Source organism: Pelodiscus sinensis, chromosome W (assembly GCF_052426305.1).
Source record: "Pelodiscus sinensis isolate ZL-2025 chromosome W, ASM5242630v1, whole genome shotgun sequence".
Lineage (NCBI taxonomy): Eukaryota > Metazoa > Chordata > Testudines > Trionychidae > Pelodiscus > Pelodiscus sinensis.
This window is the reverse complement of record NC_143084.1, coordinates 8,237,892-8,305,000: the sequence shown is the minus strand read 5'-3', so window position 1 is coordinate 8,305,000 and position 67,109 is coordinate 8,237,892. Positions and strand designations below refer to the sequence as shown.

General features: G+C 52.5%; 1 pseudogene across 1 annotated transcript; it reads left to right on the top strand.

The window, feature by feature from the left end:
- Positions 1-18,166: 18,166 nt before the first annotated feature.
- Positions 18,167-34,014, top strand: LOC102444119 (butyrophilin subfamily 1 member A1-like; annotated as a pseudogene). Its single transcript, XR_016348238.1, has 5 exons — positions 18,167-18,206; positions 20,121-20,327; positions 27,810-27,830; positions 30,594-30,620; positions 32,982-34,014. The product of XR_016348238.1 is annotated as a butyrophilin subfamily 1 member A1-like (transcript).
- Positions 34,015-67,109: the final 33,095 nt, after the last annotated feature.

Sequence of the window (67,109 nt, the reverse complement as noted above, 5' to 3'; positions counted from 1 at the left end):
AAACCCCGCCGGTTGACCTGCTGGCCCACGAGCCCAGCGGCCACCTGGTCCACCACTGAAACCCCGCCGGTTGACCTGCTGGCCCGCGAGCCCAGTGGCCACCTGGTCCACCCCCCCCCCCCCCCGCTGAATCCCCGCCGGTTGACCTGCTGGCCCGCGAGCCCAGCGGCCACCTGGTCCACCCCTCCCCCCCCGCTGAATCCCCGCCGGTTGACCTGCTGGCTGCCTCCGATCCAACGGCGGGGGAGGATCGGCCCCACCGGAGGCCTGCCGCCGCCCCACCCCCCAACACACACACTCGCCGTTCGTGCGACGGGCCGCGGAGAGGAACCCCCGGCCCTCCAACAGCCCGCTGCCTCCCGCCCTCGGGACGGGAAAACTGATACCCCGGGAGGCACCATCCGTCCTCCAGGAGCACGGGGCGGGTCTGGGCTCGGTTCCGCGGGCCTCGGAGAGGGCAAGCGGGCGAGGAGGGCGCGGAGCCCGGGGCCTACGGCCATAACGGACCGAACGCCCCCGATCTCGTCCGATCTCGGAAGGTAAACCGTCCCGGGCCTGGCTAGTACTTGGATGGGCCTGGCTAGTACCCAGGCGGGGCCAGGCTGGGAGGGGAAGCTGGGCGGGCGGGGCCGGACTCCGGAGGGGAAGCTGGGCGGGCGGAGTCAGGCTGGGAGGGGAAGCTGGGGGGGCGGGGCCAAGCTGGGAGGGGAAGGTCGTCGGGCGGGGCCAGCCTGGGAGGAGAAGCTGGGGGGGCGGGGCCTGGCTCGGGAGGGGAAGCTGGGCGGGCGGGGCCAGGCTACGGAGGGGAAGCTGGGAGGGCGGGGCCAAACTGGGTGGGGAAGTTGGGCAGTCGGGGCCTGGCTGGGAGGGGAAGCTGGGCGGGCGGAGCCTGGCTTAGGAGGAGAAGCTGGGCGGGCGGGGCCAGGCTGGGAGGGGAAGCGGGCCGGGCGGAGCAGGGAGGCTGGGCGGGCGGGGCCAGGCTGGGAGGGGAAGCTGGGCGGGCGGGGCCTGGCTCGGGAGGGGAAGCTGGGTGGGCGGGGCCTGGCTCGGGAGGAAAAGCTGGGCGGGCGGGCGGAGCCTGGCTTAGGAGCAGAAGCTTGGCAGGCGGGGCCAGGCTAGGAGGGGAAGCGGGCAGGGCGGAGCAGGGAGGCTGGGCGGGCGGGGGCTGGCTGGGAGGAGAAGCTGGGCGGGCGGGGCCTGGCACAGGAGGAGAAGCTGGGCGGGCGGGGCCAGGCTGGGAGGGGAAGCGGGCCGGGCGGAGCAGGGAGGCTGGGCGGGCGGGGCCAGGCTGGGAAGGGAAGCTGGGCGGGCGGGGCCTGGCTCGGGAGGGGAAGCTGGGCGGGCGGGGCCAGGCTCGGGAGGAGAAGCTGGGCGGGCGGAGCCAGGCTGGGAGGGGAAGCTGGGCGGGCGGGGCCGGACTCGGGAGGGGAAGCTGGGCGGGCGGAGCCAAGCTGGGAGGGGAAGGTCGTCGGCCGGGCCAGCCTCGGAGGAGAAGCTGGGTGGGCGGGGCCGGGCTCGGAGGGGAAGCTGGGCGGGCGGGGCCGGGCTCGGGAGGGGAAGCTGGGCGGGCGGAGCCTGGCTTAGGAGCAGAAGCTGGGCAGGCGGGGCCAGGCTGGGAGGGGAAGGGGGCCGGGCGGAGCAGGGAAGCTGAGCGGGCGGGGCCAAGCTGGGAGGAGAAGCTGCGTGGGCGGGGCCAGGCTCGATTGGGGAAGCTGGGCGGGCGGGGCCAGGCTCGATTGGGGAAGCTGGGCGGGCGGGGCCAGGCTCGGGAGGGGAAGCTGGGCGGGCGGGGCCAGGCTCGAGAGGGGAAGCTGGGCGGGCGGGGCCAAGCTGGGAGGGGAAGCAGGGCGGGCGGGGCCAGGCTGGGAGGGGAAGCAGGGCGGGCGGGGCCGGGCTCGGGAGGGGAAGCTGGGCGGGCGGGGCCGCGCTCGGCAGGAGAAGCTGGGCGGGCGGGCGGGCGGGGCCTGGATCGGCAGGAGAAGCTGGGCGGGCAGGCGGGCGGGGCCTGGATCGGCAGGAGAAGCTGGGCGGGCGGGGCCAGGCTGAGAGGAGAAGCTGGGTGGGCGGGGCCGGGCTCCGGAGGGGAAGCTGGACGGGCAGGGCCAGGCTCGGGAGCGGAAGCTGGGCGGGCGGGGCCAGGCTCGGGAGGGGCAGCTGGGCGGGCAGGGCCGGGCTCGGGAGAGGCAGCTGGGCGGGCAGGGCCTGGCTCGGGAGGAGAAAGTGGGCGGGCGGGGCCGGGCTCGGGAGGAGAAAGTGGGCGGGCGGGGCCGGGCTCGGGAGGGGAAGCTGGGCGGGCGGGGCCTGGCCGGGGAGGGGAAGCTGGGCGGGCGGGGCCAGGCTGGGAGGAGAAGCTGTGCCAGGTTCCCCTCCCGAGCCCGGCCCCGCCAGCCCAGTTTCTCCTTCCGTTCCCAGCCCCGCCCGCCCCGCTTCTCCTCCCAAGCCAGGCCCCGCCCGCCCAGCTTCTCCTCCTGAGCCAGGCCCCGCCCGCCCAGCTTCCCCTCCTGAGCCAGGCCCCGCCCGCCCAGCTTCTCCTCCCGAGCCAGGCCCCGCCCGCCCAGCTTCTCCTCCCAGCCTGGCCCCCGACTGCCCAACGTCCCCTCCCAGTTTGGGCCCGCCCCTCCAGCTTCCCCTCCCGAGCCTGGCCCCGCCCGCCCCGCTTCCCCTCCCAGCCAGGCCCCGCCCGCCCAGTTTCTCCTCCCGTTCCCGGCCCCCCCGCCCCGCTTCTCCTCCCAAGCCAGGCCCCGCCCGCCCAGCTTCCCCTCCCAGCCTGGTCCCGCCCGCCCAGCTTCTCCTCCCGAGCCAGGCCCCGCCCGCCCAGCTTCTCCTCCCAAGCCAGGCCCCGCCCGCCGAGGTTCTCCTCCCAGCCTGGCCCCCGACCGCCCAACTTCCCCTCCCAGTTTGGGCCTGCCCGCCCAGCTTCCTCTCCCGAGCCTGGCTCCGCCCGCCCAGCTTCTCCTCCCAGCCTGGCCCGGCCCGCCCCGTTCCCCTCCCGAGCCAGGCCCCGGCCGCCCAGCTTCCCTGCTCCGCCCGGCCCGCTTCCTCTCCAAGCCTGGCCCCGCCTGCCCAGCTTCTGCTCCTAAGCCAGGCACCGCCCGCCCAGCTTCCCCTCCCAGCCGGGCCCCGCCCACCCAGCTTCCCCTCTCGAGCCAAGCCCCGCCCGCCCAGCTTCCCCTCTCGAGCCAGGCCACGGCCGCCCAGCTTCCCCTCCTAGCCAGGCCCCGCCCGTCCACCTTCTCCTCCCAGCTTCGCCCCGCCCGCACCGTTCCCCTCCCGAGCCAGGCCCCGCCCGCTCAGCTTCCCCTCCCAGCTTGGCCCCGCCCGCCCAGCTTCCCCTACCAGCCAGGCCCCGCCCGCCCGCCAGGCTGGGAGGAGAAGCTGGCTGGGCGGGGCCTGGCTCGCGAGGAGAAACTGGGCGGGCGGGGCCAGGCTGGGAGGGGAAGCTGGGCGGGCGGGGCCAGGCTGGGAGGGGAAGGTGGGGGGGCGGGGCCAGGCTGGGAGGGGAAGGTGGGGGGGCGGGGCCTGGCTCAGGAGGAGAAGCTGGGCAGGTGGGGCCAGGCTGGGAGGGGAAGTTGAGCGGGCGGGGCCAGGCTGGGAGGGGAAGCTGGGCGGGCGGGGGCTGGCTGGGGAGGGGAAGCTGGGTGGGCGGGGCCAGGCTGGGAGGGGAAGCTGGGCGGCCGGGGCCTGGCTCGAGAGGGGAAGCTGGGCAGGCGGGGCCGGACTCTGGAGAAGAAGCTGGGCGGGCGGGGCCAGGCTGGGAGGGGAAGCTGGACGGGCGGGGCCAAGCTGGGAGGGGAAGCTGGGCGGGCGGGGCCTGGCTTGAGAGGAGAAGCTGGGCTGGCGGGGCCAGGCTGGGAGGGGAAGCTGGGCGGGCGGGGCCAGGCTTGGGAGGAGAAGCTGGGCGGGCGGGGCCGGTAACGGGAGGAGAAAGTGTGTGGGCGGGGCCTGGCTGGGAGGGGAAGCTGGGCGGGCAGGGACGGACTCGGGAGGGGAAGTTGGCGGGGCGGGGCCAGGCTCGGGAGGGGAAGCTGGGCGGGCAGGGACGGACTCGGGAGGGGAAGCTGGGCGGGCGGGGCCAAGCTGGGAGGAGAAGCTGGGTGGGCGAGGCCTGGCTCGGGAGGGGAAGGTGGTCGGGCGGGGCCGGGCTCGGGAAGAGAAAGTGGGCGGGCGGGGCCTGGATCCGCAGGAGAAGCTGGGCGGGCGGGGCCGTCTGGGAGGGGAAGCTGGGCGGGCAGGGCCGGACTCGGGAGAAGAAGCTGGGCGGGCGGGGCCAGGCTCGGGAGGAGAAGCTGGGCGGGCGGGGCCAAACTGGGAGGGGAAGTTGGGCGGTCGGGGCCTGGCTGGGAGGGGAAGTTGGGCGGGCGGTGCCAAGCTGGAGGAGAAGCTGGGCGGGCGGGGCCTGGCTTGGGAGGAGAAGCTGGGCGGGCGGGGCCTGGCTTGGGAGGGGAACGGGGCGGGCGGGGCCAGGCTGGGAGGAGAAGCTGGGCTGGCGGAGCCAGGCTGGGAGGAGAAGCGGGTCGGGACGGGGAGGACAAACAGGGCGGGAGGGGCCGGGAAGGGGAGGAGAAACTGGGCGGGCAGAAGCTTCTCCTCCCGAGTCCGGCCCTGCCCGCCCAGCTTCCCCTCCCAGACGGCCCCGCCCGCCCAGCTTCCACGCCCGCCCAGCTTCTCCTGCGGATCCAGGCCCCGCCCGCCCACTTTCTCGGGAGGGGAAGCAGGGCGGGCGGGGCCAGGCTGGGAGGGGAAGCTGGGCGGGCGGGGCCGGACTCGGGAGGAGAAGCTGGGCGGGCGGGGCCAAGCTGGGAGGGGAAGCTGGGCGGGCGGGGCCTGGCTTGGGAGAACAAGCTGGGCGGGCGGGGCTTGGCTCAGGAGGAAAAGCTGGGCGGGCGGGGCCTGGCTTGGGAGGAAAAGCTGGGCGGGCGGGGCCTGGCTTGGGAGCAGAAGCTGGGCAGGCGGGGCCAGGCTAGGAGGGGAAGCTGGGCGGGCGGGGCCAGGCTCGGGAGGGGAAGCTAGGCGGGCGGGGCCAGGCTGGGAGGGGAAGCTGGGCGGCAGGGCCAGGCTGGGAGGGGAAGCTGGGCGGGCGGGGCCAGGCTTGGGAGGAGAAGCTGGGCGGGCGGGGCCGGGAACGGGAGGAGAAAGTGGGCGGGCGGGGCCAGGCTGGGAGGGGAAGCTGGGCGGGCGGGGACTGGCTCGGGAAGGGAAGCTGGGCGGGCGGGGCCAGGCTGGGAGAAGAAGCTGGCTGGGCGGGGTCAGGCTGGGAGGGGAAGCTGGGCGGGCGGGGCCTGGCTTAGGAGCAGAAGCTGGGCAGGCGGGGCCAGGGTGGGAGGGGAAGCGGGCCGGGCGGAGCAGGGAAGCTGGGCGGGCGGGGCCTGGCTTGGGAGGAAAAGCTGGGCGGGCGGGGCCTGGTTTAGGAGCAGAAGCTGGGCAGGCGGGGCCAGGCTGGGAGGGGAAGCTGGGCGGGCGGGGCCAGGCTGGGAGGAGAAGCTGGGCGGGGGGGGCTTGGCTCAGGAGGAGAAGCTGGGCGGGCGGGGCCAGGCTGGGAGGGGAAGCTGGGCGGGCGGGGCCAGGCTTGGGAGGAGAAGCTGGGCGGGCGGGGCCGGGAACGGGAGGAGAAAGTGGGCGGGCGGGGCCAGGCTGGGGGGGGAAGCTGGGCGGGCGGGGACTGGCTCGGGAGGGGAAGCTGGGCGGGCGGGGACTGGCTCGGGAGGGGAAGCTGGCTGGGCGGGGTGAGGCTGGGAGGGGAAGCTGGGCGGGCGGGGCCGGACTCCGGAGGGGAAGCTGGGCGGGCGGGGCCAGGCTGGGAGGGGAAGCTGGGGGGGCGGGGCCAAGCTGGGAGGGGAAGGTCGTCGGGCGGGGCCAGGCTGGGAGGAGAAGGTTGGGGGGCGGGGCCTGGCTCGGGAGGGGAAGCTGGGCGGGCGGGGCCAGGCTACGGAGGGGAAGCTGGGCGGGCGGGGCCAGGCTACGGAGGGGAAGCTGGGAGGGCGGGGCCAAACTGGGAGGGGAAGCTGGGCGGGCGGGGCCGGACTCGGGAGGGGAAGCTGGGCGGCCGGGGCCAGGCTGGGAGGGGAAGCTGGGGGGGCGGAGCCAAGCTGGGAGGGGAAGGTCGTCGGGCGGGGCCAGCCTCGGAGGAGAAGCTGGGTGGGCGGGGCCTGGCTCGGGAGAGGAAGCTGGGCGGGCGGGGCCGGGCTCGGAGGGGAAGCTGGGCGGGCGGGGCCTGGCTCGGGAGGGGAAGCTGGGCGGGGGGGGCCAGGCTTGGGAGGGGAAGCTGGGCGGGCGGGGCCAGGCTTGGGAGGAGAAGCTGGGCGGGCGGGGCCGGGAACGGGAGGAGAAAGTGGGCGGGCGGGGCCAGGCTGGGAGGGGAAGCTGGGCGGGCGGGGACTGGCTCGGGAAGGGAAGCTGGGCGGGCGGGGCCAGGCTGGGAGGAGAAGCTGGCTGGGCGGGGTCAGGCTGGGAGGGGAAGCTGGGCGGGCGGGGCCTGGCTTAGGAGCGGAAGCTGGGCAGGCGGGGCCAGGGTGGGAGGGGAAGCGGGCCGGGCGGAGCAGGGAAGCTGGGCGGGCGGGGCCTGGCTCGGGAGGGCGGGGCCTGGCTTGGGAGGAAAAGCTGGGCGGGCGGGGCCTGGCTTGGGAGGAAAAGCTGGGCGGGCGGAGCCTGTCTTAGGAGCAGAAGCTGGGCGGGCGGGGCCAGGCTGGGAGGGGAAGCTGGGCGGGCGGGGCCAGGCTTGGGAGGAGAAGCTGGGCGGGCGGGGCCGGGAACGGGAGGAGAAAGTGGGCGGGCGGGGCCAGGCTGGGGGGGAAGCTGGGCGGGCGGGGACTGGCTCGGGAGGGGAAGCTGGGCGGGCGGGGCCAGGCTGGGAGGAGAAGCTGGCTGGGCGGGGTGAGGCTGGGAGGGGAAGCTGGGCGGGCGGGGCCGGACTCCGGAGGGGAAGCTGGGCGAGCGGGGCCAGGCTGGGAGGGGAAGCTGGGGGGGCGGGGCCAAGCTGGGAGGGGAAGGTCGTCGGGCGGGGCCAGCCTGGGAGGAGAAGGTTGGGGGGCGGGGCCTGGCTCGGGAGGGGAAGCTGGGCGGGCGGGGCCAGGCTACGGAGGGGAAGCTGGGAGGGCGGGGCCAAACTGGGAGGGGAAGCTGGGCGGGCGGGGCCGGGCTCGGGAGGGGAAGCTGGGCGGGCGGGGCCTGGCTTAGGAGCAGAAGCTGGGTAGGCGGGGCCAGGCTGGGAGGGGAAGCGGGCCGGGCGGAGCAGGGAAGCTGGGCGGGCGGGGCCTGGCTCGGGAGGAGAAGCTGGGCGGGCGGGGCCTGGCTCAGTAGGAGAAGCTGGGCGGGCGGGGCCAGGCTGGGAGGGGAAGCTGGGCGGGCGGGGCCAAGCTGGGAGGAGAAGCTGGGGGGGCGGGGCTTGGCTCGGGAGGGGAAGCTGGGCGGGCGGGGCCAGGCTTGGGAGGAGAAGCTGGGCGGGCGGGGCCGGGAACAGGAGGAGAAAGTGGGCGGGCGGGGCCAGGCTGGGAGGGGAAGCTGGGCGGGCGGGTACTGGCTCGGGAGGGGAAGCTGGGCGGGCGGGGCCAGGCTGGGAGGAGAAGCTGGCTGGGCGGGGTCAGGCTGGGAGGGGAAGCTGGGCGGGCGGGGCCGGACTCCGGAGGGGAAGCTGGGCGGGCGGGGCCAGGCTGGGAGGGGAAGCTGGGGGGGCGGGGCCAAGCTGGGAGGGGAAGGTCGTCGGGCGGGGCCAGCATGGGAGGAGAAGGTTGGGGGGCGGGGCCTGGCTCGGGAGGGGAAGCTGGGCGGGCGGGGCCATGCTACGGAGGGGAAGCTGGGCGGGCGGGGCCAGGCTACGGAGGGTAAGCTGGGAGGGCGGGGCCAAACTGGGGGGGGAAGTTGGGCGGTCGGGGCCTGGCTGGGAGGGGAAGCCCGTGGGCGGGGCCAAGCTGGGAGGGGAAGCTGGGCGGGCGGGGCCTGGCTTGGGAGGAGAAGGTGGGCGAGCGGGGCCTGGCTCAGTAGGAGAAGCTGGGCGGGCGGGGCCAGGCTGGGAGGGGAAGCTGGGCGGGCGGGGGCTGGCTGGGAGGGGAAGCTGGGCGGGCGGGGCCAGGCTACGGAGGGTAAGCTGGGAGGGCGGGGCCAAACTGGGTGGGGAAGTTGGGCGGTCGGGGCCTGGCTGGGAGGGGAAGCTGGGCGGGCGGGGCCAGGCTACGGAGGGTAAGCTGGGAGGGCGGGGCCAAACTGGGTGGGGAAGTTGGGCGGTCGGGGCCTGGCTGGGAGGGGAAGCTGGGCGGGCGGGGCCTGGCTCGGGAGGAGAAGCTGGGCGGGCGGGGCCAGGCTGGGAGGGGAAGCTGGGCGGGCGGGGCCGGACTCGGGAGGGGAAGCTGGGCGGGCGGGGCCAGGCTGGGAGGGGAAGCTGGGGGGGCGGAGCCAAGCTGTGAGGGGAAGGTCGTCGGGCGGGGCCAGCCTCGGAGGAGAAGCTGGGCGGGCGGGGCCTGGCTCGGGAGGGGAAGCTGGGCAGGCGGGGCCAGGCGGGGAGGGGAAGGGGGCCAGGCGGGGAGGGGAAGCGGGCCGGGCGGAGCAGGGAAGCTGGGCGGGCGGGGCCTGGCTCGGGAGGGGAAGCTGGGCGGGCGGGGGCTGGCTGGGAGGGGAAGCTGGGCGGGCGGGGCCAGGCTACGGAGGGTAAGCTGGGAGGGCGGGGCCAAACTGGGTGGGGAAGTTGGGCGGTCGGGGCCTGGCTGGGAGGGGAAGCTGGGCGGGCGGGGCCAGGCTACGGAGGGTAAGCTGGGAGGGCGGGGCCAAACTGGGTGGGGAAGTTGGGCGGTCGGGGCCTGGCTGGGAGGGGAAGCTGGGCGGGCGGGGCCTGGCTCGGGAGGAGAAGCTGGGCGGGCGGGGCCAGGCTGGGAGGGGAAGCTGGGCGGGCGGGGCCGGACTCGGGAGGGGAAGCTGGGCGGGCGGGGCCAGGCTGGGAGGGGAAGCTGCGGGGGCGGAGCCAAGCTGGGAGGGGAAGGTCGTCGGGCGGGGCCAGCCTCGGAGGAGAAGCTGGGCGGGCGGGGCCTGGCTCGGGAGGGGAAGCTGGACAGGCGGGGCCAGGCGGGGAGGGGAAGCGGGCCGGGCGGAGCAGGGAAGCTGGGCGGGCGGGGCCTGGCTCGGGAGGGCGGGGCCTGGCTTGGGAGGAAAAGCTGGGCGGGCGGAGCCTGGCTTAGGAGCAGAAGCTGGGCAGGCGGGGCCTGGCTTAGGAGCAGAAGCTGGGCCGGGCTGAGCAGGGAAGCTGGGCGGGCGGGGCCAAGCTGGGAGGGGAAGGTGAGCGGGCCGGGCCAGGCTGGGAGGAGAAGCTCGGTGGGCTGAGCCAGGCTGGGAGGAGAAGCGGGGCGGGAGGGGCCGGGAACGGGAGGAGAAACTGGGTGGGCGGGGCCTGGCTGGGAAGGGAAGCAGGGCGGGCGGGGCCTGGCTGGGAGGGGAAGCAGGGCGGGCGGACCAGGGAAGCTGGGCGGGCGGGGCCAGGCTGGGAGGGGAAGCTGGGCTGGCGGGGCCGGACTCGGGAGGGGAAGCTGGGCGGGCGGGGCCAAGCTGGGAGGGGAAGCTGGGCGGGCGGGGCCAAGCTGGGAGGGGAAGCTGGGCGGGCGGGGCCAGGCTGGGAGGAGCAGCTGGGTGGGCGGGGCCGGGCTCGAGAGGGGAAGCTGGGAAGGCGGGGCCGGGCTCGGGAAGAGAAAGTGGGCGGGCGGGGCCCGGCTTAGGAGCAGAAGCTGGGCAGGCGGGGCCAGGCTGGGAGGGGAAGCGGGCCGGGCGGAGCAGGGAAGCTGGGCGGGCGGGGCCTGGCTCGGGAGGGCGGGGCCTGGCTTGGGAGGAAAAGCTGGGCGGGCGGGGCCTGGCTTGGGAGGAAAAGCTGGGCGGGCGGAGCCTGGCTTGGGAGGAAAAGCTGGGCGGGCGGAGCCTGGCTTAGGAGCAGAAACTGGGCAGGCGGGGCCTGGCTTAGGAGCAGAAGCTGGGCCGGGCGGAGCAGGGAAGCTGGGCGGGCGGGGCCAAGCTGGGAGGGGAAGGTGAGCGGGCCGGGCCAGGCTGGGAGGAGAAGCTCGGCGGGCTGAGCCAGGCTGGGAGGAGAAGCGGGGCGGGAGGGGCCGGGAACGGGAGGAGAAACTGGGTGGGCGGGGCCTGGCTGGGAGGGGAAGCAGGGCGGGCGGACCAGGGAAGCTGGGCGGGCGGGGCCAGGGTGGGAGGGGAGCTGGGCTGGCGGGGCCGGACTCGGGAGGGGAAGCTGGGCGGGCGGGGCCAAGCTGGGAGGCGAAGCTGGGCGGGCAGGGCCAAGCTGGGAGGGGAAGCTGGGCGGGCGGGGCCAGGCTGGGAGGAGCAGCTGGGTGGGCGGGGCCGGGCTCGAGAGGGGAAGCTGGGAAGGCGGGGCCGGGCTCGGGAAGAGAAAGTGGGCGGGCGGGGCCGGACTCGGGAGGGGAAGGTGGGTGGGCGGGGCCTGGCTCGGGAGGGGAAGCGGGGCGGGCGGGGCCACGCTGGGAGGAGAAGCTGGGTGGGCGGGGCCAGACTGGGAGGAGAAGCGGGGCGGGCGGGGCCACGCTGGGAGGAGAAGCTGGGCGGGCGCGGCCTGGCTGGGAGGAGAAGCTGGGCGGGCGGGGCCGGACTCGGGAGGGGAAGCTGGTTGGTCGGGGCTAGGCTGGCAGGGGAAGCTGGGCGAGCGGGGCCTGGCTCGCGAGGGGAAGCTGGGCGGGCCGGGCCAGGCTGGGAGGAGAAGCTGGGTGGGCGGGGCTTGGCTCGGGAGGGGAAGCTGGGCGGTACACCTGTAGCGTACACCGGCCCGGTAGTAAACACCTGGGAGCAGGAGCGAGGCAGAGCGCTGGGTGGGGCGCTGGATGCGCGTCAGGGTCCAAGCTCCGCATGGAGCAGGAGGAGGGTCTCCCGAGCTCTCCTGGCACTGAGGGAAGGAGGTAGGTGGGGGGACGGGTGAAATAACAACAAGCGGCGCGGGAGCAGTCTGAGTGGGGACGGCGGCAGGCGGCTCAGACCATGGGGCGCAGCTGCCTCTGCCTGCTGCTGAGCTCGCCGGCGTTCGCCATCGGCGGGGGGGGGGGGAGTAGGTGCAGGGTGCGCCCCCTCCTCCTGCGGGTTCAGTTCACAAGCGGCGGGGCTCAGTGCTTGCCCGCCTCCCGGCCGGGCTGCCCGCCACAGCGCCCCCTAGGACACCGGCTGCGGCTAGCGTAGCGCGCTGCACCTGCCTATATGCCAGCCCCGGCCCGGTCGCCTCTCCCCGCCGCCTGCCGCTCCGAAGATGCTCGGCTGCTTCATGCCCAGGCCTGGCTGGGCGTGTGCGGAGCGCGGCGGTGGCGCCTCCATGCCGGCTTGCGCGCTTCCCCCTCCCGCGCCGCTTCCTCCGCCTGTGGCCGGGACTCCGCTGTCCAGGCTGGCAGCAGCCGCATCGGGCGCCCTGTGAACTTCAGTTGTCGCCTAGCGCAGCTACAGGCGGGGGGGGGGAGGCAGTAGGGGGTGGGGGTGGCTGGGCTCCGGCATCCTGCCGCATGGCCCCGCTCCCCTCTCCCTCTTCCCTCCCCGCCTTTGTCTCCATGCTCCCCGGCACCTTTCCCGCCGCGCTCCCCTCCGCCGCCCTGACCATTGCCTTGGGCAGCCACAGACCCGCATCGAGTGGTAAGGCTGGCTGGAATGCCGCCCCGGCAAATGTGCCGCCCCAAGCACGCGATTGGTTTGCTGGTGCCTAGAGCCGGCCCTGCCTCTGGGTGTTGCAAAGGAAGCTTAGCAGTACAGGAAATTTGCCCATTAGTTTAAATTAGGATACTACAGAGCATAATTACTTATTGAAAGTATCTTGCCCCTCATATAGTCTGTCAGGACATGAGTGTGTACTTTCTCATGCTTCAAACATTTACCTTAATATTGGATTTTAGAGTGATGGAGGCAAGTTACCTCAAGTTAAACTTGGGTACCAATCTCCTAATACCTCATTTTTCACTGCTTAGTAATTCCATTCACAGTGAATACAAAACTGTTCTTTGTCACTTTCATCTTCATTTTGTGATACAGAATCATAGTACTAGAATGTTCTAGAGCAGTTAGGGCATGGTGCCGAATGTTTTTGTGGGCCTTACTGGGGAATGACTATAAAAAACAGAAAATCAGTGCAGAAGTTGTCTTGGCTATGTCTTTGGCTACATCTAGACTACAGAGTTTTGTTGGAAAAAGATACACAAATTGTGAACAACATTTTTTTCCGGAAGAGGCTTTTCGGAAATTTGGCCCATCTACATGGGGCCAAATTTTGGAAAAACCTCCTCTTTCAGAACATCCCTTATTCCTCTAACCGAGAGGAATACAGGAATGCCAAAAGAATGCACCTGCTTTTTCAGAAACTGTTCCGAAAAAGTGGATGTGTTTCCTGGATGCAGCAGAGTTTTTCCGGGATACTATCCTGGAAAAACTCTGCAGTCTAGACATAGCCTTTGACACAGCATGAGCTGGAGTGAGGCAGGGGCTGGAGGCAAGGCAAAGTAGGGTGGGAGACAGTATCAGTCTCTGGAGTGAGGCCCAGGTTAAGCACAACAGGGCTGAGGAAAGGACAAATAGGATTCCACCCCAACGCTAATACCTACCTTCCTCGCCATCCTAGTCTCGTTGTCACTTAGCTACCCCTCTTTCAGCAGCACTTTCCTATCCTCAGGAGGGTGAGTAGGGGATACAGTAGATTACCTGCAGGAACTCTGTGCCTTCCTTTTCAGGCCTCTCTGTGGCTTCAGGCTTCCTTCCTTCCAGGGAGACAGAAGCATGGATCCTCATGTCTGTCACTTGGGCAGGCTGCCTGGAAGACTGGGGTCAAAGCGACTCAGAACTCCATTACTCCAAGCTCTCTGCCTGTAAGCTGATGAGGTGGCAAGGGGCAGGGGCAAATGTGGAGAGAGAAACTCTCATCCCACAAGCTGAGAAAGGAGTGAACTTGTTGTGAATGTGGGGAGGGGAGAAGAGAAGCCCTGGATCAGTTAGCCAAAAGCACAAAAGAGGGTGTGACGGCACGTTGGGGGTCCCCCGTCTCCTGCACCCCGAAATGGCACCAACAGTCTGCACCAGCCGGTGGAATAAAGGAAGTTTATTGCCTCTCCAGGATACAGCACAGCACAGATGTAATCTGGTCACAGAGCTGGGCTAGGATGCCACAGGCCCCCTTGAGATGGGGGAGACTGGGCCACTAAACTCCAGCCCCTTTCCCTAGGCTGTCTCCTCCATGCTCTCAGACAGCACTAACTCCCACTCTTCCAGCCCTGCCCCCCAGCCAGGGCAGCATTCCACCTTCTTTTGTTCCTCTCCATGGGGGGTGTCTGGCCATACTGGTTTGCATAGTGACTCATCCTGTTTTGCTGGGTTGTGGTACCCACAGCAGCCAGTGGGGGTTACCCCAGAGCCAGCAGCATAGAAACCAGCCAGGTACCCCCACTACGTCACAGTTCTCCCCCCTCCGAGAGCGAACTGAGCAGGGTCACTCTGCTCGTGACCTAGGGAAGTTCGGTCCTCTGCGTGGGAACCCGCCCTGGGGACATGGGTGCTCCCCTTGACTCGGGCCGGCCGTGGCGAGGCCCCACATGAGCTGGCTTCCCTCTGTCCACTCGCCTCCCTGCTCCAGGGCGACTGGCACAGGCCTATCCTCAGGGGTCACACCCACCCTTCCGCTGGCCTTGATCTCTGGCCAGGGTCTCTCGGGCCGGGGCCATGAGCCCAGCGAGCCTTCTCTGGACAGCCAGGGCAGCTTCCACCCCCGATGCTCTATCCAGGGAGGTCGTCCCCTCCCATAACTCTCTCAGCAAGCCCAGAGGGTCTATCTGGGGTAGAGACCCCCAAGCCGCTTTCCTACTGTCTTGGGCCTTCCCGCCCCTCTGGCAGGAGTCACAGTACCGGCAGTACCGCTGCACGGCTGTAAAGATTCCCGGCCAATAGAAGTGTTGGAGCAGCCTCAGCCGGGTGCTCCAGATCCCCCGATGGCCCCCAACGGGGACGTTGTGGGCCAAATACAGCAACTTGAGGCGATACTTTCGGGGGACGACCAGCTGCCGCTGGACCCCCCATGCCCTCACCTTCCTGGGGGGAAGCCATTCTCGGAACAGGAGTCCACGCTCCCGCAGGAATCTCTCCTGGCCACCTCTCCCCGGGGCTGAGCTGCACAGAGGCCAACCTGGTCCCTCAGCCTCTGCAAGGAGGGGTCTGCCTGCACCTCAGCCTGGAATTCAGCTGCTGAGGCAGGGATCGGGACCTGTTCCCCACCTTTACCTAGGTCCGGAGTCCCAGCCTGGCTGGACCCCGTGTCCACTGGGATGGGACCCTGAGGATGCTGCAAGGAGTCCTTCCCTGGACCCACGTTGTCAGCCCCCCGCTGGCTCTGGCTCCGGCTCCGGGTAGTGACTAGAGCCCGCTGGGATTCATGGGGCCACTCCTCTAGGTCATTCCCCATCAGCACCTCGGTGGGCAAGTGCGGGTGCACCCCCACTTCCTTGAGGCCTTCCTTCGCCCCCCCATTTCAGATGCACCCAGGCTACAGGCACCTTAAACAGGGACCCATCTATGCCCTTCAGGGTCAGCTGGGTGTGGGGTAATATCCGCTCTGGGGCCACTATGTCTGATCGGGCCAGAGTCACCTCCGCCCCCGTGTCCCAGAAGCCCGTCACCTTCCTACCATCCACCTGCAGGGGTATGAGGCACTCGCTCCGCAGGGGCCGTCCTGCCCCCACCCGGTACACGGAGAAATCCGCCTCCTGAGACTCAGACCTCCCAGGGGAGGTGCACTGAGCATCCTTCCCCCCACTCTGAGCTGAGGTTTGCCTGCCAGCCCCTGCCTCTGGGGCGGCCTGCCCTTCCTCCCGCCCCAGCCAGTTAACCCTGGAAAGTCCCCGGTCTTGGGACCTGGTGCACTGAGCCCTCTTGTGGCCTGTTTGCCCACAGCGATGGCAAGTTAGGCTTTGGGCTGTCTCTGTCCAGGCCCTGGCTGGTTCTCTGGGGCACAGTTCCTTGGTCTCGCCCCGTAGTTGACTCCCTCCGTCGCTCAGCCGAGATCCGGTCTCTGCGCAGTTCCCTTTCTCTCCGGGACTCCCGTTCACACCCGGACCGGCTCTCCGTGAACTCATCCGCCAGCCTCTCGGCCTCCTGGGGGTTCTCTGGTCTCCGGTCCTTGAGCCACAGCCTCAGTTTGGGTGGGCACGCTTCATAGAACTGCTCCAGCAGGACCAGCTTGAGCAGCTCCTCTGCGGTCTGGGCTCCAACTCCAGACACCCACTTGCGGCCGTATTGCGCCAGGCGGGAGGCCAGATCCACATAGGTCTCCCGTGGCCCTTTCTGTCCCCCCCGGAACTTCTTCCTGTACATCTCGGGGGTCAGCCCGAACTTGTGCAGCAGGGCCTCCTTGACTCGGTTGTAATCCCCTGGCTGTAGGTCCTCCAGCTGACTGAGCACTCCGTCCGCCTCCTGGTTCAGTGCGGGGACGAGCTCCTGCAGCCAGTCAGCTGGGGGGACCCGTTGCAGTCCACAGGCCCTCTCAAAGGAGCTGAGGAACCCGTCTATGTCACCCATGTCCTTCAATTGGGCCACCACGAGCCTCTCCAAGCGTCTGGCAGTCCTGGGACCCTGGGGCCCATCCGCACTTGGCGCAGCCGGTGCCCCGCCGGTTCTCCGCTCTGCCATGGCCAGCTCATGCTGTCGCTGCCTCTCTCAGTCCTGGCGGTCCCTTTCTCGATCTTGGCGCTCCTTCTCGGTCCTGGCGGTCCCTCTCTCGGTCCTCTGCTTCCAATTCCTTTATCTGCAGCTGGATCTCCAGCCGCCGCAGCTCCGCTGGGCTGGCCCCTGCTCTAGATGGGCTACGGCTTGCAGGCCTCCCGGGAGACGCTGTCTCATCTCTGCGGTGGGTTCCAGCGCTCCTCCCCCTCTCTGAGCCTGACACACTCTCGGGGGGGGGCTGGCTGCTTCCCCTGGGGACAAGATCCTGGCCCTGTGGCTGGTCATTCTCTTCCAGCTGGGCAATCAGCTGGGCCTTGGTTGCTTTCCGCACAGGCAAGCCCCTCTCTCTGCACAGCTCCACCAGCTCTGCCTTCAAGAGTCGGGCGTAGGCCATCTGCCCGCTGGTCCCCTCGGTGCAGACTCACCAGTCTAGTGCTGCAGCGCCCCACGATTCCCAGGAACCGCTTCACTCTGTCTCCAGCACGCCTGGCTCCAGGGCTCTTGCTTCTACGGCACCTTGTCGCTCGCCGCTGGAAGCTCCATCCACAGGGTGCAGTGCATCCCACTTCTAACACCAGTGTGATGGCGCGTTGGGGGTCCCCCGTCTCCTGCACCCCGAAATGGCACCAACAGACTGCACTAGCCGGCGGACTAGAGGAAGTTTATTGCCTCTCCAGGATACAGCACAGCACAGATGTAATCTGGTCACAGAGCTGGGCTAGGATGCCTCAGGCCCCCTTGAGATGGGGGAGACTGGGCCACTAAACTCCAGCCCCTTTCCCTAGGCTGTCTCCTCCATGCTCTCAGACAGCACTAACTCCCACTCTTCCAGCCCTGCCCCCCAGCCAGGGCAGCATTCCACCTTCCTTTGTTCCTCTCCATGGGGGGTGTCTGGCCATACTGGTTTTCATAGTGACTCATCCTGTTTTGCTGGGTCGTGGTACCCACGGCAGCCAGTGGGGGTTACCCCAGAGCCAGCAGCATAGAAACCAGCCAGGTACCCCCACTACGTCACAGAGGGACTGGAGACGAGAGCCTGTGGTACAACCATTGGGCTGCAGCAGAGGGGGAGAGAGTGGGCTGGGCATGTGAGGCCCCTGCTCTGTGCAGGCCCTGTACCATTACAGCTTTGGCACAATTATAAATTCAGTATTGAGTCTAGTCCACTGCAGTCAAGGCATAATAATGCACTACATCAACGATCTCTAGTAGGTTCTGTCTCACTTGCTCTTAAAAATCTCCAGTAACAGAGATTTCACAACTTTCCTGTGGAATTTGTTCCAGTGCTTAATTACCCTAGTAGGTTTTCATAATGGCTTTGTCTAGACTACAGGCTTCTTTCTGAAGAACCATTTTTTGGAAGAGATCTTGTCTTGTCTGGCCTTGTCTGCACTATGAGGTTTTGATGCCAAAAACTGCCTTTTAATGAAAAAAAAGGGAGTGTGCACACCCTGCAATGCTTCTTTTGTTGGGAAACATGCCTAGTTTGGGCAACAAAATAATTCCACCCCTATGAGAGACCTTTCTTTTTCCTTCCTTTTATTATCAACAAATTGCCAGTGTATACAAAGCTGTTGGGTTTGTCAACAGAAGTGGCTTCTGGTTTTATCCTACAAAGTCTACAGTGATCCCTCTGCTCAGAGTTTTGTTATATCTGCTATCCTGCAGGCATGTGCTCCACCCATTTCAAAACTCCAGGAAGTATTTAAGGCTAGGTCTACACTGTAGCTTTTTTTTTTCTTCAGAAAAAGCTATGCAAATTGCACACCTCAATTTTTGTAGCTTTTTCCAATCACTTTTCTAGAAGAGGCTTTCCCACCATTTTGCCCCCTCTAGATGGGGCCAAATGGCGGAAAAGCCTCCTTTTTCAAAGGATCCCTTATTCTTTGTGAAATGAGGTATGCAGGGCTCCCTGAAAGAATGTGTTTTTACTCCTCTGCAAAAAAAAAAAAAGCGGAAGAGCAAACATGTTCCTTGGATGCGGTGGAGTTTTTCCAGAATACCTCCAGTATCCTGAAAAAATCCTGCAGTGTAGACATAACCTAACAGCCGAGTATGCTGATTCCTTTGGGGAACAAAGAGTAAATCATTGGAATGCTCCTGTCCTATCCTGCATAAGGAATACATCAGCAGGCAGATTGAAGGGAGGAGAAAGGGAACAAACTGCTGTTACTTTGATATTCATCAGGGTGGAACCCTCACCAAGCTACTCATGATGCTGCTCTGTCAGCTGGGAAAATTACCCACAGTGCACAGCTGTCTGTGTTGATGCAAGAGCTGCAAGTGTGGATAACCTTTGCCTGGACAAGGAGCTAGAGTGTAGATGCAACACACATTGTAATGAGTACACACATTGTACAAATCACATTGAGTACAAATTACCAGCAGATTGTGGTATCATGTACTTGGCACAGACTGAGGGTTCAAACCTATCACTGTGGTGTCTGTTGTAATAGGTAGCTAGGAGCAGGGAAATTGTAAGCAAAAGTCAGTAGGTTTTAGGATGAGTTTCCAGATTGGATCTCTTAATTTAGTTATGCAATGTAAGATTCTGAGCTGTTCCAGAACCATGGTGATAATTAAAATGTAGTTTATAAAAAAGAGGATGAATGAGAAGACTGGAAGTGGATGACTCAGATGTTGCTCAGGAGCAGCTCCTTCTGTTCACCCAATTTCTAATTAAAATCCCACTATTATTTTTCAGAGCAATGCCAGAAAGAATTAGGTAAGTTCCCCTTTCTTACTCCACTTCTACTATTCTTCAGAAGAATATTAATAAATTAAAAGAGTCATTTCTTCATTTCATTGCCTTTGCTCAATCCAAGGAGAATGAATTACTTAGCACATCCTTTTTCATTCCATAACAGAACTGAAATGACTTTCTTTCACATTGACTTGATTTATCACCTGAAATATTTATATTAATTCTATTTTGGGTTAAAATTGAAGGATTGATTTTCAGAATCATTGTACAGTATGGACATTCCACAATGCCATACCTCCTCTTCTGTTCATTTTATTTTTGAAAGTTTGTAAAGAGTTTGCATAATATTTCCATGATAATTTTTCATGATAGTTTTTTTCATGCTATGGTGTGTGTTAGGATTTAGAAAAATCATTTTGTGTAGACAAAATTACATTTATTTTAAATTTTACATACAGCTGTGAAAAGATAGTTTTTTTTAAATTGAACTATAGTTTTCTCCCAGGTTCTGAGCCACACTGTAGCTTCTCCATGCTGATATGAGTACACAAACATAAACACAAATAATGCCACTGAGCTGCAGGGGTTTCCCCAAGCACAGTTAAGTCATGTGGATAGTTCTATTAACTTCTTAACATGTATGCCATCCTAATATAGTAATATAAGGTTACTTTATGGAAGTCTCTTGTATTTCACTTCAGCTACCCAAGCTGGGAGGGGAAGGTCGTCGGGCGGGGCCAGCCTCGGAGGAGAAGCTGGGTGGGCGGGGCCTGGCTCGGGAGGGGAAGCTGGGCGGGCGGGGCCGGGCTCGGGAGGGGAAGCTGGGCGGGCGGAGCCTGGCTTAGGAGCCGAAGCTGGGCAGGCGGGGCCAGGCTGGGAGGGGAAGCTGGGCGGGCGGGGCCAAGCTGGGAGGGGAAGCTGGGCGGGCGGGGCTTGGCTCGGGAGGGGAAGCTGGGCGGGCGGGGCCAGGCTTGGGAGGAGAAGCTAGGCGGGCGGGGCCTGGCTCAGTAGGAGAAGCTGGGCGGGCGGGGCCAGGCTGGGAGGGGAAGCTGGGCGGGCGGGGCCAGGCTGGGAGGGGAAGCTGGGCTGGCGGGGCCGGACTCGGGAGGGGAAGCTGGGCGGGCGGGGCCAAGCTGGGAGGCGAAGCTGGGCGGGCAGGGCCAAGCTGGGAGGGGAAGCTGGGCGGGCGGGGCCAGGCTGGGAGGAGCAGCTGGGTGGGCGGGGCCGGGCTCGAGAGGGGAAGCTGGGAAGGCGGGGCCGGGCTCGAGAGGGGAAGCTGGGAAGGCGGGGCCGGGCTCGGGAAGAGAAAGGGGGCGGGCGGGGCCGGACTCGGGAGGGGAAGGTGGGCGGGCGGGGCCGGACTCGGGAGGGGAAGGTGGGCGGGCGGGGCCTGGCTCGGGAGGGGAAGCTGGGCGGGCGGGGCCAGACTGGGAGGAGAAGCGGGGCGGGCGGGGCCACGCTGGGAGGAGAAGCTGGGCGGGCGCGGCCTGGCTGGGAGGAGAAGCTGGGCGGGCGGGGCCGGACTCGGGAGGGGAAGCTGGGCGGGCGGGGCCCAGCTCGCGAGGAGAAACTGGGTGGGCGGGGCAAGCCGGGAGGGAAAGGCGGGCGGGCGGGCGGGGCCAGGCTGGGAGGAGAAGCTGGGTGGGCGAAGCCGGGCTCGGGAGGGGAAGCTGGTTGGTCGGGGCTAGGCTGGCAGGGGAAGCTGGGCGAGCGGGGCCTGGCTCGCGAGGGGAAGCTGGGCGGGCCGGGCCAGGCTGGGAGGAGAAGCTGGGTGGGCGGGGCTTGGCTCGGGAGGGGAAGCTGGGCGGTACACCTGTAGCGTACACCGGCCCGGTAGTAAACACCTGGGAGCAGGAGCGAGGCAGAGCGCTGGGTGGGGCGCTGGATGCGCGTCAGGGTCCAAGCTCCGCATGGAGCAGGAGGAGGGTCTCCCGAGCTCTCCTGGCACTGAGGGAAGGAGGTAGGTGGGGGGACGGGTGAAATAACAACAAGCGGCGCGGGAGCAGTCTGAGTGGGGACGGCGGCAGGCGGCTCAGACCATGGGGCGCAGCTGCCTCTGCCTGCTGCTGAGCTCGCCGGCGTTCGCCATCGGCGGGGGGGGGGGGGGAGTAGGTGCAGGGTGCGCCCCCTCCTCCTGCGGGTTCAGTTCACAAGCGGCGGGGCTCAGTGCTTGCCCGCCTCCCGGCCGGGCTGCCCGCCACAGCGCCCCCTAGGACACCGGCTGCGGCTAGCGTAGCGCGCTGCACCTGCCTATATGCCAGCCCCGGCCCGGTCGCCTCTCCCCGCCGCCTGCCGCTCCGAAGATGCTCGGCTGCTTCATGCCCAGGCCTGGCTGGGCGTGTGCGGAGCGCGGCGGTGGCGCCTCCATGCCGGCTTGCGCGCTTCCCCCTCCCGCGCCGCTTCCTCCGCCTGTGGCCGGGACTCCGCTGTCCAGGCTGGCAGCAGCCGCATCGGGCGCCCTGTGAACTTCAGTTGTCGCCTAGCGCAGCTACAGGCGGGGGGGGGGGAGGCAGTAGGGGGTGGGGGTGGCTGGGCTCCGGCATCCTGCCGCATGGCCCCGCTCCCCTCTCCCTCTTCCCTCCCCGCCTTTGTCTCCATGCTCCCCGGCACCTTTCCCGCCGCGCTCCCCTCCGCCGCCCTGACCATTGCCTTGGGCAGCCACAGACCCGCATCGAGTGGTAAGGCTGGCTGGAATGCCGCCCCGGCAAATGTGCCGCCCCAAGCACGCGATTGGTTTGCTGGTGCCTAGAGCCGGCCCTGCCTCTGGGTGTTGCAAAGGAAGCTTAGCAGTACAGGAAATTTGCCCATTAGTTTAAATTAGGATACTACAGAGCATAATTACTTATTGAAAGTATCTTGCCCCTCATATAGTCTGTCAGGACATGAGTGTGTACTTTCTCATGCTTCAAACATTTACCTTAATATTGGATTTTAGAGTGATGGAGGCAAGTTACCTCAAGTTAAACTTGGGTACCAATCTCCTAATACCTCATTTTTCACTGCTTAGTAATTCCATTCACAGTGAATACAAAACTGTTCTTTGTCACTTTCATCTTCATTTTGTGATACAGAATCATAGTACTAGAATGTTCTAGAGCAGTTAGGGCATGGTGCCGAATGTTTTTGTGGGCCTTACTGGGGAATGACTATAAAAAACAGAAAATCAGTGCAGAAGTTGTCTTGGCTATGTCTTTGGCTACATCTAGACTACAGAGTTTTGTTGGAAAAAGATACACAAATTGTGAACAACATTTTTTTCCGGAAGAGGCTTTTCGGAAATTTGGCCCATCTACATGGGGCCAAATTTTGGAAAAACCTCCTCTTTCAGAACATCCCTTATTCCTCTAACCGAGAGGAATACAGGAATGCCAAAAGAATGCACCTGCTTTTTCAGAAACTGTTCCGAAAAAGTGGATGTGTTTCCTGGATGCAGCAGAGTTTTTCCGGGATACTATCCTGGAAAAACTCTGCAGTCTAGACATAGCCTTTGACACAGCATGAGCTGGAGTGAGGCAGGGGCTGGAGGCAAGGCAAAGTAGGGTGGGAGACAGTATCAGTCTCTGGAGTGAGGCCCAGGTTAAGCACAACAGGGCTGAGGAAAGGACAAATAGGATTCCACCCCAACGCTAATACCTACCTTCCTCGCCATCCTAGTCTCGTTGTCACTTAGCTACCCCTCTTTCAGCAGCACTTTCCTATCCTCAGGAGGGTGAGTAGGGGATACAGTAGATTACCTGCAGGAACTCTGTGCCTTCCTTTTCAGGCCTCTCTGTGGCTTCAGGCTTCCTTCCTTCCAGGGAGACAGAAGCATGGATCCTCATGTCTGTCACTTGGGCAGGCTGCCTGGAAGACTGGGGTCAAAGCGACTCAGAACTCCATTACTCCAAGCTCTCTGCCTGTAAGCTGATGAGGTGGCAAGGGGCAGGGGCAAATGTGGAGAGAGAAACTCTCATCCCACAAGCTGAGAAAGGAGTGAACTTGTTGTGAATGTGGGGAGGGGAGAAGAGAAGCCCTGGATCAGTTAGCCAAAAGCACAAAAGAGGGTGTGACGGCACGTTGGGGGTCCCCCGTCTCCTGCACCCCGAAATGGCACCAACAGTCTGCACCAGCCGGTGGAATAAAGGAAGTTTATTGCCTCTCCAGGATACAGCACAGCACAGATGTAATCTGGTCACAGAGCTGGGCTAGGATGCCACAGGCCCCCTTGAGATGGGGGAGACTGGGCCACTAAACTCCAGCCCCTTTCCCTAGGCTGTCTCCTCCATGCTCTCAGACAGCACTAACTCCCACTCTTCCAGCCCTGCCCCCCAGCCAGGGCAGCATTCCACCTTCTTTTGTTCCTCTCCATGGGGGGTGTCTGGCCATACTGGTTTGCATAGTGACTCATCCTGTTTTGCTGGGTTGTGGTACCCACAGCAGCCAGTGGGGGTTACCCCAGAGCCAGCAGCATAGAAACCAGCCAGGTACCCCCACTACGTCACAGTTCTCCCCCCTCCGAGAGCGAACTGAGCAGGGTCACTCTGCTCGTGACCTAGGGAAGTTCGGTCCTCTGCGTGGGAACCCGCCCTGGGGACATGGGTGCTCCCCTTGACTCGGGCCGGCCGTGGCGAGGCCCCACATGAGCTGGCTTCCCTCTGTCCACTCGCCTCCCTGCTCCAGGGCGACTGGCACAGGCCTATCCTCAGGGGTCACACCCACCCTTCCGCTGGCCTTGATCTCTGGCCAGGGTCTCTCGGGCCGGGGCCATGAGCCCAGCGAGCCTTCTCTGGACAGCCAGGGCAGCTTCCACCCCCGATGCTCTATCCAGGGAGGTCGTCCCCTCCCATAACTCTCTCAGCAAGCCCAGAGGGTCTATCTGGGGTAGAGACCCCCAAGCCGCTTTCCTACTGTCTTGGGCCTTCCCGCCCCTCTGGCAGGAGTCACAGTACCGGCAGTACCGCTGCACGGCTGTAAAGATTCCCGGCCAATAGAAGTGTTGGAGCAGCCTCAGCCGGGTGCTCCAGATCCCCCGATGGCCCCCAACGGGGACGTTGTGGGCCAAATACAGCAACTTGAGGCGATACTTTCGGGGGACGACCAGCTGCCGCTGGACCCCCCATGCCCTCACCTTCCTGGGGGGAAGCCATTCTCGGAACAGGAGTCCACGCTCCCGCAGGAATCTCTCCTGGCCACCTCTCCCCGGGGCTGAGCTGCACAGAGGCCAACCTGGTCCCTCAGCCTCTGCAAGGAGGGGTCTGCCTGCACCTCAGCCTGGAATTCAGCTGCTGAGGCAGGGATCGGGACCTGTTCCCCACCTTTACCTAGGTCCGGAGTCCCAGCCTGGCTGGACCCCGTGTCCACTGGGATGGGACCCTGAGGATGCTGCAAGGAGTCCTTCCCTGGACCCACGTTGTCAGCCCCCCGCTGGCTCTGGCTCCGGCTCCGGGTAGTGACTAGAGCCCGCTGGGATTCATGGGGCCACTCCTCTAGGTCATTCCCCATCAGCACCTCGGTGGGCAAGTGCGGGTGCACCCCCACTTCCTTGAGGCCTTCCTTCGCCCCCCCATTTCAGATGCACCCAGGCTACAGGCACCTTAAACAGGGACCCATCTATGCCCTTCAGGGTCAGCTGGGTGTGGGGTAATATCCGCTCTGGGGCCACTATGTCTGATCGGGCCAGAGTCACCTCCGCCCCCGTGTCCCAGAAGCCCGTCACCTTCCTACCATCCACCTGCAGGGGTATGAGGCACTCGCTCCGCAGGGGCCGTCCTGCCCCCACCCGGTACACGGAGAAATCCGCCTCCTGAGACTCAGACCTCCCAGGGGAGGTGCACTGAGCATCCTTCCCCCCACTCTGAGCTGAGGTTTGCCTGCCAGCCCCTGCCTCTGGGGCGGCCTGCCCTTCCTCCCGCCCCAGCCAGTTAACCCTGGAAAGTCCCCGGTCTTGGGACCTGGTGCACTGAGCCCTCTTGTGGCCTGTTTGCCCACAGCGATGGCAAGTTAGGCTTTGGGCTGTCTCTGTCCAGGCCCTGGCTGGTTCTCTGGGGCACAGTTCCTTGGTCTCGCCCCGTAGTTGACTCCCTCCGTCGCTCAGCCGAGATCCGGTCTCTGCGCAGTTCCCTTTCTCTCCGGGACTCCCGTTCACACCCGGACCGGCTCTCCGTGAACTCATCCGCCAGCCTCTCGGCCTCCTGGGGGTTCTCTGGTCTCCGGTCCTTGAGCCACAGCCTCAGTTTGGGTGGGCACGCTTCATAGAACTGCTCCAGCAGGACCAGCTTGAGCAGCTCCTCTGCGTTCTGGGCTCCAACTCCAGACACCCACTTGCGGCCGTATTGCGCCAGGCGGGAGGCCAGATCCACATAGGTCTCCCGTGGCCCTTTCTGTCCCCCCCGGAACTTCTTCCTGTACATCTCGGGGGTCAGCCCGAACTTGTGCAGCAGGGCCTCCTTGACTCGGTTGTAATCCCCTGGCTGTAGGTCCTCCAGCTGACTGAGCACTCCGTCCGCCTCCTGGTTCAGTGCGGGGACGAGCTCCTGCAGCCAGTCAGCTGGGGGGACCCGTTGCAGTCCACAGGCCCTCTCAAAGGAGCTGAGGAACCCGTCTATGTCACCCATGTCCTTCAATTGGGCCACCACGAGCCTCTCCAAGCGTCTGGCAGTCCTGGGACCCTGGGGCCCATCCGCACTTGGCGCAGCCGGTGCCCCGCCGGTTCTCCGCTCTGCCATGGCCAGCTCATGCTGTCGCTGCCTCTCTCAGTCCTGGCGGTCCCTTTCTCGATCTTGGCGCTCCTTCTCGGTCCTGGCGGTCCCTCTCTCGGTCCTCTGCTTCCAATTCCTTTATCTGCAGCTGGATCTCCAGCCGCCGCAGCTCCGCTGGGCTGGCCCCTGCTCTAGATGGGCTACGGCTTGCAGGCCTCCCGGGAGACGCTGTCTCATCTCTGCGGTGGGTTCCAGCGCTCCTCCCCCTCTCTGAGCCTGACACACTCTCGGGGGGGGGGCTGGCTGCTTCCCCTGGGGACAAGATCCTGGCCCTGTGGCTGGTCATTCTCTTCCAGCTGGGCAATCAGCTGGGCCTTGGTTGCTTTCCGCACAGGCAAGCCCCTCTCTCTGCACAGCTCCACCAGCTCTGCCTTCAAGAGTCGGGCGTAGGCCATCTGCCCGCTGGTCCCCTCGGTGCAGACTCACCAGTCTAGTGCTGCAGCGCCCCACGATTCCCAGGAACCGCTTCACTCTGTCTCCAGCACGCCTGGCTCCAGGGCTCTTGCTTCTACGGCACCTTGTCGCTCGCCGCTGGAAGCTCCATCCACAGGGTGCAGTGCATCCCACTTCTAACACCAGTGTGATGGCGCGTTGGGGGTCCCCCGTCTCCTGCACCCCGAAATGGCACCAACAGACTGCACTAGCCGGCGGACTAGAGGAAGTTTATTGCCTCTCCAGGATACAGCACAGCACAGATGTAATCTGGTCACAGAGCTGGGCTAGGATGCCTCAGGCCCCCTTGAGATGGGGGAGACTGGGCCACTAAACTCCAGCCCCTTTCCCTAGGCTGTCTCCTCCATGCTCTCAGACAGCACTAACTCCCACTCTTCCAGCCCTGCCCCCCAGCCAGGGCAGCATTCCACCTTCCTTTGTTCCTCTCCATGGGGGGTGTCTGGCCATACTGGTTTTCATAGTGACTCATCCTGTTTTGCTGGGTCGTGGTACCCACGGCAGCCAGTGGGGGTTACCCCAGAGCCAGCAGCATAGAAACCAGCCAGGTACCCCCACTACGTCACAGAGGGACTGGAGACGAGAGCCTGTGGTACAACCATTGGGCTGCAGCAGAGGGGGAGAGAGTGGGCTGGGCATGTGAGGCCCCTGCTCTGTGCAGGCCCTGTACCATTACAGCTTTGGCACAATTATAAATTCAGTATTGAGTCTAGTCCACTGCAGTCAAGGCATAATAATGCACTACATCAACGATCTCTAGTAGGTTCTGTCTCACTTGCTCTTAAAAATCTCCAGTAACAGAGATTTCACAACTTTCCTGTGGAATTTGTTCCAGTGCTTAATTACCCTAGTAGGTTTTCATAATGGCTTTGTCTAGACTACAGGCTTCTTTCTGAAGAACCATTTTTTGGAAGAGATCTTGTCTTGTCTGGCCTTGTCTGCACTATGAGGTTTTGATGCCAAAAACTGCCTTTTAATGAAAAAAAAGGGAGTGTGCACACCCTGCAATGCTTCTTTTGTTGGGAAACATGCCTAGTTTGGGCAACAAAATAATTCCACCCCTATGAGAGACCTTTCTTTTTCCTTCCTTTTATTATCAACAAATTGCCAGTGTATACAAAGCTGTTGGGTTTGTCAACAGAAGTGGCTTCTGGTTTTATCCTACAAAGTCTACAGTGATCCCTCTGCTCAGAGTTTTGTTATATCTGCTATCCTGCAGGCATGTGCTCCACCCATTTCAAAACTCCAGGAAGTATTTAAGGCTAGGTCTACACTGTAGCTTTTTTTTTTCTTCAGAAAAAGCTATGCAAATTGCACACCTCAATTTTTGTAGCTTTTTCCAATCACTTTTCTAGAAGAGGCTTTCCCACCATTTTGCCCCCTCTAGATGGGGCCAAATGGCGGAAAAGCCTCCTTTTTCAAAGGATCCCTTATTCTTTGTGAAATGAGGTATGCAGGGCTCCCTGAAAGAATGTGTTTTTACTCCTCTGCAAAAAAAAAAAAAGCGGAAGAGCAAACATGTTCCTTGGATGCGGTGGAGTTTTTCCAGAATACCTCCAGTATCCTGAAAAAATCCTGCAGTGTAGACATAACCTAACAGCCGAGTATGCTGATTCCTTTGGGGAACAAAGAGTAAATCATTGGAATGCTCCTGTCCTATCCTGCATAAGGAATACATCAGCAGGCAGATTGAAGGGAGGAGAAAGGGAACAAACTGCTGTTACTTTGATATTCATCAGGGTGGAACCCTCACCAAGCTACTCATGATGCTGCTCTGTCAGCTGGGAAAATTACCCACAGTGCACAGCTGTCTGTGTTGATGCAAGAGCTGCAAGTGTGGATAACCTTTGCCTGGACAAGGAGCTAGAGTGTAGATGCAACACACATTGTAATGAGTACACACATTGTACAAATCACATTGAGTACAAATTACCAGCAGATTGTGGTATCATGTACTTGGCACAGACTGAGGGTTCAAACCTATCACTGTGGTGTCTGTTGTAATAGGTAGCTAGGAGCAGGGAAATTGTAAGCAAAAGTCAGTAGGTTTTAGGATGAGTTTCCAGATTGGATCTCTTAATTTAGTTATGCAATGTAAGATTCTGAGCTGTTCCAGAACCATGGTGATAATTAAAATGTAGTTTATAAAAAAGAGGATGAATGAGAAGACTGGAAGTGGATGACTCAGATGTTGCTCAGGAGCAGCTCCTTCTGTTCACCCAATTTCTAATTAAAATCCCACTATTATTTTTCAGAGCAATGCCAGAAAGAATTAGGTAAGTTCCCCTTTCTTACTCCACTTCTACTATTCTTCAGAAGAATATTAATAAATTAAAAGAGTCATTTCTTCATTTCATTGCCTTTGCTCAATCCAAGGAGAATGAATTACTTAGCACATCCTTTTTCATTCCATAACAGAACTGAAATGACTTTCTTTCACATTGACTTGATTTATCACCTGAAATATTTATATTAATTCTATTTTGGGTTAAAATTGAAGGATTGATTTTCAGAATCATTGTACAGTATGGACATTCCACAATGCCATACCTCCTCTTCTGTTCATTTTATTTTTGAAAGTTTGTAAAGAGTTTGCATAATATTTCCATGATAATTTTTCATGATAGTTTTTTTCATGCTATGGTGTGTGTTAGGATTTAGAAAAATCATTTTGTGTAGACAAAATTACATTTATTTTAAATTTTACATACAGCTGTGAAAAGATAGTTTTTTTTAAATTGAACTATAGTTTTCTCCCAGGTTCTGAGCCACACTGTAGCTTCTCCATGCTGATATGAGTACACAAACATAAACACAAATAATGCCACTGAGCTGCAGGGGTTTCCCCAAGCACAGTTAAGTCATGTGGATAGTTCTATTAACTTCTTAACATGTATGCCATCCTAATATAGTAATATAAGGTTACTTTATGGAAGTCTCTTGTATTTCACTTCAGCTACCCAGCTATCATCTTATGGTTTCCTCTAACTTCTTAGACATTATTATCCAAACTGAGCAGTTTTTCTTCCAAAACATCAGCTTACACACGTATTCCCAAGCTCATAATAAGCTTAGATTTATTATAATAGAAACACAGAATCCTAGGGCTGGAAAAGACCTCAGGAGTCATCGAATCCAACTCCCTGCCCAAAGCAGGACCAACCACAACTAAATCATCCCAGCAAGGGCTTTGTCAATCTGTCCCAGCCAGGGCTTTGTCAAGCTGTGCTTAAAAACCTCTAGAAATGGAGATTCCACCGCCTCCCTAGGTAATCCATTCCAGTGCTTCCCCACCCTCCTAGGGAAACATTTTTTCCTAATATCCAACCTAGATCTCCCCCACTGCAATTTGAGACCATTGCTTCTTGTTCTGTCCTCTGTCACCACTGAGAACAGCCTCTCTCCATCCTCTTTGGAACCCCCCTTCAGGAAGTTGAAGGCTGCTATCAAATCCCCCCGACTCTTCTCTTCTGCAGACTAAACAAGCCCAGATCCCTCAGTGTCTCCTCAGAGGTCATGTGCTCCATCTTCCTAATCATTTTGGTTGCCCTCTGCAGGACCCTCTCCAATGCATCCACACCCTTTCTGTAGTTGGTGGTGGGGGCAGAATTGGACACGATACTCCAGATGTGGCCTCACTAGTGCCAAATAAAAGGGAATAATTGTCTTTCTAGATTTACTGGCAATTCACCATAATGTGCCATTAGCTTCCTTGGCTACAAGGGCACACTATTGATTCTTATCCAGCTTCTCATCCATTATTATCTCCTGGTCCTTTTCTTCTGAACTCCTGCTTAACCAATCAGTCCCCAGCCTATAACAGTGTTTGGAATTCTTCTGTTCCAAGTGCAGGACTCTACACTTGTCCTTGTTGAACCTCATCAGATTTCTTTTGGCCCAATCCTCCAATTTGTCTAGGTCTCCCATTGTTAGGCTGTTCTGTTTGAATTGGTGTTGTATGTGTGTGCCCTTCTTAACTATCTAGTGAAAGTCAAAGCTACAACTCTAGTTATATTTTCACTGAATAACATTTGTCTGTTTAGTAGCTGGGTAGGAGCAATTGAGCTCACTCATGGATCCATCATGGTAAAAGGGAACAAGATATCATGACAAGAGGTTAAAGTGATTTGGAAGCTCCTTCACTATAGCCTCCAGTATCCAGGCTCCATTCTGGGGTCTCCCAATTAGCTGTGAGATCCCTCAAGAATGAAGTAATTGGTGATTGGGTTGCAGCCTTAAATGAAACCATGGAGTGTCCTGGAGGCCCAGCAGCCAAGACACCAGTGATAGAACTTTACTAGGTAGATTGGCAAGAAGGAAGCCCCCTGAAGTTACTAGGGCCCCTCAATTCCCCAGGCAGTGAACCACACCAAGACTGTTCCTCTTGGGCAGTCCAGGGGCACTTCAAGATGGGCTGCTTTTCATCCCACCAGAATAATTTAGGGTGGAGGAGGGTCCCATGTAATACCTCTGTTGCTACCCTGTAGTGAAGAGTGTTCAATACCTACATCATTAGTTGACCTGAATCCAGCAACACCACACCAAACCCATCAACATAAAAAATAATAATGGGTCTGCGGTATGCATAAAAGTGAGGTGAGGGAGAAGGAATTTGTTTTTTGTAAGAAATAAAACTATACTGTGCCCCAAGAAGAGTGAGTTACATGATGAAATGAGGCATTGTCTTGATTTACAAGACAGACAAAGTCATTTTAATTTTCATTCAAACTAATACTCGGGTTTTTAATGAGAAGAGTTCAGAAAAGCCCATGTGCAGGCATGATGTACTAAATCTGTTTGTTAAAAAAAATCTTTTAAAAATAATTGGTCCTGTAGCACCTTATAGACTAACAAAAATAAAAAATATGAAATGAGCAAATATATAGATAGTATCATGAGGTTTCATGGGCACAACGCACTTCTTCAGTGTGTGCATCGTAGGGAGATTTTCTTATATATTTCATTATATTTTCAGAAGCAGGAAAATGTATAATATGGAATTAAAATTCAATGGCTGTTGTTTCTCTCTATGATTTCAGAATGGAGAAAGGCTCGCAATAACATAGGTAAGATGATGCAATTTCCTTCCATCATTAAGAAATAATTGTGTGATTATTGCAAGCAAATTAGAAACATACCAGAAAATGCTGCTATCCTTAGAACAAATACTGAGAGCCATGCTTGGTTTTATCTTTACTTAGGCAAAACTCTCCTGTATAGCAAGATCTGAGGCTGACCTGAAACCAATTTCTCCACAGTGTTTCTTCATGGTTCTATGTGAAGTCATTCCCAGTTGCACTGATGTGAGCTTGAAATCATCCCTCACTGAGTGTACATCTACACAGCAGGACTAAATCAGAAATAATCTACACAACTTGAGCTATGTCAATTGCGTAGCTTAAGTCAAAATAACTTAATTCAGTTTTTGGCACTGTCTACACAGCAGAAAGTCCAAGTTAGAACACTCTTCCCTTACTCCTTGTACAATGACAGTTGCAGGAGTCAAAGTAAGACGTCCTCCAGCTGGACATTATTTCTACATGGCAAAATAATTTCTTGTGTGTAGATGCAGACATTATTTTAGAATAACACTAGTTATTCTGAAATATTGCTGCTGTGTAGTTAGTCCTAACTTAGATTAAACACTCAGGCTAAGTCAGGGTCTCAGGATTTGGAGCAGAGTAAAATCACAGCTGAGATGGTGACTCCATTAAGCATACTAAGGCAAGTAGTGATCTCAGGAGTGATAAAGGTGGGTAGTACTGACCAGGAGTCAAATGATGTACCTGATGTTATTTAATACTTATGAAGACAGTGGTGAAGATATCTCTGGCAGTGATGGCTCTGATTGTGCCTGATCATGCTGAGGATGCAAAAAATAAACGTGACACTAAGTGAGATGGTGAAAGACAAAGCTGCTGTCATAGTAATGTATGGCAGATGAGCATATGATAATAATGATAGCAATTTGCATTTGACTGCAGTTTTCTTCTGATTATTCCAAACTTAATCTACCCAAATTTATCCCTCACTGAGGTTGGTATTTTACATAATTTACAGGGACTGCTCTAGATATTTGAACAAGTTCATTCAATGAATCTGTGTCAAAGAAGGGAATAGAACTTGAGAGTCCTGTTTCTCAATGCCCTATTCTAGATTTGAGACAAAAACATTATTTTCATTAGCAAGATAGCTCGTTATATTATTTATTGTTTGGTAATGAAGACAATAGGGATGCCACATATCAGATGTAATAATTTTGTTCTTTATGATCTAATTGTCTGTTTGGAGAATAATGTATTTCCCAAGGTCTCGGTTTATCACAATACTTTTATAAAGGCTAAATCCTGAGTATATATAAGGCTGGCACATACTTACCTGAGCACACCTATTGGATCAGACTCAAAAGGCAATATAGACAGAGGAAAACCTGCCAAGCTATTAGGCACAGTCAGGACTTAGTTTAAGCATCTTGGGCACATTAATACCTAGGGGATGTGTCTAGACTGGCCAGTTTTTCCAGAAAATCAGTCGCTTTTTAGGAAAAACTTGCCAGCTGTCTACACTGGCCGCTTGAATTTCCGCAAAAGCACTGACTTCCTACTGTAAGAAATCAGTGCTTCTTGCGGAAATACTATTCTGGTCCCATTCAGGTAACAGTCCCTTTTGCGCAAAGCTTTTGCACAAATGGGCCAGTGTAGACAGCTCAGATTTGTTTTCCACAAAAAAGCCCCGATCGCGAAAATGGTGATCGGGGCTTTTTTGCGGAAAAGTGCGTCTAGATTGGCACGGACGCTTTTCCACAAATGTAGACGCCAATCTAGATTTGCCAATCTAGACTCTCTGTTCCGAAAATGCTTTTAACAGAAAACTTTTCCGTTAAAAGCATTTCTGGAAAATCATGCCAATCTAGACGCAGCCCCTAGGGAGTTTAGATATCTTAAAGCAGGGGTGGAGAAACCTTTTTTGGGCTGGGCCTCTGACTCCCAGAAAAATCAGATGAGGGCTACCCACAATGGGAAAAAAAAAACCCACCCCTCACCAGCATGGGCTTCCCAATGCTGGGGGGAACTCTGAGCCTCAAGGACCAGATCCAGGCAAGCCAGAGGCTGCATCCAGCCCCTGGGCCTTAGGCTCCCCACTACTGTCCTAAAGCATTAGAAGGCATTTTGTGAATGCCAATGTCTCTTGATGCTGAACTCTCGATGTCTATATCCCTCTTCTCTCTGCCATCAAATAATTCAGAAGCAGTTACAGTTTGTGTGAGCTTCACATAACTTTCATATTCCAATAAAAGAAAAAAAATTGTCCCACAAAACTTTCATCTAGACAGGAGAGCAGAATAATGCCCTCCTGTCAATATCACTTTATAACAGCTCAGACTGACATGAGACCAGAGCTTTTGAAAACCCAATCTCTCTTTGCAGATGACATCACCCTTGCTGCAGACACGGCCCACCCCAACCTCTCCATTGCTGGGGATAAGAAGAGATTGAAACATGAAACCCAACCTCAAAAAGTTCCACAAACCCGAGAGAGGTTTGATTCAACTGTTTGTGTGCTGGGCTCTCAAGGATTCTCCTCTGGGAAGCACTACTGGGAGGTGGATGTCGAGAGCAGCACTGACTGGGACCTAGGGGTGGCCAGAAAATCCATAGAGAGAAAAGGGAAACTGTCCCTGTCCCCTAAAGAGGGATTCTGGGTTTCAGTGGGCGAGATTATTGGGCCAAAACTGATCCATGGACCAGGGTCATGGTACAGAAAAATTCCAAGAAAATTGGAGTTTACCTTAGTTACCAAGAGAGGCAAGTGACCTTTTACAATGTAACTGACATGTCTGTGTTGTTCACATTTAGTGATTGTTCATTCTCAGGAGAGGTTTGCCCATTCTTTAAAAATTCACACAAAGACACAACATTGAAAATTTGTTCAATTAAAGAAGAGGAATAAATTTAAAATGGCTATGAAGCTTCATTTTGTTAATCAATCTAATCCCAAAGCCCCATGATGCAGCATAGTACTGGTAGCCAAAGTGAACCAAAGTAACTGAATGTTTTGCGGCCTGATGAAAGGCAAAATTTAAAAAAACACATTGCCTGTGACATTATATTACATTATAGGTACATGCATTGCTAATGCTACAGGGGTAACTCCCTATGTAATGAATGGAATTGTACTAAGGTTGCTGAACTGTCACTAATAAAGCCATCAAATAGGAATGAACTTTTTTTTAATTACTTAGTATTTTATCTGGATCAGGCATATTAGGGACTATAAGAATAAGGAAATAATATATTATACTAATGAACCTGTGTTAAATGGTATAATTAATCTTGGTCACATATAAATACTAGTGGGAGATGAGCACTGTCATGAGTAATTTTGACCAGCTAGACTGTTGTCTTCAGAATGGGTTGCCAGTTATTGACTTTTACTTACAGTATTATACTGTGTAAACTTTGATTAATGATTTTCCTGAATAAATGTGGAGGGACTCTAGTTATTTGGAGTGTCACAGTATTAATTTATACTGAGCCTGTAGAAATGTATACTGATGTATTTTTTGCATGAAAAATAAAAATAGATGTTTGTGATGCCATCTTATCTATGTGCTTTCCATAAAACTAGTATGCACCCTCTTAACAATAACTGATAGCTGAATAGTGTTTTAAGAGCATTGTGTTTCTTATGCATCATGTCTGGATTTTAGTGAGGCAAATGCAGTTCTGCTTCATACCATGGTAGTTTATCATTGGCCTTGGAACCAAAATAGCCATAACCAAACTTATTTCTTAATTAATGTTAGTGAATTTCTAATCAATTAATGGACTAATAGATAAATTCTGGGTTTGTACTGAATTAGTCTCTCTGCACATGCCCTTCCCCCTGTCATCTGGTATCACAGGAGCTCAACTACTCCCAGCACAAGCCAGGAACCTTTAATAGCACTTTCTTTCTTCACAGGTAAATGCAGAGCAGAAGGAAGAGAGTAACCATCCCATTGTCTTCTGATATAGAAATTATTCCACTTATGGATACTGTGACCATGCCTGATGTGGGTCACAAGGGAGAATTCCAAATTTAGGACTGGTCACCACTGGTCACACATCCTCTGACACCACAGCTGGTCTTTATGATGAGAGGTTACCGAAAACTAAATTCATTATACAGTAAACTTCTGATAATCCGGCACCTTTAGGGCTCAAGGGGTGCCGGATTATCAGAGATGCCGGACTATCAGAAGGGGGGGGCTATGAGGGGTCTGGGGCGGTGTGGGGGGATGCCACCCCAGACCTCTCATAGCCCCCCTTCCGATAGTCGGCTCTGCCTCAGGAGTCCCCAATTCAGCCCCTGCTGGTCAGAAAGCTTTTGCCGTAGATGTCTCCAACTGAGCTGTTTGCAGCTCTTCTACGAAGTTTCTCGTTCATTTAAGTGTAAGTAGCTGGTTATAGTGTTTGAATACAATTTAGTGAAGAAAGCAAATCTTTAGCTGATCTAGTATCCCCATACATCTTTCTCTTTCAATCACAGTAACTACATACCTGCTGCATTGGAATGGTGACTAAAGTGCGTGGACCAACTTACGGGCTTTTGAAGCCCATTCCAGAAAAAAAAGGAAAGCTTCTGCCGCAGATGTCTCCAACTGAGCTGTTTGCAGCTCTTCTACGAAATTTCTAGTTCATTTAAGTGTTAATCGCTGGTTATAGTGTTTGAATGCACTTTAGTGAAGGTAGCAAATCTTTATCCACTCTGGAATCCCCATACATCATTGTAATTACATAGCTTCAGCAGTGCAATAGTGACTAAAGTGCCTGGAGAAACTTACGCAGTTTTGATGCCCATTCAAGGGAAAAAAAGGAAAGCTTCTGCCGCAGATGTCTCCAACTGAGCTGTTTGCAGCTCTTCTACGAAGTTTCTCGTTCATTTACGTGTAAGTAGCTGGTTATAGTGTTTGAATGCACTTTAGTGAAGGTAGCAAATCTTTATCCAATCTGGAATCCCCATACATCTTTGGCTATTAATCATTGTAACTACATAGCTTCTGCAGTGCAATAGTGACTAAAGTGCCTGGAGAAACTTACGCAGTTTTGATGCCCATTCAAGGGAAAAAAAGGAAAGCTTCTGCCGCAGATGTCTCAAACTGAGCTGTTTGCAGCTCTTCTTACAACTTTCTCCTTCATTTCAGTGTAACTAGCTGGTTACAGTATGTGAAATCATTTTCGTGGAGCTAGAAAATCTTTTGCTGAACAGGTATCCCTATATATCTTTGGCTTTAGAACACCGTAACTACAAACCTACGGGAGGGGAATGGTGAGTTAAGTATATGAAGCAAGTTTCGGGGTTTTAAGCACGTTCGAGACAATAAGAAAGCTTTTGCCGCAGATGTCTCCAATTGAGCTGTTTGCAGCTCTTCTTCGAAGTTTCTCGTTCATTTAAGTGTAAGTAGCAGGTTATAGTGTTTGAATACAGTTTAGTGAAGGTAGCAAATCTTTAGCTGATCTAGTATCCCCATACATCTTTCTCTTTAAATCACAGTAACTACATACCTGCTGCATTGGAATGGTGACTAAAGTGCGTGGACCAACTTACGGGCTTTTGAAGCCCATTCAAGAAAAAAAAGGAAAGCTTCTGCCGCAGATGTCTCCAACTGAGCTGTTTGCAGCTCTTCTGACAACTTTCTCCTTCAGTTCAGTGTAACTAGCTGGTTACAGTATGTGAAATCATTTTCGTGGAGATAGCAAATCTTTTGCTGAACAGGTATCCCGATATATCTTTGGCTTTAGAACACCGTAACTACAAACCTACGGGAGGGGAATGGTGAGTTAAGTGTATGAAGACAGTGTCGGGGTTTTAAGCACGTTCGAGAAAAAAGGAAAGCTTCTGCCGCAGATGTCTCCAACTCAGCTGTTTGCAGCTCTTCTACGAAGTTTCTCATTCATTTAAGTGTAAGTAGCTAGTTATAGTGTTTGAATACAGTTTAGTGAAGGTAGCAAATCTTTAGCCAATCTGGAATCCCCATACATATTTCGCTATAAATCACTGTAACAACATACCCTGTACAGTACAATGGTGACAAAAGTGCCTGGAGCCACTAACGGGGTTTTGAATCCCATTCTAGAAAAAAAGGAAAGCTTCTGCCGCAGATATCTCCAACTGAGCTGTTTGCAGCTCTTTATGAAGTTTCTAGTTTATTTAAGCGTTAATAGCTGGTTATAGTGTTTGAATACAGTTTAGTGAAGGTAGCAAATCTTTAGCCAATCTGGAATCCCCATACATCTTTGGCTATTAATCATTCTAACAACATAGCTTCAGCAGTGCAATAGTGACTAAAGTGCCTGGAGAAACTTACGCAGTTTTGATGCCTATTCAAGGGAAAAAAAGGAACGCTTCTGCCGCAGATGTCTCAAACTGAGCTGTTTGCAGCTCTTCTGACAACTTTCTCCTTCAGTTCAGTGTAACTAGCTGGTTACAGTATGTGAAATCATTTTCGTGGAGATAGCAAATCTTTTGCTGAACAGGTATCCCTATATATCTTTGGCTTTAGAACACCGTAACTACAAACCTACGGGAGGGGAATGGTGAGTTAAGTGTATGAAGACAGTGTCGGGGTTTTAACCACGTTCGAGAAAATAAGAAAGCTTTTGCCGCAGATGTCTCCAACTGAGCTGTTTGCAGCTCTTCTACGAAGTTTCTCGTTCATTTACGTGTAAGTAGCTGGTTATAGTGTTTGAATACAGTTTAGTGAAGATAGCAAATCTTTAGCAGATCTAGTAGCCCCATACATCTTTCTCTTTAAATCACAGTAACTACATACCTGCTGCATTGGAATGGTGACTAAAGTGCGTGGACCAACTTACGGGCTTTTGAAGCCCATTCAAGAAAAAAAAGGAAAGCTTCTGCCGCAGATGTCTCCAACTGAGCTGTTTGCAGCTCTTCTACGAAATTTCTCGTTCATTTAAGTGTTAATCGCTGGTTATAGTGTTTGAATGCACTTTAGTGAAGGTAGCAAATCTTTATCCAATCTGGAATCCCCATACATATTTCGCTATAAATCACTGTAACAACATACCCTGTGCAGTACAATGGTGACAAAAGGGCCTGGAGCCACTAACGGGGTTTTGAATCCCATTCTAGAAAAAAAGGAAAGCTTCTGCCGCAGATATCTCCAACTGAGCTGTTTGCAGCTCTTCTATGAAGTTTCTAGTTAATTTAAGCGTTAATAGCTGGTTATAGTGTTTGAATGCAGTTTAGTGAAGGTAGCAAATCTTTAGCCAATCTGGAATCCCCATACATCTTTGGCTATTAGTCATTGTAACTACATAGCTTCTGCAGTGCAATAGTGACTAAAGTGCCTGGAGAAACTTACGCAGTTTTGATGCCCATTCAAGGGAAAAAAAGGAAAGCTTCTGCCGCAGATGTCTCCAACTGTGCTGTTTGCAGCTCTTCTACGAAGTTTCTCATTCATTTAAGTGTAAGTAGCTGGTTATAGTGTTTGAATCCACTTTAGTGAAGGTAGCAAATCTTTAGCTGATCTAGTATCCCCATACATCTTTCTCTTTAAATCACAGTAACTACATACCTGCTGCATTGGAATGGTGACTAAAGTGCGTGGACCAACTTACGGGCTTTTGAAGCCCATTCAAGAAAAAAAAGGAAATCTTCTGCCGCAGATGTCTCCAACTGAGCTGTTTGCAGCTCTTCTGACAACTTTCTCCTTCATTTCAGTGTAACTAGCTGGTTACAGTATGTGAAATCATTTTCGTGGAGATAGCAAATCTTTTGCTGAACAGGTATCCCTATATATCTTTGGCTTTAGAACACCGTAACTACAAACCTACGGGAGGGGAATGGTGAGTTAAGTGTATGAAGACAGTGTCGGGGTTTTAAGCACGTTCGAGAAAATAAGAAAGCTTTTGCCGCAGATGTCTCCAACTGAGCTGTTTGCAGCTCTTCTACGAAGTTTCTCGTTCATTTACGTGTAAGTAGCTGGTTATAGTGTTTGAATACAGTTTAGTGAAGATAGCAAATCTTTAGCAGATCTAGTAGCCCCATACATCTTTCTCTTTAAATCACAGTAACTACATACCTGCTGCATTGGAATGGTGACTAAAGTGCGTGGACCAACTTACGGGCTTTTGAAGCCCATTCAAGAAAAAAAAGGAAAGCTTCTGCCGCAGATATCTCCAACTGAGCTGTTTGCAGCTCTTCTGTGAAGTTTCTAGTTAATTTAAGCGTTAATAGCTGGTTATAGTGTTTGTATGCAGTTTAGTGAAGGTAGCCAATCTGGAATCCCCACACATCTTTGGCTATTAATCATTGTAACTACATAGCTTCCACAGTGCAATAGTGGCTAAAGTGCCTGGAGAAACTTACGCAGTTTTGATGCCCATTCAAGGGAAAAAAAGGAAAGCTTCTGCCGCAGATGTCTCCAACTGAGCTGTTTGCAGCTCTTCTACGAAGTTTCTCGTTCATTTACGTGTAAGTAGCTGGTTATAGTGTTTGAATACAGTTTAGTGAAGATAGCAAATCTTTAGCAGATCTAGTAGCCCCATACATCTTTCTCTTTAAAGCACAGTAACTACATACCTGCTGCATTGGAATGGTGACTAAAGTGCGTGGACCAACTTACGGGCTTTTGAAGCCCATTCAAGAAAAAAAAGGAAAGCTTCTGCCGCAGATGTCTCCAACTGAGCTGTTTGCAGCTCTTCTACGAAATTTCTCGTTCATTTAAGTGTTAATCGCTGGTTATAGTGTTTGAATGCACTTTAGTGAAGGTAGCAAATCTTTATCCAATCTGGAATCCCCATACATATTTCGCTATAAATCACTGTAACAACATACCCTGTGCAGTACAATGGTGACAAAAGGGCCTGGAGCCACTAACGGGGTTTTGAATCCCATTCTAGAAAAAAAGGAAAGCTTCTGCCGCAGATATCTCCAACTGAGCTGTTTGCAGCTCTTCTATGAAGTTTCTAGTTAATTTAAGCGTTAATAGCTGGTTATAGTGTTTGAATGCAGTTTAGTGAAGGTAGCAAATCTTTAGCCAATCTGGAATCCCCATACATCTTTGGCTATTAATCATTGTAACTACATAGCTTCTGCAGTGCAATAGTGACTAAAGTGCCTGGAGAAACTTACGCAGTTTTGATGCCCATTCAAGGGAAAAAAAGGAAAGCTTCTGCCGCAGATGTCTCCAACTGTGCTGTTTGCAGCTCTTCTACGAAGTTTCTCATTCATTTAAGTGTAAGTAGCTGGTCATAGTGTTTGAATACAGTTTAGTGAAGGTAGCAAATCTTTAGCTGATCTAGTATCCCCATACATCTTTCTCTTTAAATCACAGTAACTACATACCTCCTGCATTGGAATGGTGACTAAAGTGCGTGGACCAACTTACGGGCTTTTGAAGCCCATTCAAGAAAAAAAAGGAAAGCTTCTGCCGCAGATATCTCCAACTGAGCTGTTTGCAGCGCTTCTACGAAATTTCTCGTTCATTTAAGTGTTAATCGCTGGTTATAGTGTTTGAATGCACTTTAGTGAAGGTAGCAAATCTTTATCCAATCTGGAATCCCCATACATCTTTCGCTATAAATCACTGTAACAACATACCCTGTGCAGTACAAGGGTGACAAAAGTGCCTGGAGCCACTAACGGGGTTTTGAATCCCATTCTAGAAAAAAAGGAAAGCTTCTGCCGGAGATATCTCCAACTGAGCTGTTTGCAGCTCTTTATGAAGTTTCTAGTTTAGTTAAGCGTTAATAGCTGGTTATAGTGTTTGAATGCAGTTTAGTGAAGGTAGCAAATCTTTAGCCAATCTGGAATCCCCATACATCTTTGGCTATTAATCATTGTAACTACATAGCTTCTGCAGTGCAATAGTGACTAAAGTGCCTGGAGAAACTTACGCAGTTTTGATGCCCATTCAAGGGAAAAAAAGGAAAGCTTCTGCCGCAGATGTCTCCAACTGTGCTGTTTGCAGCTCTTCTACGAAGTTTCTCATTCATTTAAGTGTAAGTAGCTGGTTATAGTGTTTGAATACAGTTTAGTGAAGGTAGCAAATCTTTAGCTGATCTAGTATCCCCATACATCTTTCTCTTTAAATCACAGTAACTACATACCTGCTGCATTGGAATGGTGACTAAAGTGCGTGGACCAACTTACGGGCTTTTGAAGCCCATTCAAGAAAAAAAAGGAAAGCTTCTGCCGCAGATATCTCCAACTGAGCTGTTTGCAGCGCTTCTACGAAATTTCTCGTTCATTTAAGTGTTAATCGCTGGTTATAGTGTTTGAATGCACTTTAGTGAAGGTAGCAAATCTTTATCCAATCTGGAATCCCCATACATCTTTCGCTATAAATCACTGTAACAACATACCCTGTGCAGTACAAGGGTGACAAAAGTGCCTGGAGCCACTAACGGGGTTTTGAATCCCATTCTAGAAAAAAAGGAAAGCTTCTGCCGGAGATATCTCCAACTGAGCTGTTTGCAGCTCTTTATGAAGTTTCTAGTTTAGTTAAGCGTTAATAGCTGGTTATAGTGTTTGAATGCAGTTTAGTGAAGGTAGCAAATCTTTAGCCAATCTGGAATCCCCATACATCTTTGGCTATTAATCATTGTAACTACATAGCTTCTGCAGTGCAATAGTGACTAAAGTGCCTGGAGAAACTTACGCAGTTTTGATGCCCATTCAAGGGAAAAAAAGGAAAGCTTCTGCCGCAGATGTCTCCAACTGTGCTGTTTGCAGCTCTTCTACGAAGTTTCTCATTCATTTAAGTGTAAGTAGCTGGTTATAGTGTTTGAATACAGTTTAGTGAAGGTAGCAAATCTTTAGCTGATCTAGTATCCCCATACATCTTTCTCTTTAAATCACAGTAACTACATACCTGCTGCATTGGAATGGTGACTAAAGTGCGTGGACCAACTTACGGGCTTTTGAAGCCCATTCAAGAAAAAAAAGGAAAGCTTCTGCCGCAGATGTCTCCAACTGAGCTGTTTGCAGCTCTTCTACGAAGTTTCTCGTTCATTTACGTGTAAGTAGCTGGTTATAGTGTTTGAATACAGTTTAGTGAAGATAGCAAATCTTTAGCAGATCTAGTAGCCCCATACATCTTTCTCTTTAAAGCACAGTAACTACATACCTGCTGCATTGGAATGGTGACTAAAGTCCGTGGACCAACTTACGGGCTTTTGAAGCCCATTCAAGAAAAAAAAGGAAAGCTTCTGCCGCAGATGTCTCCAACTGAGCTGTTTGCAGCTCTTCTACGAAATTTCTCGTTCATTTAAGTGTTAATCGCTGGTTATAGTGTTTGAATGCACTTTAGTGAAGGTAGCAAATCTTTATCCAATCTGGAATCCCCATACATATTTCGCTATAAATCACTGTAACAACATACCCTGTGCAGTACAATGGTGACAAAAGGGCCTGGAGCCACTAACGGGGTTTTGAATCCCATTCTAGAAAAAAAGGAAAGCTTCTGCCGCAGATATCTCCAACTGAGCTGTTTGCAGCTCTTCTATGAAGTTTCTAGTTAATTTAAGCGTTAATAGCTGGTTATAGTGTTTGAATGCAGTTTAGTGAAGGTAGCAAATCTTTAGCCAATCTGGAATCCCCATACATCTTTGGCTATTAATCATTGTAACTACATAGCTTCTGCAGTGCAATAGTGACTAAAGTGCCTGGAGAAACTTACGCAGTTTTGATGCCCATTCAAGGGAAAAAAAGGAAAGCTTCTGCCGCAGATGTCTCCAACTGTGCTGTTTGCAGCTCTTCTACGAAGTTTCTCATTCATTTAAGTGTAAGTAGCTGGTCATAGTGTTTGAATACAGTTTAGTGAAGGTAGCAAATCTTTAGCTGATCTAGTATCCCCATACATCTTTCTCTTTAAATCACAGTAACTACATACCTCCTGCATTGGAATGGTGACTAAAGTGCGTGGACCAACTTACGGGCTTTTGAAGCCCATTCAAGAAAAAAAAGGAAAGCTTCTGCCGCAGATGTCTCCAACTGAGCTGTTTGCAGCTCTTCTACGAAGTTTCTCATTCATTTAAGTGTAAGTAGCTAGTTATAGTGTTTGAATACAGTTTAGTGAAGGTAGCAAATCTTTACCCAAGCTGGAATCCCCATACATCTTTGGCTATTAATCATTGTAACTACATAGCTTCAGCAGTGCAATAGTGACTAAAGTGCCTGGAGAAACTTACGCAGTTTTGATGCCCATTCAAGGGAAAAAAAGGAACGCTTCTGCCGCAGATGTCTCCAACTGAGCTGTTTGCAGCTCTTCTGACAACTTTCGCCTTCATTTCAGTGTAACTAGCTGGTTACAGTATGTGAAATCATTTTCGTGGAGATAGCAAATCTTTTGCTGAACAGGTATCCCTATATATCTTTGGCTTTAGAACACCGTAACTACAAACCTACGGGAGGGGAATGGTGAGTTAAGTGTATGAAGACAGTGTCGGGGTTTTAACCACGTTCGAGAAAATAAGAAAGCTTTTGCCGCAGATGTCTCCAACTGAGCTGTTTGCAGCTCTTCTACGAAGTTTCTCGTTCATTTACGTGTAAGTAGCTGGTTATAGTGTTTGAAAACAGTTTAGTGAAGATAGCAAATCTTTAGCAGATCTAGTAGCCCCATACATCTTTCTCTTTAAATCACAGTAACTACATACCTGCTGCATTGGAATGGTGACTAAAGTGCGTGGACCAACTTACGGGCTTTTGAAGCCCATTCAAGAAAAAAAAGGAAAGCTTCTGCCGCAGATGTCTCCAACTGAGCTGTTTGCAGCTCTTCTACGAAATTTCTCGTTCATTTAAGTGTTAATCGCTGGTTATAGTGTTTGAATGCACTTTAGTGAAGGTAGCAAATCTTTATCCAATCTGGAATCCCCATACATATTTCGCTATAAATCACTGTAACAACATACCCTGTGCAGTACAATGGTGACAAAAGGGCCTGGAGCCACTAACGGGGTTTTGAATCCCATTCTAGAAAAAAAGGAAAGCTTCTGCCGCAGATATCTCCAACTGAGCTGTTTGCAGCTCTTCTATGAAGTTTCTAGTTAATTTAAGCGTTAATAGCTGGTTATAGTGTTTGAATGCAGTTTAGTGAAGGTAGCAAATCTTTAGCCAATCTGGAATCCCCATACATCTTTGGCTATTAATCATTGTAACTACATAGCTTCTGCAGTGCAATAGTGACTAAAGTGCCTGGAGAAACTTACGCAGTTTTGATGCCCATTCAAGGGAAAAAAAGGAAAGCTTCTGCCGCAGATGTCTCCAACTGTGCTGTTTGCAGCTCTTCTACGAAGTTTCTCATTCATTTAAGTGTAAGTAGCTGGTCATAGTGTTTGAATACAGTTTAGTGAAGGTAGCAAATCTTTAGCTGATCTAGTATCCCCATACATCTTTCTCTTTAAATCACAGTAACTACATACCTGCTGCATTGGAATGGTGACTAAAGTGCGTGGACCAACTTACGGGCTTTTGAAGCCCATTCAAGAAAAAAAAGGATAGCTTCTGCCGCAGATGTCTCCAACTGAGCTGTTTGCAGCTCTTCTGACAACTTTCTCCTTCATTTCAGTGTAACTAGCTGGTTACAGTATGTGAAATCATTTTCGTGGAGATAGCAAATCTTTTGCTGAACAGGTATCCCGATATATCTTTGGCTTTAGAACACCGTAACTACAAACCTACGGGAGGGGAATGGTGAGTTAAGTGTATGAAGACAGTGTCGGGGTTTTAAGCACGTTCGAGAAAAAAGGAAAGCTTCTGCCGCAGATATCTCCAACTGAGCTGTTTGCAGCGCTTCTACGAAATTTCTCGTTCATTTAAGTGTTAATCGCTGGTTATAGTGTTTGTATGCAGTTTAGTGAAGGTAGCCAATCTGGAATCCCCACACATCTTTGGCTATTAATCATTGTAACTACATAGCTTCTGCAGTGCAATAGTGACTAAAGTGCCTGGAGAAACTTACGCAGTTTTGATGCCCATTCAAGGGAAAAAAAGGAAAGCTTCTGCCGCAGATGTCTCCAACTGAGCTGTTTGCAGCTCTTCTACGAAGTTTCTCATTCATTTAAGTGTAAGTAGCTGGTTATAGTGTTTGAATACAGTTTAGTGAAGGTAGCAAATCTTTAGCTGATCTTGTATCCCCATACATCTATCTCTTTAAAGCACAGTAACTACATACCTGCTGCATTGGCATGGTGACTATAGTGCGTGGACCAACTTACGGGCTTTTGAAGCCCATTCAAGAAAAAAAAAGGAAAGCTTCTGCCGCAGATATCTCCAACTGAGCTGTTTGCAGCTCTTCTGTGAAGTTTCTAGTTAATTTAAGCGTTAATAGCTGGTTATAGTGTTTGTATGCAGTTTAGTGAAGGTAGCCAATCTGGAATCCCCATACATCTTTGGCTATTAATCATTGTAACTACATAGCTTCTGCAGTGCAATAGTGACTAAAGTGCCTGGAGAAACTTACGCAGTTTTGATGCCCATTCAAGGGAAAAAAAGGAACGCTTCTGCCGCAGATGTCTCCAACTGAGCTGTTTGCAGCTCTTCTGACAACTTTCTCCTTCATTTCAGTGTAACTAGCTGGTTACAGTATGTGAAATCATTTTCGTGGAGATAGCAAATCTTTTGCTGAACAGGTATCCCTATATATCTTTGGCTTTAAAACACAGTAACTACAAACCTACGGGAGGGGAATGGTGAGTTAAGTGTATGAAGACAGTGTCGGGGTTTTAAGCACGTTCGAGAAAATAAGAAAGCTTTTGCCGCAGATGTCTCCAACTGAGCTGTTTGCAGCTCTTCTACGAAGTTTCTCGTTCATTTACGTGTAAGTAGCTGGTTATAGTGTTTGAATACAGTTTAGTGAAGATAGCAAATCTTTAGCAGATCTAGTAGCCCCATACATCTTTCTCTTTAAATCACAGTAACTACATACCTGCTGCATTGGAATGGTGACTAAAGTGCGTGGACCAACTTACGGGCTTTTGAAGCCCATTCAAGAAAAAAAAGGAAAGCTTCTGCCGCAGATGTCTCCAACTGAGCTGTTTGCAGCTCTTCTACGAAGTTTCTCATTCATTTAAGTGTAAGTAGCTGGTTATAGTGTTTGAATACAGTTTAGTGAAGGTAGCAAATCTTTAGCTGATCTTGTATCCCCATACATCTTTCTCTTTAAATCACAGTAACTACATACCTGCTGCATTGGAATGGTGACTAAAGTGCGTGGACCAACTTACGGGCTTTTGAAGCCCATTCAAGAAAAAAAGGGAAAGCTTCTGCCGCAGATGTCTCCAACTGAGCTGTTTGCAGCTCTTCTGTGAAGTTTCTAGTTAATTTAAGCGTTAATAGCTGGTTATAGTGTTTGTATGCAGTTTAGTGAAGGTAGCCAATCTGGAAGCCCCATACATCTTTGGCTATTAATCATTGTAACTACATAGCTTCTGCAGTGCAATAGTGACTAAAGTGCCTGGAGAAACTTACGCAGTTTTGATGCCCATTCAAGGGAAAAAAAGGAAAGCTTCTGCCGCAGATGTCTCAAACTGAGCTGTTTGCAGCTCTTCTTACAACTTTCTCCTTCATTTCAGTGTAACTAGCTGGTTGCAGTATGTGAAATCATTTTCGTGGAGCTAGAAAATCTTTTGCTGAACAGGCATCCCTATATATCTTTGGCTTTAGAACACCGTAACTACAAACCTACGGGAGGGGAATGGTGAGTTAAGTGTATGAAGACAGCGTCGGGGTTTTAAGCACGTTCGAGAAAATAAGAAAGCTTTTTGCCGCAGATGTCTCCACCTGAGCTGTTTGCAGCTCTTCTGTGAAGTTTCTAGTTAATTTAAGCGTTAATAGCTGGTTATAGTGTTTGTATGCAGTTTAGTGACGGTAGCCAATCTGGAATCCCCATACATCTTTGGCTATTAATCATTGTAACTACATACCTTCTGCAGTGCAATAGTGACTAAAGTGCCTGGAGAAACTTACGCAGTTTTGATGCCCATTCAAGGGAAAAAAAGGAAAGCTTCTGCCGCAGATGTCTCAAACTGAGCTGTTTGCAGCTCTTCTTACAACTTTCTCCTTCATTTCAGTGTAACTAGCTGGTTGCAGTATGTGAAATCATTTTCGTGGAGCTAGAAAATCTTTTGCTGAACAGGTATCCCTATATATCTTTGGCTTTAGAACACCGTAACTACAAACCTACGGGAGGGGAATGGTGAGTTAAGTATATGAAGCAAGTTTCGGGGTTTTAAGCACGTTCGAGAAAATAAGAAAGCTTTTGCCGCAGCTGTCTCCAACTGAGCTGTTTGCAGCTCTTCTACGAAGTTTCTCGTTCATTTAAGTGTAAGTAGCTAGTTATAGTGTTTGAATACAGTTTAGTGAAGATAGCAAATCTTTAGCAGATCTAGTAGCCCCATACATCTTTCTCTTTAAAGCACAGTAACTACATACCTGCTGCATAGGAATGGTGACTAAAGTGCGTGCACCAACTTACGGGCTTTTGAAGCCCATTCTAGAAAAAAAAGGAAAGCTTCTGCCGCAGATATCTCCAACTGAGCTGTTTGCAGCTCTTTATGAAGTTTCTAGCTTATTTAAGCGTTAATAGCTAGTTATAGTGTTTGAATGCAGTTTAGTGAAGGTCGCCAGTCTGGAATCCCCATACATCTTTGGCTATTAATCATTGTAACTACATAGCTTCTGCAGTGCAATAGTGACTAAAGTGCCTGGAGAAACTTACGCAGTTTTGATGCCCATTCAAGGGAAAAAAAGGAAAGCTTCTGCCGCAGATGTCTCCAACTGAGCTGTTTGCAGCGCTTCTACGAAATTTCTCGTTCATTTAAGCGTTAATCGCTGGTTATAGTGTTTGAATGCACTTTAGTGAAGGTAGCAAATCTTTATCCAATCTGGAATCCCCATACATATTTCGCTATAAATCACTGTAACAATATACCCTGTGCAGTACAATGGTGACAAAAGGGCCTGGAGCCACTAACGGGGTTTTGAATCCCATTCTAGAAAAAAAGGAAAGCTTCTGCCGCCGATATCTCCAACTGAGCTGTTTGCAGCTCTTCTGTGAAGTTTCTAGTTAATTTAAGCGTTAATAGCTGGTTATAGTATTTGTATGCAGTTTAGTGAAGGTAGCAAATCTTTAGCCAATCTGGAATCCCCATACATCTTTGGCTATTAATCATTGTAACTACATACCTTCTGCAGTGCAATAGTGACTAAAGTGCCTGGAGAAACTTACGCAGTTTTGATGCCCATTCAAGGGAAAAAAAAGGAAAGCTTCTGCCGCAGATGTCGCCAACTGAGCTCTTTGCAGCTCTTCTACGAAGTTTCTCATTCATTTACGTGTAAGTAGCTGGTTATAGTGTTTGAATACAGTTTAGTGAAGATAGCAAATCTTTAGCCAATCTGGAATCCCCATACATCTTTGGCTATTAATCATTCTAACTACATAGCTTCAGCAGTGCAAGAGTGACTAAAGTGCCTGGAGAAACTTACGCAGTTTTGATGCCCATTCAAGGGAAAAAAAGGAAAGCTTCTGCCGCAGATGTCTCAAACTGAGCTGTTTGCAGCTCTTCTTACAACTTTCTCCTTCATTTCAGTGTAACTAGCTGGTTACAGTATGTGAAATCATTTTCGTGGAGATAGCAAATCTTTTGCTGAACAGGTATCCCTATATATATCTTTGGCTTTAGAACACCGTAACTACAAACCTACGGGAGGGGAATGGTGAGTTAAGTATATGAAGCAAGTGTCGGGGTTTTAAGCACGTTCGAGAAAATAAGAAAGCTTTTGCCGCAGATGTCTCCAACTGAGCTGTTTGCAGCTCTTCTACGAAGTTTCTCGTTCATTTACGTGTAAGTAGCTGGTTATAGTGTTTGAATACAGTTTAGTGAAGATAGCAAATCTTTAGCAGATCTAGTAGCCCCATACATCTTTATCTTTAAATCACAGTAACTACATACCTGCTGCATTGGAATGGTGACTAAAGTGCGTGGACCAACTTACGGGCTTTTGAAGCCCATTCAAGAAAAAAAAGGAAAGCTTCTGCCGCAGATGTCTCCAACTGAGCTGTTTGCAGCTCTTGTACGAAGTTTCTCGTTCATTTACGTGTAAGTAGCTGGTTATAGTGTTTGAATACAGTTTAGTGAAGGTAGCAAATCTTTAGCTGATCTTGTATCCCCATACATCTTTCTCTTTAAATCACAGTAACTACATACCTGCTGCATTGGAATGGTGACTAAAGTGCGTGGACCAACTTACGGGCTTTTGAAGCCCATTCAAGAAAAAAAGGAAAGCTTCTGCCGCAGATGTCTCCAACTGAGCTGTTTGCAGCTCTTCTGTGAAGTTTCTAGTTAATTTAACCGATAATAGCTGGTTATAGTGTTTGTATGCAGTTTAGTGAAGGTAGCCAATCTGGAATCCCCATACATCTTTGGCTATTAATCATTGTAACTACATAGCTTCTGCAGTGCAATAGTGACTAAAGTGCCTGGAGAAACTTACGCAGTTTTGATGCCTATTCAAGGGAAAAAAAGGAAAGCTTCTGCCGCAGATGTCTCCAACTGAGCTGTTTGCAGCTCTTCTGACAACTGTCTCCTTCATTTCAGTGTAACTAGCTGGTTACAGTATGTGAAATCATTTTCGTGGAGCTAGAAAATCTTTTGCTGAACAGGTATCCCTATATATCTTTGGCTTTAGAACACCGTAACTACAAACCTACGGGAGGGGAATGGTGAGATAAGAATATGAAGCAAGTTTCGGGGTTTTAAGCACGTTCGAGACAATAAGAAAGCTTTTGCCGCAGATGTCTCCAACTGAGCTGTTTGCAGCTCTTCTACGAAGTTTCTCGTTCACTTAAGTGTAAGTAGCCAGTTATAGTGTTTGAATACAGTTTAGTGAAGATAGCAAATCTTTAGCAGATCTAGTAGCCCCATACATCTTTCTCTTTAAATCACAGTAACTACATACCTGCTGCATTGGAATGATGACTAAAGTGCGTGGACCAACTTACGGGCTTTTGAAGCCCATTCAAGAAAAAAAAGGAAAGCTTCTGCCGCAGATGTCTCCAACTGAGCTGTTTGCAGCGCTTCTACCAAATTTCTCGTTCATTTAAGTGTTAATCGCTGGTTATAGTGTTTGAATGCACATTAGTGAAGGTAGCAAATCTTTATCCAATCGGTAATCCCCATACATATTTCGCTATAAATCACTGTAACAACATAACCTGTGCAGTACAATGCTGACAAAAGTGCCTGGAGCCACTAACGGGGTTTTGAATCCCATTCTACAAAAAAAGGAAAGCTTCTGCCGCAGATATCTCCAACTGAGCTGTTTGCAGCTCTTCTGTGAAGTTTCTAGTTAATTTAAGCGTTAATAGCTGGTTATAGTGTTTGAATGCAGTTTAGTGAAGGTATCCAATCTGTAATCTCCATACATCTATGGCTATTAATCATTGTAACTACATAGCTTCAGCAGTGCAATAGTGACTAAAGTGCCTGGAGAAACTTACGCAGTTTTGATGCCCATTCAAGGGAAAAAAAGGAAAGCTTCTGCCGCAGATGTCTCCAACTGAGCTGTTTGCAGCTCTTCTACGAAGTTTCTCATTCATTTACGTGTAAGTAGCTGGTTATAGTGTTTGAATACAGTTTAGTGAAGGTAGCAAATCTTTAGCTGATCTTGTATCCCCATACATCTTTCTCTTTAAAGCACAGTAACTACATACCTGCTGCATTGGAATGGTGACTAAAGTGCGTGGACCAACTTACGGGCTTTTGAAGCCCATTCAAGAAAAAAAAGGAAAGCTTCTGCCGGAGATATCTCCAACTGAGCTGTTTGCAGCTCTTCTACGAAGTTTCTCATTCATTTACGTGTAATTAGCTGGTTATAGTGTTTGTATATAGTTTAGTGAAGATAGCAAATCTTTAGCAGATCTAGTAGCCCCATACATCTTTCTCTTTAAAGCACAGTAACTACATACCTGCTGCATTGGAATGGTGACTAAAGTGCGTGCACCAACTTACGGGCTTTTGAAGCCCATTCAAGAAAAAAAAGGAAAGCTTCTGCCGCAGATGTCTCCAACTGAGCTGTTTGCAGCTCTTCTACGAAATTTCTCGTTCATTTAAGTGTTAATCGCTGGTTATAGTGTTTGAATGAACTTTAGTGAAGGTAGCAAATCTTTATCCAATCTGGAATCCCCATACATATTTCGCTATAAATCACTGTAACAACATACCCTGTGCAGTACAATGGTGACAAAAGTGCCTGGAGCCACTAACGGGGTTTTGAATCCCATTCTAGAAAAAAAGGAAAGCTTCTGCCGCAGATATCTCCAACTGAGCTGTTTGCAGCTCTTTATGAAGTTTCTAGTTTATTTAAGCGTTAATAGCTGGTTATAGTGTTTGAATGCAGTTTAGTGAAGGTAGCAAATCTTTAGCCAATCTGGAATCCCCACACATCTTTGGCTATTAATCATTGTAACTACATAGCTTCTGCAGTGCAATAGTGACTAAAGTGCCTGGAGAAACTTACGCAGTTTTGATGCCCATTCAAGGGAAAAAAAGGAAAGCTTCTGCCGCAGATGTCTCCAACTGAGCTGTTTGCAGCTCTTCTGACAACTTTCTCCTTCATTTCAGTGTAACTAGCTGGTTGCAGTATGTGAAATCATTTTCGTGGAGCTAGAAAATCTTTTGCTGAACAGGTATCCCTATATATCTTTGGCTTTAGAACACCGTAACTACAAACCTACGGGAGGGGAATGGTGAGTTAAGTATATGAAGCAAGTTTCGGGGTTTTAACCACGTTCGAGAAAATAAGAAAGCTTTTGCCGCAGATGTCTCCAACTGAGCTGTTTGCAGCTCTTCTACGAAGTTTCTCGTTCATTTACGTGTAAGTAGCTGGTTATAGTGTTTGAATACAGTTTAGTGAAGATAGCAAATCTTTAGCAGATCTAGTAGCCCCATACATCTTTCTCTTTAAATCACAGTAACTACATACCTGCTGCATTGGAATGATGACTAAAGTGCGTGGACCAACTTACGGGCTTTTGAAGCCCATTCAAGAAAAAAAAGGAAAGCGTCTGCCGCAGATGTCTCCAACTGAGCTTTTTGCAGCGCTTCTACGAAATTTCTCGTTCATTTAAGTGTTAATCGCTGGTTATAGTGTTTGATAGCAGTTTAGTGAAGGTAGCAAATCTTTAGCCAATCTGGAATCCCCATACATCTTTGGCTATTAATCATTGTAACTACATAGCTTCTGCAGTGCAATAGTGACTAAAGTGCCTGGAGAAACTTACGCAGTTTTGATGCCCATTCAAGGGAAAAAAAGGAAAGCTTCTGCCGCAGATGTCTCCAACTGAGCTGTTTGCAACGCTTCTTACAACTGTCTCCTTCATTTCAATGTAACTAGCTGGTTGCAGTATGTGAAATCATTTTCGTGGAGCTAGAAAATCTTTTGCTGAACAGGTATCCCTATATATCTTTGGCTTTAGAACACCGTAACTACAAACCTACGGGAGGGGAATGGTGAGTTAAGAATATGAAGCAACTTTCGGGGTTTTAAGCACGTTCGAGAAAATAAGAAAGCTTTTGCCGCAGATGTCTCCAACTGAGCTGTTTGCAGCTCTTCTACGAAGTTTCTCGTTCATTTACGTGTAAGTAGCTGGTTATAGTGTTTGAATACAGTTTAGTGAAGATAGCAAATCTTTAGCAGATCGAGTAGCCCCATACATCTTTCTCTTTAAAGCACAGTAACTACATACCTGCTGCATTGGAATGGTGACTAAAGTGCGTGGACCAACTTACGGGCTTTTGAAGCCCATTCAAGAAAAAAAAGGAAAGCTTCTGCCGCAGATGTCTCCAACTGAGCTGTTTGCAGCGCTTCTACGAAATTTCTCGTTCATTTAAGTGTTAATCGCTGGTTATAGTGTTTGAATGCACTTTAGTGAAGGTAGCAAATCTTTAGCCAATCTGGAATCCCCATACATATTTCGCTATAAATCACTGTAACAACATACCCTGTACAGTACAATGGTGACAAAAGGGCCTGGCGCCACTAACGGGGTTTTGAATCCCATTCTACAAAAAAAGGAAAGCTTCTGCCGCAGATAGCTCCAACTGAGCTGTTTGCAGCTCTTCTGTGAAGTTTCTAGTTAATTTAAGCGTTAATAGCTGGTTATAGTGTTTGAATGCAGTTTAGTGCAGGTAGCCAATCTGGAATCCCCACACATCTTTGGCTATTAATCATTGTAACTACATAGCTTCAGCAGTGCAATAGTGACTAAAGTGCCTGGAGAAACTTACGCAGTTTTGATGCCCATTCAAGGGAAAAAAAGGAACGCTTCTGCCGCAGATGTCTCCAACTGAGCTGTTTGCAGCTCTTCTACGAAGTTTCTCATTCATTTACGTGTAAGTAGCTGGTTATTGTGTTTGAATACAGTTTAGTGAAGGTAGCAAATCTTTAGCTGATCTTGTATCCCCATACATCTTTCTCTTTAAATCACAGTAACTACATACCTGCTGCATTGGAATGGTGACTAAAGTGCGTGGACCAACTTACGGGCTTTTGAAGCCCATTCAAGAAAAAAAAGGAAAGCTTCTGCCGGAGATAGCTCCAACTGAGCTGTTTGCAGCTCTTCTACGAAGTTTCTCGTTCATTTACGTGTAAGTAGCTGGTTATAGTGTTTGAATACAGTTTAGTGAAGGTAGCAAATCTTTACCCAAGCTGGAATCCCCATACATCTTTGGCTATTAATCATTGTAACTACATAGCTTCAGCAGTGCAATAGTGACTAAAGTGCCTGGAGAAACTTACGCAGTTTTGATGCCCATTCAAGGGAAAAAAAGGAACGCTTCTGCCGCAGATGTCTCCAACTGAGCTGTTTGCAGCTCTTCTACGAAGTTTCTCGTTCATTTACGTGTAAGTAGCTGGTTATAGTGTTTGAATACAGTTTAGTGAAGATAGCAAATCTTTAGCAGATCTAGTAGCCCCATACATCTTTCTCTTTAAAGCACAGTAACTACATACCTGCTGCATTGGAATGGTGACTAAAGTGCGTGGACCAACTTACGGGCTTTTGAAGCCCATTCAAGGAAAAAAAAGGAAAGCTTCTGCCGCAGATATCTCCAATTGAGCTTTTTGCAGCGCTTCTACGAAATTTCTCGTTCATTTAAGTGTTAATCGCTGGTTATAGTGTTTGAATGCACATTAGTGAAGGTAGCAAATCTTTATCCAATCTGGAATCCCCATACATATTTCGCTATAAATCACTGTAACAACATACCCTGTGCAGTACAACGGTGACAAAAGTGCCTGGAGCCACTAACGGGGTTTTGAATCCCATTCTAGAAAAAAAGGAAAGCTTCTGCCGCAGATATCTCCAACTGAGCTGTTTGCAGCTCTTCTACGAAGTTTCTCATTCATTTACGTGTAAGTAGCTGGTTATAGTGTTTGAATGCACTTTAGTGAAGGTAGCAAATCTTTATCCAATCTGGAATCCCCATACATATTTCGCTATAAATCACTGTAACAACATACCCTGTGCAGTACAATGGTGACAAAAGGGCCTGGAGCCACTAAAGGGGTTTTGAATCCCATTCTAGAAAAAAAGGAAAGCTTCTGCCGCAGATATCTCTAACTGAGCTGTTTGCAGCTCTTCTGTGAAGTTTCTAGTTAATTTAAGCGTTAATAGCTGGTTATAGTGTTTGTATGCAGTTTAGTGAAGGTAGCCAATCTGGAATCCCCACACATCTTTGGCTATTAATCATTGTAACTACATAGCTTCTGCAGTGCAATAGTGACTAAAGTGCCTGGAGAAACTTACGCAGTTTTGATGCCCATTCAAGGGAAAAAAAGGAAAGCTTCTGCCGCAGATGTCTCCAACTGAGCTGTTTGCAGCTCTTCTTACAACTTTCTCCTTCATTTCAGTGTAACTAGCTGGTTGCAGTATGTGAAATCATTTTCGTGGAGCTAGAAAATCTTTTGCTGAACAGGTATCCCTATATATCTTTGGCTTTAGAACACCGTAACTACAAACCTACGGGAGGGCAATGGTGAGTTAAGTATATGAAGCAAGTTTCGGGGTTTTAAGCACGTTCGAGAAAATAAGAAAGCTTTTGCCGCAGATGTCTCCAACTGAGCTGTTTGCAGCTCTTCTACGAAGTTTCTCGTTCATTTACGTGTAAGTAGCTGGTTATAGTGTTTGAATACAGTTTAGTGAAGATAGCAAATCTTTAGCTGATCTAGTATCCCCATACATCTTTCTCTTTAAATCACAGTAACTACATACCTGCTGCATTGGAATGATGACTAAAGTGCGTGGACCAACTTACGGGCTTTTGAAGCCCATTCAAGAAAAAAAAGGAAAGCTTCTGCCGCAGATATCTCCAACTGAGCTGTTTGCAGCGCTTCTACGAAATTTCTCGTTCATTTAAGTGTTAATCGCTGGTTATAGTGTTTGAATGCACTTTAGTGAAGGTAGCAAATCTTTATCCAATCTGGAATCCCCATACATATTTCGCTATAAATCACTGTAACAACATACCCTGTACAGTACAATGGTGACAAAAGTGCCTGGAGCCACTAACGGGGTTTTGAATCCCATTCTAGAAAAAAAGGAAAGGTTCTGCCGGAGATATCTCCAACTGAGCTGTTTGCAGCTCTTTATGAAGTTTCTAGTTTAGTTAAGCGTTAATAGCTCGTTATAGTGTTTGAATGCAGTTTAGTGAAGGTAGCAAATCTTTATCCAATCTGGAATCCCCATACATATTTCGCTATAAATCACTGTAACAACATACCCTGTACAGTACAATGGTGACAAAAGTGCCTGGAGCCACTAACGGGGTTTTGAATCCCATTCTAGAAAAAAAGGAAAGCTTCTGCCGCAGATATCTCCAACTGAGCTGTTTGCAGCTCTTCTGTGAAGTTTCTAGTTAATTTAAGCGTTAATAGCTGGTTATAGTGTTTGTATGCAGTTTAGTGAAGGTAGCACATCTTTAGCCAATCTGGAATCCCCATACATCTTTGGCTATTAATCATTGTAACTACATAGCTTCTGCAGTGCGATAGTGACTAAAGTGCCTGGAGAAACTTACGCAGTTTTGATGCCCATTCAAGGGAAAAAAAGGAAAGCTTCTGCCGCAGATATCTCCAACTGAGCTGTTTGCAGCTCTTCTTACAACTTTCTCCTTCATTTCAGTGTAACTAGCTGGTTGCAGTATGTGAAATCATTTTCGTGGAGCTAGAAAATCTTTTGCTGAACAGGTATCCCTATATATCTTTGGCTTTAGAACACCGTAACTACAAACCTACGGGAGGGGAATGGTGAGTTAAGTGTATGAAGCAAGTTTCGGGGTTTTAAGCACGTTCGAGAAAATAAGAAAGCTTTTGCCGCAGATGTCTCCAACTGAGCTGTTTGCAGCTCTTCTACGAAGTTTCTCGTTCATTTACGTGTAAGTAGCTGGTTATAGTGTTTGAAAACAGTTTAGTGAAGATAGCAAATCTTTAGCAGATCTAGTATCCCCATACATCTTTCTCTTTAAAGCACAGTAACTACATACCTGCTGCATTGGAATGGTGACTAAAGTGCGTGGACCAACTTACGGGCTTTTGAAGCCCATTCAAGAAAAAAAAGGAAAGCTTCTGCCGCAGATGTCTCCAACTGAGCTGTTTGCAGCGCTTCTACGAAATTTCTCGTTCATTTAAGTGTTAATCGCTGGTTATAGTGTTTGAATGCACTTTAGTGAAGGGAGCAAATCTTTATCCAATCTGGAATCCCCATACATATTTCGCTATAAATCACTGTAACAACATACCCTGTGCAGTACAATGGTGACAAAAGGGCCTGGAGCCACTAACGGGGTTTTGAATTCCATTCTAGAAAAAAAGGAAAGCTTCTGCCGCAGATATCTCCAACTGAGCTGTTTGCAGCTCTTTATGAAGTTTCTAGTTAATTTAAGCGTTAATAGCTGGTTATAGTGTTTGAATGCAGTTTAGTGAAGGTAGCAAATCTTTACCCAATCTGGAATCCCCATACATCTTTGGCTATTAATCATTGTAACTACATAGCTTCAGCAGTGCAATAGTGACTAAAGTGCCTGGAGAAACTTACGCAGTTTTGATGCCCATTCAAGGGAAAAAAAGGAAAGCTTCTGCCGCAGATGTCTCCAACTGAGCTGTTTGCAGCTCTTCTACGAAGTTTCTCGTTCATTTAAGTGTAAGTAGCTGGTTATAGTGTTTGACCACAATTTAGTGAAGAAAGCAAATCTTTAGCTGATCTAGTATCCCCATACATCTTTCTCTTTCAATCACAGTAACTACATATCTGCTGCATTGCAATGGTGACTAACGTGTGTGGACCAACTTACGGGCTTTTGATGCCCATTCAAGGGAAAAAAAGTAAAGCGTCTGCCGCAGATGTCTCCAACTGAGCTGTTTGCAGCTCTTCTACGAAATTTCTCGTTCATTTAAGTGTTAATCGCTGGTTATAGTGTTTGAATGCACTCTAGTGAAGGTAGCAAATCTTTATCCACTCTGGAATCCCCATACATATTTCGCTATAAATCACTGTAACAACATACCCTGTGCAGTTGAATGATGACTAACGTGCCTGGAGCAACTTACGGGGTTTGGAAGTCCATTCAAGGAAAAAAAGGAAAGCTTCAACCGCAGATGTCTCAAACTGAGCTGTTTGCAGCTCTTCTGACAACTTTCTCCTTCATTTAAGTGTAAATAGCTGGTTACGGTATGTGAAAGCACCTTAATAGAGATAGGAAATCTTTTGCTGAAGTAGGAACCTTATACATCTTTGGGTTTAGAACACCATAACTACAAAGCTACTGCAGGGGAATGGTGATTAATGTGCGTGGAGCAACTTACAGGGTATTGAAGCCCATTCATGGAAAAAAAGGAAAGCTTCTGCCGCAGAGGTCTCCAACTGAGCTGTTTGCAGCCTCTTCTGACAACTTTCTCGTTTATTTAAGGGTAAATAGCTGATTATAGTATGGGAAAGCACTTTTGTGGAGCTAGGAAATCTTTTGCTGAACTGGGAACCTTATACATCTTTGGCTTTAGAACACCGTAACTACAAACCTTCTGAAGGGGAATGGTGAGTTAAGTGTATCTAGCTAGTTACGAGATTTTGAAGCCCATTCGAGGAAAAAAGGAAAGCTTTTTCTGAGATGGCCGATTTCGAACTCCGAGGCCAAAAACGGCTTCGATGGCCGAAATGGATCACAGAGGCCGTGTACGGCCGCCCAGACTGCGAAGGCCGAAATCGTACTCCGAAGCCCAAATATTCCCCCTGAGCTTCTACGGCCGAAATTGGTCTCACAGGACGATAACTTCACCCCGAGGTGCGACGTCTGAAATCGAAATCTGAGGCCGAAAACGGCCCTCCAGCCGAAATTGACGTCTGAGGGCCAAAATCTACCGATGCCCTAAATCTACCTCCGAGGCCAAAAACATCCCAGCAGCCTGCAAAGGCCGAAATCGACCTCCGAGCCTGAAAAAGCCCCCCGTGAGATGTGACGGCCGACATCGACCTCCGAGGCCAAAAACGAGCCTCCGGTATTTGACGAGCGCAATCGACCTCCGAGTCCAAAAATGCACCCCCGCGTTACCACGGCCGAAATTGACCTCCAAGGCCAAAACCAGCCCCCCGGGCTGCTACGGCGGAAATCGACCTCTGAAGAGTAAATCGAAGTCTGAGTTTGAAAATGCTCTCCCAGCATGCAATGTCCAAAATCGACCTCCGAGGACGAAAAAGCACCCTCGAGCTGCGATGTCCGAAATTGCCCTGCAAAGCCGAAATTGACCTCTTAGGCTGAAAATGTCCACCTGAACTGAAAATGCCAAAATCGAACTCCGAGGCCAAAAACGGCTCCCTAGCTGTGATGGCTGAACTGGATCTCAGAGGCCATTAACTGCCCCCCAGGCTGCGACGGATGAAATTGAACTCTGAGGCCGAAAACGGCCCCCGGGGATGTGAAAGCCGAAATTGACCTCCGAAGCCGACATGGACGTCTGAGGTCGAAAATGCCTGCCCTGCATGCGATGCCCGAAATCGGACTCCGAGGCCGAAAACGGCCCCTTGGGCTTAGACGGCCAAAATTGACCTCCGAGTCCGCAAAAGCCCACCCGAGCTGCAATGGCCGAAATTGACCTCCGAGGCAGAAAAAGCCCCACAAGCTGCAAAGGCCGAAATCGACGTCTGAGGCCGACAATGTCCCCCTGGGCTTAGACCACCGAAATCGACCTCCGAAGACGAAATTGATGTGGGAGGTCAAAACTGCCCGACAGAAATGCAATGCCTGAATTTGGACTCCGAGGCCGAAAACTGCCCATCGGTCTGCGAGGGCCGAAATCAACTTCCAAAGCAGTAAAAGACCCCCGAGCTGCGCCGACCAAAATTGACCGACAGGGCAGAAAACGTCACCCCGAACTGCGACGGCCGAAATCGACATCCAAGTCCGAAAGCAGTTGTCTTGGCTGCGATGACCGAAATCGACCTCTGAAGCCGAATAAGGCCCAACAGACTGCGAGGGCCGAAATCAACCTCCGAAGGCGAAAATGGCCCACCAGAATGCCAAGGCCGAAACGACCTCTGAAATGGAAATCGACATCTGCGGCTGAAAATGACCACCAGGCCTGCGATGCCTGAAATCGACCTCTGAGGCAGAAAATGTCCCCCTGTGCTAAAACGGCCAAAATCGACCTCCGAGGCCCAAAAATTCCCCCTGAGCTGTGACGGCCGAAATCGATGTCACAGGACGAAAACAGCCCCCCGAGGTGCAACGGCTGAAATTGAAATCCGAGGCCGAAAATGGCCCTCTAGGCTCTGAAGGCCGAAATAGACCTCAGAAGACGAAATCGACGTGGGAGGTCAAAATTGCCCGACAGGCATGCGATACCTGAATTTGAGCTCCGAGGCCGAAACCAGCCTCCAGGGATGCTACGGCCGAAATCGACCTCCAGAGAGGAAATCGACGTCTGAGTCTGAAAATGCCCTCCCAGCATGAGATGCCCATAATCGACCTCCGAGGACGAAAAAGCACCCCCGAGCTGCAACGTCCGAAATTGCCCTGCAAAGCCGAAATCGACCTCCGAGGCCAAAAACGGCTCCCTTGCTGCGACGGCCGAAATGGATCTCAGAGGCCGTTAACATCCCCCCAGGCTGCGACAGCTGAAATCATCCTCCGAGGCTGAATATGGCCCCCCCGTGCTACGAACGCCGAAATCGACCTCCGAAGACGAAATCCACGTGGGAGGTCAAAAATGCCCGCCCGGCCTGCGATGCCCGTAATTTACCTCCGATGCCAAAAACGTCCCACCAGCCTGCAAAGGCCGAAATCGACCTCTGAGGCTGAAAAAGCGCCTCGGCGAGATGTGATGGCTGAAATCGACCTCCGAGGCCAAAAATGGCCCCCCGGGATTTGATGAGCTCAATCAACCTCCGAGTCCGAAAATGCACCCCCAAGCTGCCACAGCCGAAATTGACCACGGAGGCTGAAATCAGCCCCCAGGGCTGCTACGGCAGAAATCGGCCTCCGAAGAGGAAATCGATGTCTGAGTCTGAAAATGCCCTTCCAGCATGCGATGCCCAAAATCGACCTCCGAGGACAATAAAGCACCCCTGAGCTGCGACGTCTGAAATTGCCCTGCAAAGACGAAATCGACATCCTAGGCTGAAAATGTCACCCTGGGCTGAGAATGCCGATATCGACCTCCGAGGATAAAAACGGCACCCTAGCGGCGACGGCCGTTAACTGCCCCCCCAGGCTGCTAAGGCCGAAATCGACCTCCGAAGCCGAATAAGGCCCAACAGACTGCGAGGGCCGAAATCAACCTCCGAGGGGGAAAATGGCCCCCCGGGTTGCCAAGGCCGAAATCGACCTCTGAAATGGAAATCGGTATCTGCGGCTGAAAATGACCACCAGGCCTGCAATGCCCGAAATCGACCTCCGAGGCAGAAAATGTCCCCCTGTGCTAAAGCTGCCGAACTCGACCTCCGAGGCCCAAAAATTCCCCCTGAGCTGCGACAGCTGAAATTCATCTCACACAACAAAAACGGGCCCCCGAGGTGTGACGGCCGAAATCTAAATCCGAGGCCAAAAACGGCCTTCCAGGCTCTGAAGGCCGAAATTGAACTCCAATGTCGAAATTGACGTCTGAGGCCAAAAATGCCCACCCGGCCTGCGATGCCCGAAATCTACCTCCGAGGCCGAAAACGTCCCACCAGCATGCAAAGGCCGAAATAGACCTCCGAGGCTGAAAAAGCCCCCTGCGAGATGTGATGGCCGAAACTGACCTCCGAGGCTGAAAATGTCATCTCCAGCAGCGACGGCTGAAATCAAACTCCGAGGCCGAAAACTGCAACCCGGGCTGGGACGGCCCGAAATTGACCTTCGAGGACGAAAACGGCCCCCTGAGGTGTGACGGCAGTAATCGATCACCGAGGCCAGAGCGTAGCGTCTTGCTATGGCTGAAATCAACCTCTGGGACTGAAAACAGTCTCCTGAGCTAGGATGGCCGAAATCAAACTCCTATGCCAAAAGTGTCCCCATGAGGTGCGACAGCCGAAATTGATCTCCAAGGCTGAAAATGACCCCCGGGCTGATACGGCCAAAATGAAACTTCAAAGCTGAAAACGGCCACCCGTGCTGCGAAGGACGCAAACTATCTCCAAAGCCGAAAATGGCCTCTAACGCTGTGCCGGCCGAAATCCACCTCCAAGGCCGAAAACGTCCCCCTGAGCTGCGATGGCCGAAATCGAACGCCAAGGCTGAAAACATCCCCCCGAGCTGCGACGGCCGGAATCGACCTCTGAGGCCAAAAATACCCCCCTGGGCTGAGACAGCTGGAATCAAACTCCGAGTCCAAAAACGTGCGCCCGAGCTGAAATGGCCGATATCGACCTCCAAGGCCGCAATGGCTGGAATCAATGTTGAAGCCGAAAACACCTCCCCGAGCTGTGATGGCAAAAATCAACTCTTAATGCCAAAACTGCCGATTTGGGCTGCAATGGGCAAAATTGACTTTTGCTGCCGAAAACGCCGACTGGGGCTACAGAGGCCGAAATCGACGTCTGGAGCCCGAAAGGGCCCCTCTGGGCCGCAATAGCCAAAATTGGCATTTGAAACCAAAAACGCTGACCCGGGACATGGAGGCTGAAATCGACATCCGGAGCCCGAAAAGACCCCCCCAGGCCACAATGGGCAAAATCGACTTTTGGAGCCAAATATCCGACCTGGGCTGCGGAGGCCAAAATTGACATCCGGAGCCCGAAGACGCCCCCCCCCCGGACCACGATGGTCGAAATTGACTTTTGAAGCTGAAAATGCCGACCCAGGCCGTGGAGGCCAAAAATGTCAGCCCGAGCCAGGATGGGAGAAATCGACTTTTGAAGCTGAAAACGCTGACTTGGTCCATGGAGGCCAAAATTGATGTCTAGAGTGCAAAAACACCCCCCCCAGACACAATAGCAGAAATTGACTTTTACAGCCGAAAACGCCGTATAGGGCTGCGATGGCCTAAATCCACGTTTGGAGCCCGATAATGCCCCTTCTCGGGCCGCAATGGCCTTAATCGACTTTTGAAGCTGAAAATGCCGAACCGAGCCACGGAACCAGAAATCGACGTCCGCAACCCGAAAACGGCTGTGGTGGTATCATATTACTGGATTTTGAGGCGAGCAGACAGATCACTGCTGCACCAATGGGGGGGGGTGTTGGCCCCTAAAGTGGCACAAAGGGGGGGCCCTGTGAAGTGTCAAATAGAAGCCTGCTTTCTTCTGATTCCATATATGCTCTTCATGTGATTGTGTAATGTCGGTATGTGAAGTTATAAGCATGTATTTTGTGTGGATACCAAATGTTTCTCTATACGTGGTTGAACATTGGGCAAAGCTGCTCATCCTATGGACATGCTAATGAGCAAAGCACTGGAATAATAGCCCTCTATAGGCCAATGATACACCTCAAGAGTGGTGACTCATACCTAGGGGCTACCAGCAGGGAACACAGAGATAGGCCATGGGCCAGGTGACCTTCTGTAGCCAAGAAGAGACAAGGAAGGAGGGATAAATAGGCCATGTGGTCGACTCCATCTTGGTACTCAGCTCAGCACTTCATCCCAGAGGCAGCAGTGCAGGGATTGAAGAGCCAGAAAGAACTGTGGACCCATCCTGATCCTAGGATGCCCAACAAGGACTTTTAAGACAGCAGCTGTAACATCTCTGCTAGAGCCTGCATCGAGAACTGAGAGATTCGATACATGTAATGTACTATCCTTTAACAACCTTACTCTCGTGCTTCTCTTTATTGTAGTAATAAACCTTTAGATAATAGATTCTGAAGGATTGGCTCGGCGTGATTTGTGGGTAAGGTCTGGAGCATAAATTGACCAGGGATTTATGGCTGGTTTCATGGAACCGGACAGAACTTGTTCGGGGTGGTGGAATTGGGTGCTAGGACCCCCACCTGTATATGAGGCCCGGGGCCATCTGTGGCACGGATATTGCTGGGATGTCGGAGGGGTTTTGCTCGTGAGGCTTCAGGCAGGCAGCTGAAGTGCTCTGGGGGACTGACTGTGGCCTAGTTGGGAAGGCTTCCAGTCTGGGGTCTAGAGAGAGCCCCGGATTCAAGCAATTCGCCCTGTGCAGACGCCCTCAGCTGTGCCCAGACCCGGCCCGGTCCATTACACAGCAAAAAATGTCGACCTGGGTCGCAGAAGCCGAAATCGAAGTCCGTAGCCCGAAAACACCCCCCCAGGCTGCGGTGGCCGAAATCGACTTTTGCAGCCGAAAATGCAGACTAGGCCCGCGATTGCCGAAATCTACATCCAGAGCCCAATAATGACCCCCCTCTCCCCCCCGGACTGCGATGGCCAAAATCAACTTTTGAAGCTTAAAACGCAGACCCGGGCAGCGGAGGCTGAAATTGACGTCTGGAGTCCGAAAAAGCCCCCTCGGACCGCGATGTCCAAAATCCAGTTTTGCAACCGAAAATGCCAAATCAGGAAGCAGAGGACAAAATCGACATCCAGAGCCCGAAAACGTCAGCCCAGGCCACGATGGGGGAAATCAACTTTTATACTCAAAAATGCCAGCCCCAGGCCCAGGAAGCCAAAATTGATATCCGAAGACCGAAAATGCCCCCTCGGGCCTCAATGGTCGAAATCAACTTTTGCAGGTGAAAACGCCGACTCGGGCCGCGGAGGCTGAAACCGACGTCTGCAGACAGAAAACAAACCCCAGGCCGCGATGGGCGAAATCGACTTTTGAAGCTGAAAATGCCGACCAGGGCCGCTTAGGATGAAATCGATGTCTGCAGCCCGAAAACGCTCTCCCGGGCCGAGCTGGCCAAAATAGACTTTTAAAGCCGAAAATGCCGAACCGGGCTGCAGAGGCCGAAATCGAGGTCTTAAGCCCAAAAACGCCCCCTCGGGATGCAATGGCCGAAATTGACTTTTGAAGCCGAAAATGCTGACCTGGGCCACGGAGGAAGAAATTGACGTCCGGAGCCTGTAAACGCCCTCCCGGGGCGAGAAGGCCAACATCGACTTATGAAGGCGAAAAAGCCGACCCGGGCTGCTGAGTCCTATATCGAAGTGTGGAGCCCGAAAACGCTCTCCTGGGCCGAGCTGGCCAAAATAGACTTTTAAAGCCGAAAATGCCGAATTGGGCCGCGGAGGCCGAAATCGAGGTCCGAAGCCCAAAAATGCCTCCCCGGGATGCGATGGCCGAAATCGACATCCGCAGCCTGAAAACGCCCGCCCCCCGGGCTGCGATGGCCGAAATCGACTTTTGAAGCTGAAAACGCCGACCCAGGCCGCAGAGGCCGAAATCGAGATCCGAAGCCTATAAATGCTCTCCCCCCCACCTTAAAACAGCGACCCGGGCTGAGGAGGCCAAAATCAATGTCCGGAGCCCAAAAAGGCTCCCCCATGGCCTGCAATGGCCGAAATCAACTTTTGAAGCTGAAAAAGCCGAACTGGGCCAAGGAGGCCAAAATCGATGTCCAGAGCGCAAAAATGCCCGCCCCCCCCGAGCTGCGATGCCCGAAATCGACTTTTGAAGCCGAAAATGGCGACCTGGGACGCAGAGGCCGAAATCGATGTCCGGAGCCCGAAAACAGTCGCCCAGGCCACGATGGCCAAAATCAACTTTTGAAGCCGAAAATGCCGACCAAAGCCGCGGAGGCCGAAATTGACATACAGAGCCTGAAAACACTGACACTGGCCGTGGAACCCATAATCGCCGTCGGTAGCTTGAAAAAGAGAAAAAGACCCCCTGACAACGATGGACGAAATCAACTTTTGAAGCTGAGATCGCCTTCCATGGCTGCGGAGGCCGAAATCAATATCCGGAGCCCGATAATGCCCCCCCTAGACCGCGATGGCTGATATCAACTTTTGAATCTTAAAACGACGACCCGAGCCGCGATGGCCGAAATTGACTTTTGAAGCTGAAAATGCCGACCTGGGCCACAGAGCACGAAATCAACGCCTGCAACCTGAAAACGACCCCCGGCCTGTGATGCCCGAAATTGACATTTGAAGCTGGAATTGCTTACCAAAAGCGACATCCGAAGTCCAAAAACGCCCCCCACCCGGGCCACGGTGGCCGAAATCGACTTTTGAAGCCAAAAATGCCGACCTGGACTGCGGAAGCCGAAATTGACATACAGAGCCCGAAAACGCCCGCCCGGGCCGCAATGGCCGAAATCGACTTTTGAAGCCAAAGAAGCCGACCCGGGCCGCAGTGGCTGAAATCGATGTCTGCAGTCCAAAAACACCCCCCTGAGGCCGTGATGGCCAAATTCTACTTTTCGACCTGAAAATGGTGACCTGGGCCGCCAGAGGCCAAAATCGACGTCCGCAGCACGAAAACGCCCCCCCCCCCCCCCAGTAGATTGCCAAATTCTACTCTTGAAGCCGAAACCACCGACCCAGGACACGGAGGCCGAGATCGACATACGGAGCCCAAATCCTCCCCTCCCCAGGCTGCGATGGCCAAAGTCTACTTTTGGAACCGAAAAAACCGACCTGGGTCGCAGAGGCCGAAATCGACCTCTGAAGCCGAATAAGGCCCAACAGACTGCGAAGGCCGAAATCAACCTCCGAGGGCAAAAATGGCCCCCCAGGGTGCGAAGGCCGAAATCGACCTCTGAAATGGAAATCGACATCTGCTGCTGAAAATGACCACCAGGCCTGCGATGCCCGAAATCAACCTCCGCGGACCAAAAATTCCCCCTGAGCTGCGACGGCCGAAATTGATCTCACAGGATGAAAACGGCCCCCCGAGGTGCGACGGCCGAAATCGAAATCCGAGGCCGAAAACGGCCCTCCAGGCTCTGAAAGCCGAAATCGACCTCAGAAGCCGAAATTGACGTCTGAGGCCGAAAATGCCTGCCTGGCCTGCGATGCCCGAAATCTACCTCCGAGGCCGAAAACGTCCCACCAGCCTGCAAAGGCCAAAATCGACCTCCAAAGCCGAAAATGCCCCCCCCGGGATTTGACGATCGCAATCGACCTCCAAGGACGAAAAAGCATCCCCGAGCTGCGACGTCCGAAATTGCTCTGCTGTAGCAGCTTCCCGCTCGTCACAGCGCCACCTGTCGTCGAGTTGGGGAATTAGTACTGCTGGCAGGTGGCCAGATCCCTTTCAGGACACTGTCCTCCGGCAATGTCCACAACAGCCTGAGCTTTTCCCTCCTTCCGGGGGAAGTTTGTGATAGGGCAGTAGGGCTTCAAGAGGCAGTCCCTCTGCCTCCAGCACAGTGGGAGACGTGCCTGCCTCCCTGTGTTACCACGCCTTAAAACAGTCCAGGCGGGCGAGTCTCTTCCCGGCCTTCCTTCAGGTCGGGCCAAGAGGTAATTGTTCGCGTGCCCAGCCTTGCTTCAGGTCCGGGCCGCAGAGAAATAAGCCCACCACTTGTCAGTCTATCATCATACAGTTCGGGCAGGGCAACTGTTCTAGTCCTGTCCCTTTAAGAGTTCCCGCCCAATGCACGGATGGTCCCAAACGCACCGTAGGTAAGCACAGGGCGGTCAACAAATACCGCCAGCCAAACCCAGGCCCTAACTCCGGGTGGGGCGGCAAATGGCCGCCAGGTCCTGATGCAAGGCGTGGCCGCAACCAAACACCAGTCTGTAGACGCTCCTTATTCAGGAGCAGGCCCGGAAGGGCACCAGCAGCAGCGGTGAGAGGGAGACTGCCACCTGGTTAAGGGGTGGCGGGGGGGGCGCAGGCCCACCCACCTCACTGCGCCCCGGCCCAGGGGCCCTGAATGCAGCCGTGCAGCTGCGACTGGCTCAGCAGGGCTCCGGCCCGTAACTTGCTGGCCGCGGGCCGCTCTTGGCCCAGACTACCCCTGGGCCACTTCTTGTCTCCCCCTTCCCAGGTACCTGTAGCTCCGGCAGGTCCATCAGGGAGTCGAGGCGCTTTCGTCCCCGCAGTGTCCGGCCGGCCCAATCCAGGGGTCAAGGGGTTGGAGCTCTGCGGCGTCCTGCACGCTCATCCGGCCCGGTGTTCCAGTACCCATCGGGGGTCCAGCTCGTCCCCCAGG